Here is a 70,773-nt window from a genome sequence, read left to right on the forward strand (position 1 = left end):
GATATTTGATGCTGTTTATGGCTATTGTAAAGGGTGATGTTTCTCTGATTTCATTCTCAGTCACTTCATCGTCTGTATATAATAGGGCCACTGATTTTTTTGAGTTTACCTTATATCCTGCCACTTTGCTGAAGATGTTTATCAGCTCTAGGAGTTCCCTTGCAGAGTTTTTTGGGTTATTTATGTAGACTATCATATCATCTGCAAATAGTAAAAGCTTGACTTCTTTTCCTATTTGTATCCCCTTTATCTACTTTTGTTGTCTTATTGCTGTAGCTAGGACTTCAAGTACAATATTGAAGAGATATGGAGAGAGTGGACAGCCTTGTCTTGTTCCTGATTTTAGAGGGATTGCTTTGAGTTTCTCTCCATTTAGTTTGATGTTAGCTGTTGGTTTACTGTATATTGCTTTTATTATATTCAGGTATGTTCCTGTTATCCCTTGTTGGGGACTGCTAAGAACCTTGAACAAAATGGAGTCTGTCAGCCATTCCTTGGCCTTCTGCCTACATGACTGCGGGCACACATGCCCTTGAGACAAAGGAAAAAGCTAACCACAAAAGTTAAATTTACACAGGGAAGCCCACCCGCCTAGCCAGGGGGAAGTAACCCTTATAGAACAATTGCCTTCGTTAGCAAAAGGTTGATGTGTTCCTTTGGATGCTTTTACCATAATGATAGGTGGAAGTAACCCTTATAGAGCAATTGTCTTTGTTAACAAAAGGTTAATGTGTTCCTTTGAATACTTTTTACCCCTCCCTAATTCCTGCACCTGGCTTATGCTGACAAGCATTTGCGGAATGCAACTGATGGAAAATTACAGCTTCGTCTTTACCTTATTTGGTGTATATTTGAGTTGAGACTTGATTGACATGCTTGTACCGCCCCCTGAGATTCTCTTCCTATAAAAACTATTTCACCCCAAGAATAAACGCTCTTGATCAGCAAGAGTTGTCTTAAGCCTGTTTCCCTTAACCTCTTGAAGTTTGCTTATTAAGATCGGATCTGCTCGTGAAGACTCACCAAATTAGTAGCAACCCTCATCACCTCATCCCTGTGGGTTGGGGGTCCCCTCTGGGGGCATGAAGTTATTAGGTGTGCCCCAAGTTTTTCCAGCCACACCCATGGCGAGTGCACACAGGTCGACAAAAAGATTAGGCCATGGGATAGAACCGGCAAGTTGTCAGGTAGCATTGGCTATATCCCCGGCCTCATTGGTAATTATCCAAGTGTAGTTGTATACTCGGTAGGGATTGGCAGGGATGCAAGGAGGGAAACTAAAAATCAAAAGGAGAAATGGAAAAAGTAGTAGGCGATGCAGTGTCATCTTTACTGGGAGTTTTGTTGTCAACAGCATCTGAAAGAGAAACAAGAGATTCCTCAGGGGCGCTTTCCCTGGGTGGGTTATAAAGCTTGACCAGCCTGCCACAGCCACACGGCATGACCTTGGGACAGGTCGTGGGATCTGGACTCTGCCTTTTGGGACCTCATCACCTCATCCCTGAGGGTCGGGGGTCCCCACCAGGGGTCGAAACTGACCCACTGGTTAAGACTAAATTTCTTCCCTTACTGGGTTCTGGGGGCCCCTCTGACCTCCTTTCTCTTGCTCCGCTTGCCTCTTGATGCAGGATGAATCCCTGTGTCACAGAAGCTCCTCGAAATGGGTTGCATCCTGGGAAGACAGAGAGAGGAACTTATGTACAGTCTTAACTGCCAGTATAGTGTGATGGTTGTGTCCTGGTGGAAACATTCTGCTCTCTGTAACCAAGACCTCTGTGCCATCAGAGTGTGAGGTCTTGGGGATTGGAAGCAAGCATTTTGCTGATGCCGAGTGGTGCTATTCTCACTTGGTTTCTACCTGTGGACTCCTGAACCATGAGTTGTGGCTATGGAGAGATGGCATTGTATACGTCCACATTACCAGGCCCATATACAGAACTGTTGCCACTTTGTGTCTGAGCCCACTGACTGATGACTGGGTATCTGGAGAAGAAGCTGACTGTCACCAACATAGTGGGTCCCCCTATCAACTTGATGACCAAGATCTTCCTTTGCTGAGGTCAGTTTCTGATGAGTGTTCAGAAGTTCTCCTGGTTTCCCTCCCTTCAGGTCCTTCCAGACACCTCTTCCAGACCACCTTAGCACTGATTCCCCAGCCATGCTGCTTCCAAATCCATACCACCCAGTCACATTGCTGGCTGGAATCCACATGTTGGGAATAGTTGCATATCTGATCATTTCTTCTAGCGAACTGAACAAGGTCCACTGCTCAAAGTTCTACCCATGGAGAGAATATCTTTCCAACTCTGTACCCAAGAGATGCTAAAGACTGGGCCACCTCTGTTCACGGTGCCTACATGTTATACAGAATCATCTGTCAAAACCCAAGTCTCCCTTTGCTCTGTCAACTGATTGCAGGGGACTCCCTGTGAGGTCACAGATTCTGGCCTTGAGAGAGAAGGTGGTGTAGTTGTAGTAAGGGCACTGCTTCATGAAACCATGTCATCCTTCTGATCACACATGTTAACACTTGTACAAGGATGAAGGGCCGGTTGTCCATCTACCTGATGACCTGGTGGAGTGTCTTAGTGCATTGTTTATTGCTATCACCAGATATCTGAGGCTGGGAGATCCAAGGGGTCCATGTCTGGCAAAGGCCTTCACATTGCGTTATCCTAAGATGAAAATGAGAGGGTGGGGGAGTGCATAAGAGGCACTGGGAGGGGTACAAATTCACTTAAAATGATTTATTTACCTTTGAAAAAATGTGCATGAGTATTCTGCCTGAATGCATGTTTGTGCACCTCATAATGCAGTGCCTGCAGAGGTCACAAGAGGGAATTAGGTCCTCTAAAGCTGAGTTGCAGATGATTGTGAGCTACCATGTAGATGCTGGAAATAGAACCCAGGTCCTCTGCAAGAGCAGCAAGTGCTCTTAACCACTGAGCAGTCTCTCTCTCCATACAAACTCGCTTTTATAATGAGTCACTCTCCTCACAATCTGCAACACACCCCCATGGAATGACTTTGATCTACTTGTGAGTGCAGAGCCCTCATTCCCTAGTCTTCTCTTCTTAGGTCATCTCCCACCACGGCTGAATGGTAACTGAATGGTTTCCAACTTAGGCAGGTGTATTCAAATCATAAAACTGCCCCTAGACCTCAAGCTTGTGTTTGAGTCACATCTGGAGTATGCTCATTTCAAACTAATAACTCCCGAGGTCTTACCATGTGGTCCTAGCTTTAACTCAAAAATTCAAAGTCCACCAGTCCTAGCTAAGGCAGCTCAGGCTGAAACTCCAGGCAGGGCTTATCCTGAGGTTGATTCTCTTCTGGCTGGGTACCTGGGGAACCAAAGCAAATGCTTCCAGTGTTCAGTGGTAAGGCAGGCACAAGGGGGCATTTTCCTATCTCAAAAGGGAGACATAGGCCACAGTGGATAATGGACTCCAACAGGACAGACAGCATTAAACCCAAAGGCTCTAGAGCAATCTTTATTCATATGCTGCTTCTTGGCCATGCTCAGGGTATGGCCTCAAAGACTCCAGTAGCCTCATCAAAAAGCTTCCCTGAGCTTAACCTAGACTGCAGCTCACATGGGGAGTCAGACATCTGCAGTCCTTACAAGCAGGGCTGTGCACTGTTACCTCACATCTGTGTCTCTGAGGTGGCCTTCCCTCAACAACTGAGATATTTGACATCACATCTTTTCTTTAATAATTTATTTTTTTTACTTGCTTTGATGTGAAGATATCAGATCCCTGGAACTGGAGTTACAGACAGTTGTAAGCTGCCATGTGGGTGCTGGGAATTGAACCCAGGTCCTCTGGAAGAGCAGGCAGTGCTCTTAACCAATGAGCCAAATCTCTGGCCCCCGACCATCTCCTTTAGCTTTGATATTTGGAAACACTCCCAGGGGAAACCTAACCTCAAAATGAAGGGAGCTCCTGGTTATCAGAGAGTACATTAACTCCTCAGGAGCATGTATGTACCTGTGGTTGTAATGAAACCGCAGGTGCCAAGTATATGCAGTAATAGCACTACAGTCTTCACAGATTGTCTTTTAATATTTTTTTTTGGTTTTTACGAGACAGGGTTTCTCTGTATTGTTTTGGAAGCGTTTTTCAACCCATGGGTCACATTTGTGGCTTGAATGACTCTTTCACAGGGTTTGCATATTGAGATTTACAATACAATTCATAACAGTAGCAAAATTACAGCAATGAAGCAGCAATGAAAATAATGTTATGGTTGGGGGTCACCACAACATGAGGAACTGTATTAAAGGGTCTCCACTTTAGGAAGGTTGAGAACACTGCTCTAGAGTAATAGTAGGAATCAAACTTCTTGACTGTCAGCCTGGGGACTTTGGACTTAACTGGAAAGCTAATGGGAAACAAAACTCTGTCTCACATGGCCCCTCATGTTATTGACCATACTGGACTCCGCATAGTCTTTCTACTGACTTCCCAGAAAACAATAAAACAACTTCTCTTTCTGGCTGTTCCAAAGACTTCTGAATCTTCTTCCAGTCTCTGGCCTCTAAAGTCACTTCTCTGCCCTCAGAATATCCCTTATACTATTCACTACCAGCTCAAGGGGTTCCTGTAGACATATTTACAATAGCTACCTCCCTACAAAGCCCACAAGGATAGAAAACACATTCTGTTAACCACACTGTCACATCTTGTGTAACACAAATGCCATAAGATGTACCTGGAATTTTCTGTGACGATTAAATGAGATGATTAAAAGTTGTAAATAAATAAATGCTTAGTATTTATTAGCTACTGTTATTGAGATATATGGGGGTTAGAGGAATTATGCATATTAAGGATTTCAGGGGACTGGAGAGATGGCTTAGTGGTTAAGAGCATTTGCTGCTCTTGCAAAGAACCTGAGTTCAGTTTCTAGTACCCATATGGGGCCTTATAACTATCTATAACTCCAGTTTCAGACCTGTTACCCTCTTCTGACTTCTACAGTCATTGTACACCTGTGGTTTGCATAAATACATGTAGACAAATTACTCACACATATGAAATAAAAACGGTAAATAAATCCTTTAAAAATATTGCGGATTACAGCAATCCAAAGGAAAAAATAGATAAAGATAACCCATACAAAGATGCTTAACACAGCGTCTTTTGAAGTAGTAAAAGCAGAGATAACCCAAAGATTCACCACTGAGAGGATGGATACATCACTTACATATGTTCATAGTATAGGATAGATTGTACCAACTAAAAGGAGTCGGGTGGTTCCATCTATATTAACTTGTGCAGGTGTGAAGTTTATGATATCAAGCAGATTGCTGACCAGGAAGCCCTGCGAGTCTCTCCTATTGATACTTGTGCATGTTAGTATAAACACAGAGAAATATAGAAACATATGTAAACGCTGACATCTGTCACTCTTCTTACAAGTTGGAAATAAGATTATTACTTTTTATATCACACGTAGCATCTTTACATTGAAACAGTGAGAGTGAAAGATATAGAGATAGATGATAGTGAATTAAATGCATTAAAGATGTTGGCTGAGAACAGGAAAGGAAGCAGAGGCAGGTTCTTCTGTCTGGCATGAGCTTTAAGAGATAAGGTTAGAATGGAGCCCACCCATAAGACTGAAAGGTATTGTTTTCATGTTAATTATGTGTTTGATTTTTCCATACCTGGTGAGCTATTCTCAACTTAACTTCATGTCAGAGGCTCCACACCATCCTGGGGAGCAGCCAGGGTGCTGGAAATGGCTCCATCTCTGGGAAGCTGCTCACCAGCGTCAGTGAGCTTGAAAGCTGGACGTGCAGGTGTACAGAGGAAATCGAGGACCGTGATCTTACTGTGACCTCTTCCTAATTAGCAGATAGTCTGTCTCCAATTGTATCTCCATTTGTATTGTGTGGAAGACTATCTCCCTTGGCCTTGTGTATGTTATTTCCCCTTTATTTTCTAGGGTTATGGGGATAGAGCTACATATGAAGAAGGGGACAATCTGTGTGGTAAGTTGGTCACCTAAACAATAAGTTTCATGTCTACTTTCTTTTAATGCATTGCCCAGCCAAAGTAAAGTGGAAAACAGAAGGTACATGGAGATCTAGTCTGTGTGGGTGCCCACACCTGTCCCCAGAGGACTCCTGACATGAGTGACTCGGTGTAGCAGCAGTCCAAGTGCTGGACACTGCAGTGTCCCTAGCCTCCTCTGTTATTCTAAGCATGGAGCCAGCCTTGCTGTTCTCGGCTTTCTCCTGACTCTGTTTCTCCTTCTTGGTCATGAGTCTAGTATTTCTGATGGAGAACAGGAAACACTCCTCATGGATGGCACCAGCTTGTAGTGTCTTTGTATGGACTTCCATTAGATGTTTGTTCTATGTAGCAACACAGGTCGGTACACAATAGTAAGCAGAATGCCTGTAGGGAGGACACGCAAGACTTATGAAGTCACAGATGTGTCTGTAGCTTATTTCTGAGTCAGCCCTATGTAAAAACCGCAATCCCACAGACAAGGCCCTTTCCTCATAAAGTACCACAAAATAATAAAAAAAAGTCACTTATGAAGTTTAGTAATAATAACAGCAACGTCGAAGCTGACATTGTGGGCTAGGAAATAACATACATGTACTTCAGTCCTCAAAGTCCATAAAGTTGTATGGATAGCATATGTACAAATTATAGTATTTTTGACAGGCAAACGCCTGGCAACTTCTGTACTCTTATCTACTTCTTTCTTCCTATATTCTTCCACCCCGGCCTCTGCAAGAAAACATGCCTTCATGCCCCTTCCCCGTTCCTACTTCCACGGGAACTCCATATCAAGCAAGCAGAACTACGAAGTTCAAGCTTGGATCCACATACGAAAGACAACATTTGTCTGTCTGGCTCTGGGTTACACCACTCAGTGTCATTACTCCAAGTTTTATCTATTTACCTGCAAACTTCAGTTTTCTTTGTAGTTGAATCATATTCCATTGCGTATATGTAGCACGTTTTCATTATCCATTCACTAGCTTATTATGGACAGCTAAGTTTCTCCCATTTCTTGGCTATAGTGAATGGAGCAGCAATAACCACAGATGAGCAGAGATCTCTGCAGTGTGGTATAAAGTCTGTTGGGTGTATGTCAGGAGCGGAATAAATGGGGTAGAGGGTGGTTTTATTTCTATTGTTTTAGAAACCTCCAGTTTTAACTCCAAGGTGTTTGTACCACTTTCTGGCCACAAACGGAATATAAGGGTTCCATTTCCCCCATAACCATACTAGCATTTGATGTCATTTTGTATTCCTGATAGCCATTCTGACTAGGATTATAATACTCTTTAAGTAAAAGAAAGTGCATGGCACTTAGCTTTTGTGGTTGTGGGGACAGTTTGCGGGTGCTCTTGAGAAGCAGTCATATTTGTATGGAAGCCTGAATAAGCAGCATGCATGGCCAGTAGTGTAAAGAGAAGCTTTTTTTCTTGAGAGAAACCTTCCCGCCAGTCTGGTTCTAGAGCCGCATCAATCCCAAATAAACACACAGGTGACTATATTAATTATGAAGCTGTTGGCCTTGCTTGTTTCTTACTGGCTAGCTCTGACTTAAGTAATTACCCCATAATTGTTAATCCAAATATGTCTCTTACCGGAGAAGTTTCCGGGCTTCCTACCCCATGGTGTTACATCTCGACTCTCTGTGTTTCTCCTTCCCAGAGTCCTTCTGGACTCCTAGTCCTTCTGGACTCCTAGTCCCACATATCTAGATTCCTATTGGCCAGCAGTGTTTTATTGACATATATACAGGACTTCCTCCACACAGTAGGGTGAGGAGCTCTGTCCTATGTGTAGAGTGTGAGGGCAAGGAGAAGGTGTGAGGGAGCAGGATTCAAAGCCTGACTCAGGTTGACCTCAACCATGAACCCTCTGTAGCTGATCTATGCCTGTCAAGTTTCCAGACACTGCTGGGATGTTATCTTCTCTCACCTTTTCAACAGCCTGGGATATTCTACCCTATGTGCTCTGGAAGACAGAAAGGAACATTTTTGTCCAAAGTGACATAGCAAGGACTCATGTTTTCTAGTTCTCTCCAGAAATGATTTTATTCTTCTTTATAGTCAAATAAGACACACACACACACGTACACACACACACACACTATTTTTGAGGGTGAGTGTTCTCATTTGTGTAAATGTGCATAGGTGCTTGCAGATAAGTGTGAACATGTTTGTGTATTGTGTAAATGTGGAGGACAGAGGACAACCTTGTGTATCACCTTAGGCACCATGCACTTTTTTTTTGGTTTTACGAGACAGGGTTTCTCTGTATTGTTTTGGAGGCTGTCGGTCCAGCCGGGCCTCAAACTCACAGAGATCCGCTTGCCTCTGCCTCCCGAGTATTGAGATTAAAGGCATGCGCCACCACCACCCAGCACCATGCACTTTTTTTTTAATGAGACAAGATCCAGTCTTGGCCTGGAACTCACCCTGTAGACAAGACTACCTGTGCTCTAGGGATCTTCCTGCCTCTGCTCCCATAGTGCTGGGATTCCAAGAGTGTACCACCATGCTTGGATTTTTAATTTTTTCATGGGTTCTGGACATTGAGCTAGAACCCTCATTCTTTCAAGGCAAGTTGTTTAGCATCTGAGATGTCACACTAGACCCTATATCACATTTTCTTTTTAATTGTTGATGGTTTCCAGACTAATTATTTTATTGTAAATAATGCAACAATAAACACAAATGGTCAAAAATTTATTTTGTGTGTTAATTAGAAAGTTAATGCAAAAATAATATCCTCTCCTCTGTGAAGAACAACAGTTCTTACAGCCTCCTCCCATAGACAACCACTCCCCAGACTCCTATAAACATAGATAATTTGTCCTGTTCTGAACTTCAGATAATGAGCCATACAGATGTCAGTTTTGTGTCTGGTTTCTTCCATTAAGCATGCTTTTGAGTTTCACACATGTTAAAAAATATACTCACATATTTTATTATGTATTAGGCTAAGGGGCATTTTATAATCAGATTGTCACAGCCCTTGCCTTAGTCCATGACCTCATACTATAATACTCACTTTTGAAGAATGAGTTCCAGTAGAAGTTCAATTTAGCATAGTCATTCTTCTGGAAAACCTAGGCTTTCCGTATTCCTTCTAGTTCTTTCCTCCTTCCCATGGTTTCTACTTGGGTGTCTGGGTTCTACCTGAGAATAGAGGCTTGCTCAATCAGAGGGATGGGGCTTTCTAGAGCAGTTCACATCTGTATCCAACTGCAGGAGGAGACACTGGATCCATTTTTATTTTTCTTGTCTCACATGTCCAAAGATGAGACAGCCTCATATTCCAGGACCACATCAGGATGTAGAGATGCCAGAACTGAGGGTCCTCCTCATGGGGAAGTGTGGTGTTGGGAAAAGTGCAGCAGGGAACAGCATTCTGGGGAAGCGGCCCTTTAAGACTCAGTACAGTGAGCAGCAGGTCACCAAGGTCTTTTCATCCCACAGCAGGATCTGGAATGGGAAGAAAGTTCTGGTCATTGATTCTCCAGAGATCTCATCGTGGAAGCCTGATGCATCTGAAGTCAAGGAGCATGTCTCTCTGGGCCCCCAGACCTTCCTGCTTGTGACACCACTGAACTCTTTGATAAAGAGTGATGACAGTATGTTCAACCCTGTCAAAAATATTTTTGGAGAAAAATTCACCAAGTTCACGATTATTCTCTTTACCAGGAAAGAAAGATTTAGAGGATCAGGCTCTAGATGAATTTATAAGTAAAAACAGCAATCTCCAGGAGCTCGTCTTGAAATTTGAAAAAAGATATACCGCTTTCAACTATCGGGTGACTGTGGAGGAGGAGCGGAGGCAGGTGAACAAATTCCTGGGCCAAGTTGAGAGCATGGTGCAGTGCAACGGCAACAAGCCTTGTATTTTCAGGGAGAAAGGTAAGGCTAAGCATAGGAAATGGCTTTGTATCCAGAGCTTGGGATGTAAGGCATGATCTAGAGCTCTCTGAAGGAAAGACAGAGGGTGAGCAAAGGACCAGGTTGGGGATGTAGCTCAGTACAGTGTTTACCCAGCATGCACTAGGGTATCTGATCCCCAGCAGGTCATCAGCTGGGCGTGGTGGTATTTTCCTGTAGTCCCAACACTTGGGAAGTAGAGGCAGGAGGACCAGAAGTTCAAGTTTATTGGCTAAGTAGTGAGTTCAAGGCCAACCTGGTTTAAATAAGACCCTGTCTCAAAACCATACTTTGGTCTCTTCTTTAAATTTTCCTAAAGTTGTGTGTTTTTTAATGTATACTCTCATGGCTGGCTTTTAATTCCTCCTGACCCCTATCCCACCTCTCCAGCATGGAGACCTCTCCTAGTCTTCTTGCTGTTCCAGTCTGCTGTTGCTTCTGGTCACTTGTTTGCTTTTCTGTTCTCTTACCCCAGAACTTTCTCTGGATTATTTATTCTTCCCTGATTTGGATATGGGAAACAATAAGAATGTGTAAGTAGAGTTTAGAAGATGATTTACTTGCTTAACTAGCATGAAAATCTGAGTTTGGTCCCCAGAACTCATGTCAAAAAAGCTAGGCATGGTGGATCTCTAAGACTTGCTGGCCAGCCTTTCTTACTAATCATGTTCCAGGTTAGTGAGAGACTCTGTCTCTAAAACCAGGGGTAGACTGTGGCTGAGGAATGACAGTAGTGGTTGTCCTCTGGCCTCTCTGTGCATATAGAGGAGCATGCCTCTTAGGAGGAGATGAGAACGGTCCTGATGGAAACAGGGCTTCAAATGGCAGAAAGGTTGGATCAGATTTCAGAGAGACTTGGCAACTGAGTCTTTCCTAAATACAGAAGTAGGGTTTGGAATACATGACATGAGTGCTGGAGCATGCATGTGTGAGTGTGTGCTTGAATGTGTGTATGTGATGCATGCATGCATATGTTGGCTCAGATCATTGATTTATTTTCACCCTTTAAGCATAGCTATGAGACTGAGTTTAGCATGAGTGGCTCACTAGTTGTCCTGAAAGGAAGACCAAGATGGGATTTCCTCCCTCTTTGGTTTGAAGTAGACACTAGTGACTTGATAAGGGGTTCGTTCATGATGGAGAACCATTGAGGAGGGACACAGTGCAAAGTAGAAAGGCATCAGGAACACCTGAAAGTAAATATAATCAGATCTTTGCACCTACAAGTACTATTTACATGGAACCTTCTCTTCTATCACTGACACCACAAAGAACAGTACTACTGGCATTTATTTTAATCAGGAAGTTCCTTTGGCTCATTATTGAAAGACACAGTAAGATTAATCAGGCTTTTAATGCATTTTAGTATGAGATAACCAACACAACTGGTAATATGTTGATAGAAACTGCGATTTCCCCCCCGAAAATCTAATTGTATAGGGTAGATTTTCAAATACTTCAAAGACATTTTTGCTATGGGTATTAGGAGTTAACAATAGGGAGACTTAGTTACACTAGGAACAGAAGATAGAAATGAAATGTGTGGACTAGATCCAGCAAAGATAAGAGGCAAAGATAAGGCCCCTGTTTCTCATAGGTAACAGTGATTAAGGAGAGGTCCTGGAAAAGGGAGCAGAGTAGATTCAGGGACAGGAGGTATGCTATGTTCATGATGAGCAATGGGCAGAGGATTGTCCAAGTCCCTCTGCTGAGTTCATAGACCACATGAACTGGGCAAGCCAGTATCCTGTGTGGGGTAGACCTGTTGGGTGGTGCCTGGCGAGCTTAGTGATGAAACTAGTGCTGTGAATAACTTGGAAAGATGAGTTCTGCATCATCCCACAGTCATGAGTCCTTCCCATTTTCCTCTGCAACAGAACTCCTAAACATCATACTCCTAGGAAGGAGTGGGACTGGAAAGAGTGCAACTGGAAACACGATCTTGGGGAGACCTGCCTTCCTGTCTCAACTAGGAGCTCAACCCATCACCAGTAGAAGCCAGAGTGACAGGATGACAGTGGACAGGCAGGATATTGTGGTTGTGGACACTCCATCATTCAGCCAGATGCCTGGTATTCAAAAGGATCCTTCCAGGTTAAAGGAGGAGGTCAAGTACTGCTTGTCTCTCTGTGAAGAAGGAATGAAGGTTTTTATTCTGGTGCTTCAGCTGGGGCGGTTCACCCAAGAAGATGAGGCAGCAGTGGAGCAACTGGAGGCCATGTTTCAAGAAAAAATTATGAGATATATGATTGTGCTGTTTACACGGAAGGAAGATCTAGGGGATGGAGACCTTGGTGATTATACTAGAAACACAAAGAACAAAGCCCTTATTTGTTTTTCTTTGCTGCAGCTTTGGGCAGTGAAACACGATCCACCAAACTCAACAAACCCACATGGAGTTCATTGGGAATGGGAACGAAGTGCGGTTGTTAACCAATCATGAGCAAAAATGGAAAGACAGAGAACAGACAGAAGGTGCTTGCTCATAAATGGAAAAGGAAAAGGAGTGGTTTAGAATGATGCTCAGCAGTTTGGGATCTTGAAACTGGAGTCATGGAGCTGCCTTTGGCCCTTATGCAGCCACTTAAAGCATGTACAACGCAGCCATGCAAACTTTGACAGCCTTTGAGCTGTCAGCGAGGAGCAATCACCTGTCAAAGACAGATCCTGGGGTGAGGGAAGGTCACCTGGAGAAGATCAGATAAGATTTATCCCAGGACTGGGAGGGAACCTGAGGAAAGACTCCCTAAGGCACAGGCCCTGGAGAGGACTGGTATGGAGTGACAGGTAGGTGCTCAGGAGAAACCACGTGGGTGAGAGAAGGAGAGGAGTCAGGAGCAGGAACAAGGCCAGGTTGCCCAGGACCTGGGTAGAGGGAGAAACCAGGAGATCAGTACTACCTTTTCTGTGTGCTATTATTTCCTTTGCTACTTACAAAATATTTGCATTATAAAAAGTTATAAAGGACACTAACTGTGGGTGTGGTGGTGCAGGCCTTTACTCCCAGCACTCGGGAGGCAGAGGTAGTTTTCAGACTTTGAGGCCAGCTTGGTCTACAGAATAACTTCCAGGACAGCCTGGGATTCACAGAGAAACCTTGTCTTGAAAAGCATAAAAGACCACTGTAACAAAAATGTTTTTAGTTATCACTCAAAATGATAAATAAAACATCTTGTGTGTCCTTGTTGTCCTCCTACACGTCAAGCCTTAAGAATTTTCTTTTACATTTTTTTACAAGTGAAAAATGTCTACTTTTTGTCTGTCATGTACAATAATTTTGGGAAAGGCTTTTCTATTTCCTGTCTGGTTAGGCTTATCCCTGTCAAGAAGTATTTCTGGTACAAATCTGTGATTAAACTTTAATAAGAAACATATGAGGCTTTCTCAGGCTGTTGGGTATTAGATTAAACTTGTCTGGAATCTGTGTTTGGTGGCAAGGTCTCACTACATATCTTTCTGTCTAGCCTCAAACTCAATTGGCTGTGTAGGCTGGGTTTGAACTCTAATGCTGTCCTCCTGCCTCAGCCTCCTGAGTTACAGTGTACATGTGTGAGCCACCGTGTCTGTTTTCAGTGTTGTTATTTCTGTTATCCAAGGAATCATTGCTAAAGTGAACATCGTCAGGATTTTTATTCCTTGTTTTTCTTAGTTTAACAGTGTACCTAGAGTCTTAGGTACAAGTCTTTGGTCCACTTTGAGTTTATTTTTTCTTAGGTGAACATTCAACTTCATTATTCAGTGTGTAAATACCCACTTTCCCTAGCATCATTTGTTAAAAAGACTGATCTGTTCATACTGTTTTGCACACTTACCTAAAAGCATATGCCATATATGAGAGGGTTTGTTTATGGCCATCTGTTCCACTGATCTATGTCTGTCTATCTATGTCACTTCCATGTAGTTTTGATTACTTATATCTTTATAATAAGTTTTAAAGTCAAGAAGTGTGAGTCTTACAGGTTTGTTGGGTTTCTGTTTGTTTTTAGTATTTTGTTTTTGGTATCTTTGAAATGGACTCACAAAGCCTAGGCTACCATGCAGAGTGTTGATCTTCCTGCCTTAGCTTCCCTAGTGTTGAGATTTGCCTTAAATGATTTCAATAATGTTTTATGACTTCCATTTTTAAAAATCTTTTAACTGCCTAAGTTAATTTATCCTTAATGTTATTTTAAATTGAATTAATTTTGCAATTTTCATTTATACTGTCTACTGCTAGTATATGTAAGTGTAATTGATTTTAACATGCTAATTTTAAATTTAATTATATGTATGTATGACGTATATGCTAGTATGAGTATTCTCATGCCACTAACATCAAGTTATGATATGATATATACAGCTGATTGCTGATTATCCTACTTTATTACATCTCTACCAGATAAATGAAAATACTGTTTTGAATACATACATGAGGTAGTTAATGTTTCTTATATACTCTTAAGCATTTTAAGATTAACATTTTTAAATGGTGTTGACAAAACATTGGGCACAGTATATGATCTACCCTTGGACATGTACTCAGGAGGCAGACACATGAGGATCATTGAGTTCAAATATGTCCCTCAACCATTACTGAAAGCCAAGTCAGACTAATAAGGATCAGATTAAACTCTTTTATAAGTTGACACAGATACTATATCACAACAACATAAAAGGAACTAGTACAAATTCATGAAGTTTTATATCTGAATTAATTATTTCAAGCTATACCTACAGCTGTGAAGGGAGGGTACTTACAGCAATTAAGAGAAAGGTACTATGTTGGAAAGTCAGGCTATACCTGAAGCTGTGGAGGCAAGGTATCCTATAATCCTACAGCTGTGAAGAGAAAGATACCATAACTGTCAGAAGTCAGGCTATATCTACAGCATTGAAGGGAAGGTATCCTGGTTACCTATAACTGGGAGCAAGGAATCCCGATTATAGGGAAGTCAGGTTATACCAGACTGTGGAGGGAAGGTATCCTGGATTTCTGAAAAAAAAATGTATCATGACTGTCAGAAATCAGGATATACCCACAGCTATTAAAGTGAGGTATTCTGGGCTTCGATCCACTCTGCAGTTTCCCAGAAGTGTCCATTACATCTCTGTTCTACTCCACTAGAGAGTTTCCCAAGAAAGTTGTCCATTTCTTCTCAGCTACAGCCTAAATTGGTACTTCTCTGCTTCACTCAGCTAAGGGGGAAACCACTACACAAAGGTAGCAGTCTGTTCTGGCTCCAGCAAAAAGTTGTTACCTCTGCTAGGGGAGTTTCCCAGCAAAGGTGTTATTTCTCTGCTCCAATCTACTATAGAGTTTCTGCTCAAGTATGGTGAAAGAAAGTCTTCACCCCAGAGACTCATTCAAGAGGTTAATTTGGGAGGGAGAAATCCAGGGGAGTGGCTGCCTCTGTCAAGGTGGAAAAGGACTTCTGTCACTGAACAGGCACAGGGATTTTACATAGGGCTTCTTATGGGCCGAGTTTTTCCTTGGAGATTTTCAAAGTGGGAATTGGTGGGATTTCAGTCACTGAACTTAAAGAAGCTGAGAAATTGACTGTATTTCTTTATCAGGGAATGGTTGGTTTTGAGCTCAGGGATTCATTGGTTTTATGCTCAGTTTGTCAAGGGTTGAATATGTTTCTTTGGTTCTGGTTTCAAAGCCAAAGTGTGTGTCTCTCAGTGGTCCTTTTTAACTGCTTGGTTCTGGTTTCAGAGCCAGGGTGTTTCTTTCATTGGCTCTGGATTCAGGGACAAAGTGTGTTCTTTGGCTCTAGTTTCAGGGTCAAGGTGTGTTTCTTTGGCTGTGGTTTCAGGGCCAAAGTGTGTGTCCTTAACTTGTTCTGATTTCAGGGTCAGTGTGTTTCTTTGCCTGGCTCTTTTACCCTACGCATAGAGATTCATAAATTCATGAGTTCATTTTCCCCATGAGTTTGCTGGTGCAAATGGTGTAAAAACAGTCATCATAATGCTTGAATAGATTGCTGACACTCAAATTCCTTTCTATAGAATAAACACTCTTGTTTAACTGAATGTAAGTGTGTTGGAAAAGATCTTACCAAATTCTTTATAATAAGGAGTACTCAAAGACTAATGTAATATGCAAAGGCATTAACAGATTGATTTCACACAAAAAGTTTTACTCATGTGTAAAGTGTGAAACTTTACCACACTGATTACATTTATATAATTTCTCTGCAGGATGATATTCTCTCAAGATTTTGGAGACTACTGACACATGCAAATGCTTTAATGCAGTGATTACATACAGTGTTTCTCTCTTTTATGTGTTCTTTTATGACATTGAAAAATGTTGTGATATTCAAAGACTTTACCACACTGATTATATTCTTAGGGTTTCTCTCCGGTATGCATTACTTTATGCCTTTGAAGAGTAATGTGACAAGCAAAGGCTTTACCACACTGATTGCATTCATAGGGTTTCTCTCCAGTATGTGTCATTTCATGCATATGCAGATGACTGCGTTGTACAAAGGCTTTACCACACTGATTACATTCATAGGGTTTATCTCCAGTATGTGTCCTTTCATGCATATGAAGGTGACTGCGTTGTGCAAAGGCTTTACCACACTGATTACATCCATAGGGTTTCTCTGCAGTATGTGTCCTTTCATGCATTTGCAGACTACTGCGTTGTGCAAAGGCTTTGCCATACTGATTACATTCATAGTGTTTCTCTCCAGTATGTGTTCTTTCATGTTTGGGGACCATGAGGTCCCCTTTGTTCGGGTCAACTATTTCTGTGGGTTTCACCTGCTCAGTCTTGACCCCTTTTCTGATCACTCCTCCCTCTCTGCAACTGGTTTCCAGGAGTTCAGTGTTTAGTTGTGAGTGTTTGTCTCTGCTTCCTACAGCCACTGGATGAAGGCTCTAAGATTGCATACTAGGAAGTCATCAATTACATTATCAGGAGAGGGCATTTAAGATAACCTCTGCACTATTGCTTAGATTGCCAGTTGATGTCATCTTTGTAGGTATCTGGGCATCTCACTAATGCCAGATCTCTTTTCAAACCTATAATGGCACCTTCTATTATGGTATCTCTCATCCTGCTCTCCTCTATTCTTCCCCAACTCAACCTTCCTGCTCCCCCATGTCCTCCTCTCCCCTCCTCTTCACCCCCTCTCTTCCTCCAAGGTTCCTTTCCTTCCCACCCTCGTGCTCCCAGTCCCCTCAGAAGATTCTGGTTCCCCATCTCTGGGGAACCAAGCATATCTCTCTTTGGGTCCCCCCTGTTTTCCAGACTCTCTGGCTGTGGGGTTGTAGGCTGGCACTCCCCTGTTTCATGCCTCAAATCCATATATGAGTGAGTACATACCATGTTTGTCTTTTTGTGACTCACTCAGGATTGTCTCTTCTAGTGAAGATTTGTGCTGGTATTTTGATGGGGATTGCATTGAATCTGTAGATTGCTTTTGGCAACATTGCCATTTTTAATATGTTGATCCTACGTATACAAGAGCATGGGTGATCTTTCCATTTTGTGGTGTCTTCTTTAATTTATTTCTTTAAAGACTCAAAGGTCTTTCACTTGTTTGGTTAGTGTTATTCCCAGATATTTTATGTTGTTTGTGGCTATTGTAAAGGGTGATGTTTCTCTGATTTCTTTCTCAGCCCATTTATCATCTGTATATAATAGGGCTACTGATTTTTTTTAATTAATCTTGTATCTTGCACCTTGCTGAAGGTGTTTATCAGCTGTAGGAGTTCCCATGTAGAGTTTTTTGGGTCACTTATGTAAACTATCATTTCATCTGCAAGTAGTGAAAGCTTGACTTCTTCCTTTCCAATTTGTATCCCCTTGATCTTCATTTGTTGTCTTATTGCTCTAGCTAAAACTTCAAGTACAATGTTGAAGAGATATGGAGAGAGTGGACAGCCTTGTCTTGTTCCTGATTTTTTGAGGAATTGCATTGAGTTTCTCTCCATTTAGTTTGATGTTAACTGTTGGTTTACTGTATATTGCTTTTATTATGTTCAGGTATGTTCCTGTTATCCCTGATCTCTCCAGGAAATGTATCATGAATGGGTGTTGGGTTTTGTCAAAGGCTTTTTCAGCATCAAGTTAGATTATCATGTAGTTTTTCTTTTGCAGTTTGTTTATATGGTAAATTACATTGATAGATTTTCATATGTTGAACCGTTCCTGAATCCCTGGGAGGAATCCTACTTGATCATGGTGGATGATTTTTCTGATGTGTTCTTGGATTCAATTTGCTAATATTTTATTGAGTATTTTTGCATCAATGTTCATGAGGGATATTGGTCTATAATTCTCTTTCTTAGTTGTGTCTTTGTGTGACTTAGGTACCAAGATAATTGTAGTCTTGTAAAAAGAGTTTGGCAATGAAACTCCTGCTTCTATTGTGTGGAATATTTTGAGGACTATTGGAATTATCTCTTCTTTAAATTTCTGGTATAATTCTGCACTGAGGCCATCTGGGCCTGGGCTTTTTTTGGTTAAGAGACTTCTGATGACTGCTTCTATTTCATTAGGGGTTATAGGTATGTTTAGATTGCTTATCTGCTCTTGATTTAATTTTGGTAAGTGATATCTATCCAGAACATTGTCCATTTTTTAAAAATTTTTTACGTTTTTTGGAGGACAGGTTTTCAAAGTATGACCTGAAGATTTTCTGGATTTCCTCAGTGTCCGTTGTTATGTACCCCTTTTCAATCCTGATTTTGTTAATTTGTCTGATAAGATACAGGGGGTTATTACAATTTTTTTTTACCTGATGAGGTTTGCTATGTTGCTATGTGGTGGATTTTAGAGAAGGTTACATGTGGTGTTGAGAAGAAGGTATATTCTTTTGTGTTTGGATGGAATGTTCTATAGATGGCTGTTAGACCCAATTGTGTCATAACTTCTGCTAGTTCCTTTGTTTCTTCATTAAGTTTCTGTCTGGTTGTCATGTCTAGTGGTGAGAGTGGGGTGTTGAAGTCTCAACTATAACTGTGTGAGTTTTTATGTGTGATTTTAGTAATAGGCAAATTAAGACCATTAATATTGAGGGAGATTAAGGACCTTTGAATGTTAATTCTTGTTTGCTTTTGATTTGTTGTTGTTGGTGTAATTCTTTGTGGAATTACATTGCTTTTTCTTTTGGCTTTTGGTAAAGCTGGATTATCTATTGTCTGATGCTGCAACGATAAGCGGCACACTTACTGAAAGTAAAAATAAGTATTTATTGTAGAAATTACTCACAAGAGACCAAACAAGTAACCCAGATGAGCCAAGTAGTTTTCCGCCGCCAAACTGGAAGCTGAAAGCCGGAAAAAGAAGAGAGCTAGACTTCTGTTGTTCAGTCTTTTATACCTTCCCCAGTAACGCCCCTAGCCATGCCCAAAAGTGGGCCTGGCTAGTGATGTAGTTCACCGCCTATGTCCGTATACGTCTTTAGTCATGCCTAAAGTGGGTGTGGTTAGCAGTGTGGTAAACTGCTCTTTTATTACCTCATCTGTATGCGCCTCTAGTAAGTTACATGGTTAATGGCAGCATTGTTTTCCTCCTACAATTGCCTATGTTTTTGTGAGTGTAGTTACCTTCCTTAGGTTGAAGTTTTCCTTCTAGTACTTTCTGTAGGGCTGGATTAGTGGATATGTATTGTTTAAATCTGGTTTTATCACTGGGTATCTTGTCTTCTCCTGAAAGCTTTGCTGGGTATAGTAGTCTGAGCTGGCATCTGTGGTCTCTGAGTGTTAGTAGAATATCTATCCAGGACCTTCTGGCTTTCAGAGTTTCCATGGAGAAGTCAGGTGTGATTCTGATAGGTTTGCCTTTATATGTTACTTGACCTTTTTCCTTTGCTGCTCTTAATATTCTTTCTTTATTCTGTATGAGGTTTTATTATGTGGTGAGGGGACTTCTTTTTGTGGTCCACCCTATTTGGTGTTCTGTAGGCTTCTTATACTTTCATTGGCAAGTCTTTCTTTAGGTTGGGAAAGTTTTCTTCCGTAATTTTATTGAATATGTTTTTTGCCACTTTGAGCTGGGTTTCTTCTCCTTCTTCTATACCTATTGTTCTTAGATTTGGCCTTTTCATAGTGTCCCATATTTCCTGGATATTTTGTGTTAGGGATTTGTTGTACTTAAGATTTTCTTTGGTTGATGAATCTATTTCTCCTAGTGAATTTTCAACACCTGAGATTCTCTCTTCTAAAAATATGGAATGCTTCACGAATTTGTGTGTCATCATTGTGCATGTTAATCTTCTTTGTATTGTTCCAATTCTAGTATATGTGCTGCCGAAGTGAGCACTTTGTGTGCTTTTATTTGGTAGGAGTATATTTTGTTGTTGTTTTCTATTTTGGGTGTGGTTTTATCTTGTTCTTTTTATTTGGGGAGATTTGTTGCATTGGGGTTTTTGTTTGTTTGTTTTTGAGAAAGAATTTAAAATTAGGTGGGTAGTGTGGGGGAGAGGGTCTGAAAGAACTTGGGAAGGGGAAGTATATGATCAAAATATACTTAAATTTAAAATTTGTTTTAAATAATAAAAGTATAATAATTAAAAGTAAAAATAAATAGAATAGTCACTGTTGTGCCTAAGTTGCAAAGTCCCCAGAGACCACCAGGAAGACAGACCCACCAAAATTCAGAAGATATTAATTGTTCATCCAATTAGCAGAGTACATTTGATTGCCCCTTAAAAGGAACAAGTCAGAAATAGGAGTCACTTGCTGTAGCGACAGGTGTGCTCCCAGCCCCACATCTCTTTTCTCAGTGATTGGCCATGCATGAAAGGCTGGTAAAATGTACTTAATTTTTTTCCTGGTATAAATTTTGTGAAAAACTTAAGCAACCACCTATCTGATAGAGAACCTATATAAAACTCAACAGTGACTTGAACAAGTGACCCAAGTAGAAAATGGGCAAAAGCCCTACACAGATATTTTATTACTAAGGACATATAGATGGTAACATCATATTAATCCAGTAAAACCTGAACCTTGGCCATTCAGCTTGAGTTGGCTGGTAGCCACCCAAGGTGAGGCACAACACAGAAAGACTGTGTCCAGGCATCAGGGGAGTACTGGCATGCAATCAGCAGCTGGGGTGATCCATCTTTTATGGGAGCTGCTGTGTGCAGCCACCATAAATGACTATTAACCCACATAATTTTTCCTGTGGAAGTAAAAGCATATTTTAAGCATAATATATCCTTGACTTTTATTTTACAGTAAAAGTTTCCCAAAGTATACAAACTGGCATAATTAGGAAGGAGAGGAGGGGGAGCAGCACTGGTGAGCTGAAAGAAAAAAAAATTTCCAAACTTTTTCAGCCGCAATCCCAGATTCTCTGTTTTTATGTGCTTTTGATGGGTCAGGCAGAGATCTAGAGAGGAGGAGGGTGTCTGTCCCATGTCAGTATGCATCCCAGTCAGGTCTGTACTGCTAGTACCATCAAGACAACAAACAAACACAGCACTTAGACAAAAGAAAGAGGCCCATCTCTAAGACTTGCAAATTTCAGATTCATGATAGGGAGGCAAACTCCCAAGTAGCTACTCAGATTCAGATGGTGGGTTAATTAGCTGGATTTTTACCCAAATTTAGATTCAGATGTTCCCTGCCCAGACAAGAAACCAAGAAGCTGAGACATCTCTCAGCTCCTCCAGATCTGACCTTACAGCACACCTGCCAAGGTCTTCTCAATCTGTTTCTTACAGTTTCAGATTGGCTGCCAATGAACCAAAACCAGAAATATAAAAATCACAAAAATGTAAAATCAATCACAAAACTGCCACAGAACTCAAGACACAAGACTTGCCAGGCCAGCACAACAAATAACAAAGAACTCACCAGACTGGTTAGAGCTGAAGCAGGCAGAGGACCATGACAGACATAGAAACCTGCCCAACTGGTCACTTAAATGCCTGGAGACAAAACATAAGCCAAAGCTCCTACAGCCAGAAACAGAAAGCAGAACTTGCCTGGGTAAAACAGAAACCTTACAAACAATCACAGACCATTTACCTGTCTGGTGGGAGACTTAAAGGTTCAGGAGTCTGGGGTCCTGGGGCAGGGGCGGGAGGTTCCTGGGGATCCTGGACAATCCCCCAAATTTTGTGCCTAAGTTGCAAAGATCCCCAGAGACCACTAGGGAGACAGACCCACTATACTACAAAAGCAAGGTTTTATTGTTCATCCAACCATGACAGGGACCCTGTCTGGCTAGCTAATGCAGTAGCCTCCAGAGGGAATGAAGTTCTGTGTCTACTGCTAGGTTTTAAATACAAAAGTTACACGATTATTACATCAGGAGGTACAGGTTGGTTTCTGATTGGTTGACATTTGGGAACAATTAGGAGAATTTCTCAAAGTCATATTTTGGCATGAAATGCCTGTGTACCAATTATTCTCATTGGTCAGTGCTGAGAGGGAACATTCTGTGGTTTCTATGGCTTTGTCATGTTACTTGCAGGTGGCCTGTTGTTTATAGATAACAATAGTCTTCAGAACTGTATCCTGGAGGCTATAGGGAAGGTTTTTTTTTGTCTCCCCCTGGAGTTTCTTTTGTAGCTAAACAGTTCTCAGGAACCAAGTATCTAGGAGACTGGAGGTGGGAGGGGGTGGTCTGGAGTTTCTTTGTGTTCAGTTTTGGCCTTAGGCTCCAGGAGGTCAAAGGATCTGAGTTTCTTTGTGTCAGAGGTCTATGTGTCTTTTCTGTAACCTGTCATGGCTGCTAAAGCAGGGGCTGAGTGAGGGTCTGGTCCCTTTATTTTTCTATAGTATGAATAAGAGTTGAATGGGAACTTAAGCCTTTGTTATATTTATACATTTTCCCCAGTGCAAATTATTAGAAGTAAAGCCTTTGAGTTTAGTTTACCCCTTTCAGTATCTTCAGTTATATGCATTTTTATTTCCAAGGTTAACTAACCACACTTCACTTCTTTATCATCTAACTAGTACTTTTCTGTTTCAGATCTACAATTATATAAGTTTTACTCCAGGTGTTAATTAACCACACTTTACTTCTTTTATCCAAGAGCTCTCTTCACAATTATACACCAACAGTGTGTATTCCTCTGCAGTGTCCATCATTTCTGTCCCCCGTGCACAGGTCCATGTTGTGGTGCTATGTGTTCTACCTCTGTAGTAGGCCCATCTTGCTGTGCCATATGTGGGAGCCTGTGTTTCTGGGGTTACAGTTGGAGTGAGTTGATTTGCCCACAGTTCATACTTGAAAGGGGGAGTATGGATTGAGAAAGGCTAGCTAAAGATATTAAGAGAAATGACAGAGACACAGGATAGCATCAGGAGGGCAAATCAGTTCTTTTTTTTTTTAAATGTTATTACTCAATATATTTCAAATGGATATGAGCTAAGTGTAAAAACACAGTTAATGACTTATACAAATAATGATTATTTTGGATCTTTTTTAAAGGATGAAAATAGGAAAGGTTTAAAACATCAGAGAATTTAGGGCAGGCTATATACCTATCCATTCATAGAGAATCTTGGAAGTGATACTTTGCTTCAATATCTGTATGGAACTCATGATAAATTGATTTATTGATACTTAGTCTTGACTCTACTGAATATAAACTATTTGTTCATATTCTTGCCAAGGTCATAGAGTACAATGAATTGCTTATCCTTTTGACATAGACTAGTCCTTTCTTTTATATAAATGGAATATCAGGACATGTGTTTGCAGAAGTTTGATCTGTGTTTGCAACTAGCATTTGTTCCCTAAGCCTACCTAGACCATTAGAATAAAATTGTAGTGATATACTATTTATTATTTATTAGAGCAAAATCAGCCAGAAGCCAAATAAGCCAGGCACACATCTTTAATCCCAGCAGTCAGAAGTTAGGAGGTGGTGATATACACCTTTAATCCTAGAACTCAGTATTAAGAGATAGGCTTACCTCTGTGAGTTCAAGGATACAAGATAAACACAAGACTGAATCAGTCTAAAAGTGAATTATAGATCACACATATAATCCCAACATTAGGGAAGTATATAAAACAGAAGCAATGTGAGTAGAGGCATTCATTCTCCAGCCATGCTGAGGAGAGGTTACAGTCTGAGACTTGGTGAGAGCTCATTGAGACAGCTCCAACCCATTCACCCTGAGGTAGAAGGAAGAAAGTAAGTAAAAGCTCCTTTGCTTTTCTGATATTCAGCTTGAAACTTGAACCCAAATATAATCTCTGGGTCATTTATTTGTTTATGTTGCATAAAGCTTCAATTAGCAACTTACTGTGCAATTTGCCCTCCAAAATAAAATACACAAGACTAAAAATCTAGTAACTCCAATCTCTAGAGCCCCACTAATTTAGTTATGTCAATTCTGTTCTTCACTATTCTTAAAATCCCTGACTTCAAGCTCTATTATAGAGCTATAATCCTGAAAACAGCTTGGTATTGGCACAAAAATAGGCAGTTAGACCAATGGAACCGAAATGAAAACCCTGATTTTAACCCACACACCTATGAACACTTGATTTTTTTTTTTTTGGTTTTTACGAGACAGGGTTTCTCTGTATTGTTTTCGAGGCTGTCGGTCCAGCCCAGCCTTGAACTCACAGAGATCCACCTGCCTCTGCCTCCCAAGTGCTGGGATTAAAGGCATGCGCCTCCAACGCCCAGCTGAACACTTGATTTTTGACAAAGAAGCTAAAACTATACAATGGAAAAAAGAAAGCATCTTCAACAAATGGTGCTGGCATAAATGGGTACTGGTGTGCAGAAGACTGCAGATAGATCCATGTTTATCGCCTTGTACAAAACTTAAGTCAAAATGGATCAAAGATCTCAACATAAATCCAGCCACACTGAAACTTTTAGAAGAGAAAGTGGGAGATACTCTTCAACGAGTTGGTACAGGAGACCACTTCCTGAACATAACACCAGTGGCACAGACACTGAGATCGACAATTAACAAATGGGACCTCATGAAACTAAAAAGCTTCTGTAAGGCAAAGGACACAGTCAACAAGACAAAAAGGCAGTCCACAGAATGGGAAAAGATATTCACTATTCCCACATCTGACAGGGTGCTAATCTCCAAAATTTAAAAGAACTCAAAAAGCAAGTCTCCAAAACACCAAAGGATCCAATTAAAAGGTGGGGTACAGATCTAAATAGAGAATTCTCAATAGAGGAGGCTAAAATAGCCAACAGACACTTAAGAAAGTGCTCAACATCCTTAGCCATCAGGGAAATGCAAATCAAAACAACGCTGAGATACCATCTTACTCCTGTCAGAATGGCTAAAATCAAAAACACCGAAGACAATTTATGCTGGAGAGGATGTGGAGAGAGGGGAACACTCCTCCACTGCTGGTGGGAGTGCCAACTCTTCTACAGCCACTTTGGAAAGCAGTATGGAGATTCCTCAGGAAAATGGGAATCAATGTACCACAAGACCCAGCAATTCCACTCTTAGGCATATATCCAAATGAGGCAAATTCATACAACAAGGGCATCTGCTCCACTATGTTCAGAGCAGCATTATTTGTAATAGCCAGAACCTGGAAGCAACCTAGATGCCCCTCAACTGAAGAGTGGATAGAGAAAATGTGGTACATTTACCCAATGGAGTATTACTCAGCAGAAAAAAACAATGGAATCTTGAAATTCACAGGTAAATGGATAGCACTGGAAGAAACCATCCTGAGTGAGTTAACCCAATTGCAAAAAGACAAACATGGTATGTACTCACTCATATATGGATTTTAGATATGGACCAGGATAGTGCCAGTCTGCACTTCCACTGACAGAGAGTATGGGAAACAGGAAAGAACCTAAAAGATATGCATAGTACCCAAGAGAAGAGGAATGAGGCAAGATCCTCTGAACAGATGGGGAACACGGCGAGGGGTGGGGGGGGATTGGGAGATGGGAAGAAGAGGGGGGAGGGGAAGAGAGAGTAGGTCATGGGGGAACAGGAAGGTTGAGTGGGGAGGGGTAGAATAGGGGGAAGAGGGAATCATAGGTTAGAAGACAGATCAGGCACCATTGTGACCTCTAGTGATCTAAAGGGATGACACCAATTGGCAAGCTAAGCAATAGTGGAGAGACCACCTCGAATGCCCATTCCTGATAATGAACTTGATGTCTATAACCATCCTGGAGCCTTCATCGAGTGACTGATGGAAGCAGAGGCAAACACCCACAGTTAAACTCTGAACTGAACCCAAGGAACCCAGAGACAGAGAGAGAGGAGAGATGAGCAAATTGGCAAAGAATGGGCTGGCAAAACCAGCAGAGACAGCTGATCTGAACAGGGGAGAGCTCTTTGACCCCAGACCGACAGCGGGGAGGCCAGCATGGGACTGATCCAGACCCCCGAATGTGAGTGTCAGTGAGGAGGCCTAGACAACCTATGGGGCCCTGAGCAGTGGATCAGTGTTTATCCCTGGAATACAAACAGACGTCGTGTGTCCATAGCACAAAGAGGGATACTCTCTTAGCCTGGACTCTTAGAGGAGTGCCTGGACCCTACCCTGAGTGAAATGACAGACTCTAGATATCCCCTGTATGGAAGGAATTGGCAATAGGGTGGGAGGCTGGAGGGAGATGGGGGGGTGCGGGAGGAGGGGAAGGAAAGGGAACTGGGATTGACATGTAAAACAAGTTATTTAAAATTAAAATAAAAAAATTTAAAAAGTGGGGTACAGAACTAAATAAAGAATTCTCAATAGAGGAGTCTAAAATGGCTGAGAGACACTTAAGAAAGTGCTCTACATCCCTAGCTATCCGGGAAATGCAAATCAAAACAACTCTGAGAACCATCTCACTCTGTCAGAATGGCTAAAATAAAAAACACGAATGACAGTTCATGCTGGAGAGGATGTAGAGAAAGGGGAACACTCCTCCACTTCTGGTGGGAATGCCAACTTGTGCAACCACTTTGGAGATCAGTATGGAGATTCTTCAGGAAAATGGAAATTAATCTACCACAAGGTCCAGCAATTCCATTCTTAGGCATATACTCAAAAGATGTACACTCATACAGCAAGGACATCTGCTCAACTATGTTCATAGCAGCATTATTTGTAATAGCCAGAACCTAGATGCCCCTCAACTGAAGAGTGCATAGAGAAAATGTGGTATACCTACATAATGAAGTACTACTCAGCAGAAAAAAATGGAATCTTGAAATTTGCAGCCAAATAGATGGTACTATAAGAAATCATCCTGTGTGAGGTAACCCAGTCACAAAAAGGCAAACATGATATGTACTCATGATTTTAGACTTGGAGCAGGGGATTGCCCGCCTACAATCCCACCGCCAGAGAGTCTGGGAAGCAGGGAGGACCCTAAGAGAGATATGCATGGTAACCCAGAGAAGGGTTATGGGAGGACATCTCCTCATTGGATTGGGAACAGGGGGGAAGGGGAGGGTAGAGGGAGATGGGAGAAAGAGAGGGGGAGAAGAGGACACAGGGGTGCAGCAAGGTTGAGCCAGGGCAAGAATAGAGGAGAAAAGGATAAGAGATACCATAATAAAGAGAGCCATTATAAGTTGGAGGAGAGATCTAGCACTAGTGAGATCTTCACAGATCTACAAAAATGACACCAACTGGCATTAAGGTTACTTTAAATGCCCTCCCCTGATAATGAGATTGATAACTTCCTTATGCCATCCTAGAACCCTCATCTAGTTGTTGACAGAAGCAGAGGCAGACACCCAGAGATAAACACTGAACTGAACTCCTGGAACCCAATTGCAAAGAGGAGTGATGAGCAAAGGAATCAAGACCCAGCTGGAGACACAGAGGCAGCTGACCTAAACAGGGGGGGAACACATGGACCCTAGACTGAAGACTGAGAGACCAGCATGGGACTGATCCAGACACCCCTGCCCCCCCCAACCTGGGTGTCAGAGAAGAGGCCTCAGCAATCTATGGGACCTTGGAGAGTTTTTATTCCTGGCATACAAATGGATTCTGGGAGCCCATTCCACGTGAAGGGATGCTCTCTCAGTCTGGACACATGGGGGAGGACCTAGGCCCTGCCTGGGAGTATATGACAGACCCTGAAAATCCCCCATGGAAGGCCTTACCCTCTCTGGGGAGCAGAGGGGAGATGGAATAGGGTGGGAGGTTGGGAGGAATGGGGGACTGGGAGAGGAGGGGGGGAGAGAGAACTATGAGTAACATGTGTAAAAAGGTAAATTAAAAAATAAAAAAAGAATCAAAGACCCACTCTGATACGTTGATTCCTACTTTTAACAGCTCTCTAAACTTAATAGCTGGTGCTGCTTATTTCTTTTGGCATTTTCCTATTTGCTGATATTGTATTTTTCTTTACTCATGTGGTAAAGTGTTGTGGAATATTATTTTAACTGTGTAAAGTTGTGTTGCATTTGTTTCTGCTGCTTTTGTTAATAATGCAGAGATGTGTTACATTTGTTTGATTAAATAAAATTAACCTGGGAGTCAGGAGGCTGAGTCAATAACTAGTTAACAGGAAGTGGTAGGGAGGAACTTAGTGTAGTGAGGGTTCTTTGGGGGGGATGGCTCCTTTTCAGGAAAGACAAGCAAAGAGAGAAGGTTAGCTATTTGCTATTCAGCTTCTCTCACCTAGCAGAATTTTACCTCAACTTTTGAATCCTGAGTTTTCTAGACCCATAGTGATTTAGTAGTGCCTGAGGGAAGAGAATTCCTGCCTGGCTGCACCTGTGTGGCCAAACCACTGCTGGTAGCTTCGGAGTTGCAATTGCCAGTTGAGACAGCAGTTTCTTAAGGTGCGGCCACTGTATTGAATGCAAAACAAAGCAAAGAACTAGCTTTTCCATTCATTGCACAGACCCCAACTGCAAAAGACAGACTCACTCATAGGAGACACCTGAAAAATACATGCCAAGAAACCCAACTCAACATCCACCAACCTTCCCTCACACCCCAAGAAGAGACTAGAAAACTTTGGGTCTTGTCAAAATATGAGTTTCACATGAGTGGTCAGCTAATGGTTAAGGTCTCCAGAGAGGATGTTTAGGGTGCAACCCATCCATTTTGAAGAGACCCATGGCAAGATCCTCTTAGCCTGTGGGGATGACACTAGTATGAGGCACCATCCAGTTGCTAGACAGATAACCAAACCTTTCTTTGCCTTCCAGAGATCAGACTTAGGTTACTGACTCTGCCTCTCAATGAGAGGACTGTGGAAGCCTCTTGACAGCCCAGACTTGGGTGAGTTACATACTACCTAATGAGTCATACACAAGGGCTCTACCCTCAAAATTAGTGGACCTATTTGAAAACAACCACAGTTTGTACTTGACCTCAGAAATGTAGATGAGACTTCAGAGAAGAGCACTTTTTGGGTTTTGTCACAGCCCTGGCTGAGAATGTGCAGAAGGTGTCAGGATTGATGACACAGAGACCAGTCAGTGGTGAAAGAAGGCTTCCAGTAGGCCTCTAGAAAACTTCAAGAAGCCCCTCACTTTATTCTTAGCCCAGCTGCCTATATTCCTGACACCAGATGTGGCGGTGGGGGGTCAGGAAGAGGCGGTTAGTCATTGGACAGGTCAAGGTCAGGGTGTTCCAGTGGGTGAGCCCTTCTGAAAACATCAGGAAGTTATTGTTCCAGCAAACATGTTTTTACAGACACTAGATTGTTTTTTGGCAAACATGTTTTCTACTGGTTACAGCTGCCTGCTCCCAGGCTGAAGGGGAAGAGGGCCTCTGGCCAAAGTCTCTTGTTCCCACAACTTCACACTTTTTATGACTTAAAAAAAAATCACTGTTCTCCTGTGTTTAAGGCACAGAGAGCACCCTTTCCTGTTGAGAAGGTGACATCACAAGTGCAGAGCTAGCCACTGGCCAACACTTTTATAATTAATATAGCGTACGTGTGCTTATTTGGGGCTGAAGCGCTGGTGGGACCTAGAGGGACAAAGAACATACACAACCACCTGGAAAGGTCTGACACACACAGCTGACTGGATACAAAATACAGTTCATGTCAGCTTGCCCTGAGGTACACCCCAAGGACTGCTCTCTGACATTCACACCCACTGCTCTCCAGCTTTCACACGCACAACTTCTTCCCTAACAGTTGCTCCAAACTCCACAGTTCTTTGTAAATACGTGAATGCCCAGCCTTAGAGAGACTTAGTTCAAGTCTCAGGACCTCTTGACAACCTGGATGTCATCTAGAGTCACCAGCATTCAGAGCTCCCAACTGAAGGTTTTGCAGACACCATGGAAGCAGATTATGATCCCATTTAGACAAGGCAGACTTCATTCATGCAAGTTCCTTTTCTCTCCTTTAAGGATGTCTAAACTAAAGCAGGGGTACACCTGACATGTGAGCTTGTGGGCTCCAATTGCTGCCTACTTACCACATTGGAGAAAAACTAACTCTTGTGACATTGGTTAAATGGTCAACCAGCTTCAGTTTTTTGTTGTCACTTTCTCTCCTGATCATTTTTTGTGCTTTTCCCTCATTTTGTAGAGATTCTGGCTCAGAAAATGCCTTAGCACCAAGTCTAAGTTTCTTTTTGATGTTATCAATATTTTGTTTCTTCTGGGTCAGAGCTGGGGTAATGATGAACATAGATCAGCCATTAACACCTTACTGTTATTAATGACATGTTCATGGGACTAAATAGAAGGCTCAGGACTTAGAACACTGGCTGCTCATCCACAGGGCCCAACTTAGATTTGCAGCACCCACAAGACAGCTTACAACTGTACCTCCATTCACAAGGGATCAGACACTATCTTCTGGTCAACACTGGGGTGACCTCACTGGGAAAACTTACACACCTAAGTTAAATTTCATTCTTTTTTAAGATAACAGGCACATGAATAAAACCTTTTTACAATATGGAATCACATACTTATCTTTTCACTGTTTGCATGTTTCCCTAAAAGAAGATTGCACCAGATCTCCAGGACCTGGAAATACAGGTAGTTCTGACCAATTGGATATGGATGCTAGGAAACAAACTTTGGAACCCAAGAGAAGCAATACTACTGAGCCAACTCTCTGTGTCCCAAATATGCCATTATAATGCTGAAGGTGAAGATCTCCTGCTGTTCCTTAGGGCTCTTATCACTTGAAGGTGATGAAAGTCCCCACTAGATGGTTGTTAAAGGATTCAATGGGATTTCCATGCTTCTGTGAACTGACTTTCCATATTGTTTCTGATATTCATTGTTAACACAGTTCTCTTTTTTCTTCTTTTGCCAGTTTTATACAGATTTTTTCTTTATTGAGAAACTTAAAAGTCTTGGGTACATCAAAACCAATTTCTGGGAGGGGGGAAAATCAGAACCCACATAGAAAAAAAAAGTTACCACCTGGGCCATAGTAGAACCCAGAGAATATACTCTTTTAATTGAAATTTTCTATATGCCTCATAATTGACCTTTTGACACAAAACCTATCGAATTTGCAACTTGTGTGTGGAGGTCCACAGACAGACCTTAGCTGAATGCCATGAGGGGTTTTTTGGCTTTTGACTCTTTTTCTTTGTCTAAGAGATAGCAGCAGCAGCAACAGTGCCCACCCCCACCTTCTGGGAGGCTTCTTTCTTGGCATAATGAGCCTGCAGGACTGCCTCAGCTTCATCCACCTTGGAATGGAGAGAAACAGGGAACTCCAGCATGTGGAGCAGCTCAGAGTTGTCGATCTCTAGCAGCATTCCAGTAATCTTTCCAGCCAGATTTGAATGCATTGTTTGGATAAGTGGGAACAAAAGCTACCCCAGCATCTGCTTCTGTTCCTGGGGCGGTGCTGCAGCCAGCATCGAGGCAGTCAGTGGCTCCTGCTCCTGGACATGGACTGCAGGCTGTGGTGCCTGCAGAGGCTGAATGGCAGGGTGAGGGCTGCGGACACTGGAGGTGTATCTGTATGGAGCCACAGCCCTAGGAGCAGCGGCAGCAAAGTGGCACGAGGTGCAAGGCTTGGCACAGCCGTAGGAACACCTCCAGACTGGCAGCTGTCAGTCAGCCCTTGCTGGGCAGCACCAGCCCCACCAAAGTCCATAGCCAAGTGGTCTGGGCACTCAGACCCAGTTGGAGTCAAGAGGTGGCCCAGATTGCCGTATAGCGCTTGGCATTCCTTGGAAGCCTTGAGGTTTCCCACGTTGTTGCCAGCATGGATTAGGCCTCATCTGTGCTAGCTGGTTTGGCATGTAATATGGAGGCCTTCCCTGAGCCTGTAGAACTGCTGGCATAAAGTAGCCGCCAGCTGCAGGCTGGAACTGACTTAAGATGGCATTGGCAGGGAGTGCTCTCATGCCAGCCACATGCTGCATATACTGGTTAGTCAGGTGAGCCTTCCACTCCTCCTTCCTCTGGGCCAGGGCAACAGACAGCGGCTTCGAGGTCACGATCCTTCCGTTCATCTCAGTGACTGCTTTGATTGCCTCTTCAGGAGATGAGAAGCAGACAAAGCCAAACCCTTTGCTTCTTCTATCTTCTAACTTCACCTTAGCGCTGGTGATCGATCCAAAAGGAGAAAACTCTTTCCTTAATTTCTCATCATCAATGGTGTCATCTAAGTTCTTAAGGTAGAGATTCACTCCCTGGTACCAACTAATTCGTTCCTGCTTCAGCTGCTCAAATTTCTGTTTTTTTTAAAAATTATTACATATATACATGCTTCCTTTTTTTCTTTTTTTTTTTTAATTATTACATATATACACGCTTCCTTTTTTTTTTTTTTAGTTTTACGAGACAGGGTTTCCCTGTGGCTTTGGAGGCTGTCCTGGAACTCACTACGGAGACCAGGCTGGCCTCGAACTCGCGGAGATCCGCCTGCCTCTGCCTCCCGGGAGCTGGGATTAAAGGCGTGCGCCACCAACGCCCGGCTCAAATTTCTGTTTTACTTCAGCCTGCTGCTCTACCTTTTTCTGTGCACGGCCTACGAATATTGCTTTCCCACTCATTTCTTTTCCATTCATTTCTTCCACAGCCTCATTGGCATCCTCGTGTTTTTCATAACTTACAAAGCCAAAGCCTTTGGATTTCCCACTGAGATCTCTCATCACCTTGACATTCAGAGTTTTACCAAACTGGCTGAAGAGCTCTTTCAGATGATTGTCATCCACCTCCTCCCCAAAGTTCTTGATTAAACATTGGTGAACTCCTTGGCCTTGGCCCTAGCTCAGCCTCCCGCTCTTTGCAAGACTTGAATCTGTCCACAAACACTTTGCGATCATTGAGAAGCATGCCATTCAACTTCTCGAAGGCCTTGTCGGCAGCCTCTTGGGTCTCGAACCATTCTCATCACAACCACCTTACAGGACAGGATGTTTCCAAAGGCTGAAAACGTATCATAAAGTGCTTTGTTGTCTATAGATTTGACCAGGTTCTTGATGATGACATTCCCTACACCAGACTTTCTCAAAGAGGGATCCCTCTGAAACCACATGATCTGGATTGGCTTTCCCTTAATCACATCAAAGTTCATGGTGTCCAAGGCTCTCTCAGCGTCAGCAGACCGCTGGAAGTTGACGCAGGCATAACCCAGAGATCGGCGGGTGATCATGTCACGGCAGACCCAGATGGACAGCACAGGCCCCGCAGGACTGAACTTTTCATATAGCATGGCTTTGGTGATGTCTGGCCGCATCGTTCATCTCCCCAGCCCCCACTACCCCGAGCCCCACCAGGAGGACTTCTTACAGGGCCCACTGCAGGACAAAAGGGGCTGCGAGGAGCTGTGGCCCACGCCACAGTGCACAGGTGGTACCAGAAACGCCAAGAGTGGCTGAAGTAGGAGGGACAGGTGTGCGGGAACGACTTGCAACGGAACCACAAAAACCCCAAGACAAAAGGCTTTCAAAAACAATATGGCCCTCTCCTGGAGTTTGTACTCTCTAGCTGTCCTAGCTTGGAGCTTAAAAATAGGAAATTAAAGGAGGGAATCCCTTAGCAAAGGGGGCAAAACTTTTTTCAAGAGGCAGACAGATGCTGCGCTCTCGGTGGCCTTGGGGACATGCGTTTCTCGATAAATATAGGCCCGGGCCTCAGACTCACAGAGATTGGCCGGACACTCTCTCCCAAGTGCAGCTATGCATCTCTAAGTCCAGCTGAGACATTTTTTCAAATTCTATAATTTAAAAGGGTAAATCATTTCATATGTTCCGAATAATTAGGCTTTTTTCTTTGCTTTGTTAATTTCATTCATGTGTATGTATGTGGCACTGAGAGGATAACGTTCAGGTGTGTATTATCTACTTCCCCTATGTGAGTTCTAGTGATGAAACTCTAGGAGTCATTTGGCTACAAGTGACTTCGATGGCACTTATGTAGCTTTAACAACTATTTATGTATGTGCTGACTTAGGAGTATTCAGATGGCACTTCCCAAGTGTAGAAATAAGAGAAAAATTTGCAGGAATAATATGGGTCATGCAGAAATAGAGCTCAGGTCATCATACTTAGCAGCAACCAACTTTACTGAATGAGGCAATTGTCTGACATTCCTTTGTAGTCCTGCGAAAGTGTTATAAACAAATATTTAGTTCCAAAAATAAAAAAAATTTAAAAAGAATGGTAGTATAGATGTTTTCATGTGCAAAAAGGATTTATTGTTCAAATTGTCCTGTGTTCCACTATCCTTATACAAAAATATGTTTATAATCTCAAAATAAGAAAATAGTTTACTGTTGTAATATTTATACTACCAGTAAAATGGCTCAGTGGAAGAGGTCTGTGTTGCGCAAGGCTGGAAACCCAACCTTGATCACCATATTAAGAGGTTCCAAAGTAGACACCACAAAGCTGTGTTCTGGTCTCCACATATCTGCCATGGCCTACAAACCAATAATCACATTACACACACACACACCATAAACCTTTGTAAGAAAATAAACTTTAGTGCCATTGTACTATGTGGGATCTCTAAATAATGCCCTTAGAAGGCAGTACTTCAAGATGAAATGCAGAATGGATAACTAATGGGGAAGGGGAAAACATGAAACATCAGATATATATGAATATATCCATATGTATAAGATATACAGTTGATTGCTGATTATCCTACTTTATCACATCTCTATCAAATAAATGAAAACACTGCTTTGAATACACACATGAGGTATTTAATGTCTTCTATTATCTTAAATTAAGAAATTTAACATTAACATTTTTAAATTGTGTTGACAAAACAGTACACATTGGGTTCAGTATATCATCTACCCTTGAACTTGTACTCAGGAGGCTGACACATGAGGATCATTGAGTTCAAATGGATCCCTCAATCATTATGGAAATCCAAGCCAGACTGAATAACAAACCTCAAAATCTCAAAGGAATTTCTGAAAATATGAAAAACAAAACCAGGAACAATTCACCAACTTTCAAAGACACACTTACCTTACTTCCTTCAAGGCTACCATGAAAAACAAATGAAACAAGATATTTCTTTTCTTGAAGCTAAAGACAACTGTGATGTCTGAAGTCTTTACTAAATCCTTTACATGAATAGGGTTTTTCTCTTGCATGAGTTTGTCCCTATTTCATGACCTCAAAATTATACAAATAGGCTTTAAAATATTTACAGTGCTAGAGACATGGATGGGCAGTTATATGTTCATTCTCAGGACCAAGATCTGACTTTTGACAACTTCTTTGTAATACAGGCTACAAGAAGATCTAAGGGTCTAACATTCCCAGGAACCTGCATGTGCATTCACATACCCACACAAACACAAACATCACATAATTAAAACACCTCTTTAAACAAACTTTCACACATGAAAGTTTTTCTCTTGCAAGCATTTATTCCAATAACACAGCTGTTGAGGCACCTAAAGGCTTACATACAGAGTTTTTCTTCATCATAAATTGGTTCATGTAACAGAAAGTAAGCATGTACACTTGAAGCCGGAGAAATCAATCCTTCTAAGTTACTGGTATCACCAGAGAAGATTTAGGAAATGTTGCACTGCTGAAGGAAATATGTCACTGGGAATATAGGCTTTGAGAATTTACATCCACACAACATTTCCAGTTCCCACTCTCTGCTGTATACTGCAGGTTAAAGATGTGAGTTCTTAGCTTCCTGCTTTAGCTGCCATGTCTGACACTTGTTGCCATGCCACTCTCATGGTGATCCTGTATCCCTCTGGAACCAAAGGTCAAATTAAACTATTTTATAACTTGACAGGCATTATATCAAAACAACAGAAAAGGAACTAAGTCAAACCCATAAAGTTTTATATCTGAATTAGTTATTTAATGTAATTGAAGTATAAAATCTAAAAGGGTTACATTATCATGTAAATTCAGTATTTTATGGGGGGGAAGGGGAAGTGATACCCTGACTATCAGAAGTTAAGCTTTACCTACAAATGTAAAGGGACAGTACATACAATGATTAAGAGAAAGGTACAATGTTAGAAAGTCAGGCTATACCTGAAGCTGTGGAGGTAAGGTATCCTAGACACCTACAGCTATGAAGAGAAAGGTATCCTGACTGTTGGAGGTCAGGCTATATCTACAGCCATGAAGAAAACGTATCCTGGTTACCTACAACTGTCAAGCGAAACAAATCCTGACTGTTGGAAAGTCACGCTATACCAAACTCTGGAGGGAAGATATCCTGGATATCTAGAACTCTGAAGAAAAATGTATCCTGACTGTCAGAAATCAGGCCATACTCACAGCTATTAAGGGAAGGTATCCTGGGCTTCAATCCACCCTGCTAACAGAGTTTTCCAGCAGAAGTGTCCATTGTTTCTCTGCTCCACTGCACTAGAGAGTTTCCCAACAAAGATGTCCATTTCTTCTCAGCTCCAGTCCAAATTGGTACTCTTCTGCTTCACTCAACTAAGAGGGAAACCACTGCAGAAATGCAGCAGTCTGCTCCTGCTCCAGGGAAAAGTGGTTACTTCTGTTTCACTCCCTAAGGGAGTTTCCCAGCGGAGGTGTCCATTTCTTCTGTGCTCCACTCCACTATGGAATTTCTGCTCTAGTCTGGTGAAAGAGTCTTCATCCCAAACTCTCATTCAAGAGGTTTATTTGGGAGGGAGGAATCCAGGAGAGTGACTACCTCTGTCAGGGTGGAAAAGGACATCTGCCACTGAACAGGCACAGGGCTTTTATATAGGGCTTCCTATGGGCAGAGTTTTTCCTTGGAGATTTTCAGGGTGGGAATTGGTGGCATTTCAATCACTGACCTAAAATAACCTGAGGGATTGGCTGTATTTCATTATCAGGGAATGATTGGTTTCAAGCTCAGGAACAGGTTGGTTTTGTGATCAGTTTGTCAAGGGTAGACTGTTTCTTTGGCTCTGGTTTCAAGGCCAAAGTGTGTTTCTTTCAGTGGTCCTTTTTAACCTTTTGGATCTGGTTTCAGAGCCAGAGTTTTTCTTTCACTGGCTGTGGATTCAGGGCCAAAGTTTGTGTCTTTCACTTGCTCTGATTTTAGAAACAGTGTGCTTCTTTGGCTGGCTCTTTTACCCTACATAGAGATTCATAAATTCTTAAGTTAATTTTTTCCCATGAGCTTGCTCATGCAAACAATATAGTCATCTTAATGTTTGACCAGATTGCTGACACTGTCAAATTATTTTCTACATAATAAACACACTTGTTTAACTGAATGTAAGTGTGTTGGCAAAAGATCTTACAAAATTCTTTATAAGGAGCCCTCAGTATTTTTTACCAGTACCCTAAGATTACTGTAATATGCAAAGGCATTAACAGATTGATTTCGCACAAAAAGTTTTATTTATGTATAAAGTGCAAAACTTTGCCACACTGATGACATTTATATAGTTTCTCTGCAGGATGGTATTCTCTCATGATTTTTGAAGACTACTGATTACATTCATAGTTTTTCTACAGTATGGGTTCTTTTATAACTTTGAAGATGTTATAAAAGCAAAGGCTTTAGAACATTAATTACATTCGTAGGGTTTCACTCCAGTATGTGTCCTTTCATGTACTTACAGATGACTAGGTAATGAAAAGGCTTTACCACACTGATTACATTCATAGGGCTTCTCCCCAGTATGTGTCATTTCATGCATTTGCAAATGACTGGGCCGTGCAAAGTCTTTTTTTTTTTTTTGGTTTTTTTTCGAGACACAGTTTCTCTGTATTATTTTGGAGGCTGTCCTAGAACTTGCTCCATAGACCAGGATGTCCTTGAACTCACAGAGATCCGCCTGCCTCTGCTCCCCACCCCAAGTGCTGGGATTAAAGGCGTGCACCATGAACGCCCGGTTTCTGTGCAAAGTCTTTACCACACTGGTTACACATAAGGTTTCTCTCCAGTGTGGATTCTTTTATGCATTTGAAGAGCACTGTGACGAGCAAAGGCTTTACCACACTGATTACATTCATGGGGTTTCTCTCCAGTATGCGTTCTTTTATGCATATAAAGAGTACTATGACTTGCAAAGGTTTTACCACACAGATTGCATTCATAGGGTTTTTCTCCAGTATGCGTTCTTTTATGACTTTGAAGAGTACCATTACGAGCAAAGGCTTTACCACACTGATTACATACATGGGGTTTCTCTCCAGTATGGGTTCTTTTATGCTTTTGCAGATCATTGCGATGAGCAAAGGCTTTAGAACACTGATTACATTCATAAGGTTTCTCTCCAGTATGTGTCCTTTCATGCATTTGCAGGTAACTGGGGTATGAAAAGGCTTTACCACACTGATTACATTCATAGGGTTTCTCTCCATTGTGGGTTCTTTTATGTAGTCGGAGACTCTGGTGATGTGCAAAGGCTTTACCACACTGATTACATTCATAGGGTTTCTCTCCACTATGTCTCCTTTCATGCAATCGCAGGTGACTGGGGTATGAAAAGGCTTTACCACACTGATTACATTCATATGGTTTCTGTCCAGCATGTCTCCTTTCGTGTATTTGCAGATGACTGGGTAATGAAAATGCTTTACCACACTGATTACATTCATAGGGTTTCTCTCCAGTATGTGTCATTTTATGCATTTTCAGATGATTGAGTCGTGCGAAGTCTTTACCACATTGATTACATTCATAGGGTTTCTCTCTAGTATGGATTCTATTATGCATTTGAAGAGCACTGTAACGAGCAAAGGCTTTACCACACTGATTACATTTACAGGGTTTCTCTCCAGTATGGATTCTTTTATGCATTTGAAGAGCACTGTGACAAGCAAAGGCTTTACCACACAGTTTACATTCATGGGGTTTCTCTCCAGTATGCGTTCTTTTATGCATATAAAGACTACTGTGACTTGCAAAGGCTTTACCACACTGATTACATTCATGGGGTTTCTCTCCAGTATGCGTTCTTTTATGCACATAAAGAGTACTGTGACTTGCAAAAGTTTTACCACACAGATTACATTCATAGGGTTTTTCTCCAGTATGCGTTCTTTTATGACTTTGAAGAGTACCGTTACGAGCAAAGGCTTTACCACACTGATTACATTCATAGGGTTTTTCTCCAGTATGAATTCTTTTATGTCTTTGAAGATCACGGCGAGAAGCAAAGGCTTTAGAACAGTGATTACATGCATAGGGTTTCACTCCAGTATGTGTCCTTTCATGCACTTGTAGGTGACTGGGGAATGCAAAGGCTTTACCACAGTGATTACATTCATAGGGTTTCTCTCCAGTGTGGGTTCTTTTATGTAGTCGGAGACTCTGGTGATGTGCAAAGGCTTTACCACACTGATTACATTCATAGGGTTTCTCTCCAGTATGTCTCCTTCCATGTATTTGCAGATAACTGGGTAATGAAAACGCTTTGCCACACAGATTACATTCATAGGGTTTCTCTCCAGTATGTGTCATTTCATGCATTTGCAGATGACTGGCACGTGCAAAGGCTTTACCACACTGAGTACATTTATAGGGTTTCTCTCCAGTATGAGTTTTTTCATGCCTTTGAAGATGGGTGTCATATGTAAAAGTTTTAACACCTTGAGTATATATAGAAGGTTTCTCTCCAGTTTGACTTCTTTCATTCCTGCAAGAATGATTGGCACATGTAAAAGCTTTACCACATTCAATGCTTTGTTGAATATTTATATCTGTATGAACTAATGTTACAGTTTGAGAGGATTCAGATCTTACAGTTCTATTGCTGTGTTTACACTCATGTTTTTCCCCTTCATTTAGGGTTTTTTTTTTTTTCATCTTTGATGATACCTGTGGTGGTAAGATCCTTTATTACATGCTCACATTTACAGAATCTTTTTTCCATACGAGATTTCTCACATATTTAAAAATAACTGGAAAAACTCAGAGTTTTACTACTCTCATTGCATTCTTAAGTTTTCCTATACTGTGAGTCATACTACATTTACACAGTCCTATTACTCATAGGGCTTTCAGTAGTATGAGTTTGTTGATGTATTAACAATGAAACTGGACAACCAATTACTTCTACTTGAATCAAATTAAACACGTATACTCAATGTGGGGGCTGAGATATATCTTCTAATTGTTCTGAGGGAGACATGTTATAATTTTCCATATTCCTATGCTCATATGGCTTGTATCCAGACTGACATGACATACTAGTAAAGGAAGAATTCCACATGGAATTCATGTTTTGACTTTCTGTTCCTCATAGACTTGTTATATAGGGATTAAGGTTTCTACACAGCAACTGCCCCTTGACTCTTAATTCTACCTGCCCCCTCAGTAAGCTTAGCACAGTCACAACAAGTATATGATTAATACTAGCTGTACTATAGACTATTTAGTTATGAGAAGGTTTTGGAGATTTACTCTTCAATGCATATACCTTTTGTAATATGAGTGGTATGAAATATATGGATTAAAAGTTCTACAGCATAGTGCTCTCATGCTGCTATGATTCAAATGATACCTGTTAAGGCATTGTTTCCTTGTATTCTTCTTTAAAAAGAATGCCATGCAAATGTAATTTACCTACCTAAATTTGAGGTATATGACTGTGTGAGAATTTAATAACCAATGCACTTTAAGCTGTGCTTTTTTATAATGTTGCTTGTGTTTAAAACTTCCAGGACACATTACAATTTCATCAGAGGCATATTTGTGTCATCTTGCACATGAAAATTACCTTTCATATCTTCTAGAACTTTGATAATCTTCAATATGATGGTCTTTCCAACTGTATCCTACAATGTAGTACAAGAACATGTATATTATTGAAAATTGTACAAAATGTAGGTATCATCTTCAGTGAACCTTAGAACCATGCCTAATTTATTTACCTCATTCTTCTTTCTCAATCAAATTATGGAAGAACATCAATAACCAAGGAATAGTTGTCCTCTTATTTAAAACATGAAGGAAAATTCAGTCTTACCTATAGCAGTGAGGTTCCTGTAGGTTTCCAGCATTACATCTTTATAGAGATTCTTCTGAGAAGGATCCATTAAAGTCCACTCTTCCCAAGTGAAGTCAATATGTAAATCCTCATAGGTCACTGCATTCTAAAATATCACATGTGTGCAACAGAAAACATGATATTGACAACATTGTAAATGTACTTCTTTGACAGTATAATCATATATTTCCGGTGCTACCCACACTTAGACATTATAATGTAATCACCCAGTTGCTTTAGAAGGAAACTGAATAGAAGGTTTACCTCTGTCATCTCTGTACCTTTTATATCAAATATCACCTTGGAAGAGAAATGTCTATTAACAAACATAGAGACAAGTAAATAGATAACAGTACAGAGTACACATGAGATAAATTATATGAACAATTACTAACTACAAAACAGAAAAATAAGATGTACAAGTTGGGTGTATTGGCTCACACCTTTAACCCCAGCACTTAGAAGGTAGATCAGCCTTGTCTATACAATCAGGTCCAGAACAGCAGGAAGAACATATTGAGATCCTATTTTCTATGCAAAAATTGGTCAAACAAACAAAAAAGATAGAAATAACTCAGAGGTTATGTACTAAAGTTCACTCCAGTTCTGCATTCATCTTCCAAGAACCCGTAGTGCCCTAATTTAAACTGTAACATCAATAAGATTTTACTAAAAGGCACTACATGTTTAAACAGCTACAAATGAACAGAAGAAAACATTACCAATATTAATATTGATCATAAATAATCAACACAGGGCAGAAGAGATGGCTGAGTAGTAAACAGCTCTTGCTGGTCTTGCAGTACTTACATGGGGGATCACAACCATCCATTATTCCAAATTCAGGATTTTTGAGACCATCTTTAGACCACTTTGAGGACCAGGTACCCATGTAGTGCATATCCATGCATACAGGTAAAATACTCACATTCATTAAATATAATTCAAAACAAACACAACAGGTAAGAAGATGGTCATGCACCTCCAATCTAATGACTCAGAAGGCTCAGGTAGTATTAATGTCATGAATATAAACCATCCTGGAAAACAGACTGATACCCTCTACCAAATATTAAAATTCAAAATTTGGGTGAAGCTCAGTACAACAACATATGCTTGACAAAAACCTACATTCCAGGCCCAGCACCCAATAATATAAAAATAAGAATAGTTAGGAATGTTGACCCACCTTTAATTCCAGGACTTCATCTAGAAAGGATCCCTAAGAAAGGTTTCATAAGCAATCAAAAGAAAGTCACGAAGGAGAGACACATGTTCAAATACATCATCCTTTTTGGGAATGTTTTCATTAAATCAAGCATGAGGAAAGAGCATTTTTTTTTGTTGGGGGGATTAGGGTTAAGGGGATAGTTGAGGCAAGCTTTCTCTGTGGCTTTAGAGACTGCCCTGGAACAGGCTGGTCTCAAACTCATGGACTACCACCGCCCAGCCGAGGAAAGTGCATTTAGTCCTCATTGTCTGTAACTGCCCCTACACTGTTCAAACCTCCAAAGTATCTTCTGACACTCAAGGTAAGCTCTTGACTGTGAGTGACATCTTATAAAATCTTTTTCCTTCTTCCCAACATACAATGGCACAGAATACCATGCACATTCCAAAACAGAGAAATGGAGACACAGTGAGGTAAGATTGGACCAAGGCAAGACTGAAGCACAGTAGGACAAATATCAAAACTCGCATCTCTGTCTCAGATGCAAGGAGATTCAGGTATAAAGGCCCTATCCCTGCTAATTCTCATGCATCTCTCTTTGGGCACTTCCACCCCTTACATGCAGCTAGATCTCCATGGAAGAAGTCTCATAGCTTAAGTATCTCAAAATCTTATGGTCTCAACCCTCGATGTTTTGGAATATTATTTTAAGATGGGTTATATTTGCTTATGCTGTGGAACATTTGCTTTCATGATGCAAAGACATGCTGCATTCTTTCATGTGACATTTGTTTAACTCTGTGAAGCTATGATACTTTGCCTGTCTAAAATACTTGATCTAAAAAAGAGCTGAATGGCCAATAGGATGGCTGGAAAGGATAGATAGGGATGGCAGGCAGAGCTAATAAATGGGAAGAGGTATCTTGGTTATTGATGTTCTTCTGATGGTGTCTTTTGGAAGAATAAAGAAGTTATCAAGACTTTAGGTAGGAGAAAACACAGAAAGTTGTACACAGAATTTAACTGTTTTTTCTTGTAGGGCCAGGAAGATGGGAATGTTGAGAGTAATGGCAGAAAGTGGAGACTGATATCATAGGATTTCAGTTGGAAATAGTCTTCTTAAAAAATTAAACTAGAAGTCATTTGGGTGATATTTTAGCTCTAAAATATTTTTTTATTCTCCCTATTCCCTGCAAATTTAGTAAGACATAATTTAAAAATAATGGCCTAATTTCTTAAATGGAATATTAAATCTGTTGGATGGTTATTATTGATGATTTGTTCAAGTCTATGGTAAAAAAACAAAAATAAGTGGGGCAGAAATAAATGAAAAGGTAGTTTCAGATGGCAGTCAAGTGTTGAAACAGGCAGGAATTTTCAAGGAGAAAGTCCTTGCTATGGAATGGAATCCTAGCAAGGTGCCCTATGGGTAAGACTCCATCAGCTAAACCTGCAATTTATGGAAGGATTAATAAAAGTGATTGCTAGTTCCTGGAAGCAACTTCATGTAAAACTTGCTGCATCTGTGGTCCAAGCCTGTTAGTGTCCATCCCAATTAAGAAACAAAACTTTTTAGGATCACCCATCATATGTTGGCCATGTGTTCAAGGCTACTTCTCACTTTCTCTTCTATCAGGTACGGTGTAACTGGATTTATGTTAAGGTCTCTGACCCATTTAGATTTAATTTTTGTGCATGGGGATAGATTGGATCTGTCTGCATTTTTCTTCACGTCAGCATTTAGTTATGCCAGGACCATTTGTTGAAGAAGCTTTTTTTCCATTGTACAATTGTTGCTTCTTTGTAAAAATCAGGTGTTCAAAGGAGTATAGATTAATCAGAGTCTTCAAATTGATTCCATTAATCTACATGTCTATTTTGATGCCAATACCAAATTGCTTTTATTATTATAGCTCTATACCAGAGCCTGAAGTCAGAAATGGTGATGCCACCAGAAGTCTCTTTATATCGAACAGGATTGTGTTAGCTATTCTGGTTTGGTATTTTTTTGTTGTTGTTTATTTTCCATATCAACTTGAGTATTGTTCTTTCAAGGTTAGTGAAGAATTGTGTTGGGATTTTGATGGTGACTGCATTGAATCTGTAGATTTTTTTTGATAGGATTGCCGTTTTTATTACGTTGATCTTCCCTATCCAAAAGCATGGGAGATCTTTTCATTTTCTGATGTCTTCTTCAATTTTTTTCTTCAAAGACTTTAAATTTCTTATCATGAAGGTCTTATATATTTGGTTACAGTTACCCCAAGATAGTATGGTATTGGTGGCTATTGTAAAGGGTGATTTTTCTTTTATTTCACTCTCAGCCTGTTTATCATCTGTATATAGAAGATACTGACTTTTTGTTGTTGTTGTTAATCTTGTATCCTGACATATTACTGAAGGTGTTTATCAACTGTAGGAGCTCCTAGTAAAAATTTTCAGGTCGCTTATGAATACTATCATATCATCTGCAAATATTAAAAGTTTATCTTGTTCCTTTACAATTTGTATCACTTTGATCTCCTTTTCTTGTCTTATTGTTCTAGCTAGAACTTCAAGTACTATTTGAGTAGGTATGGACAAAGTGGACAGCCTTGTCTTCTTACTGACTTTAGTGGTATCACTTTGAGTTTCTCTTCAATTCGAATAATGGTGGCTGTTGGCTTGCTCTACATTCCAATTTTATGTTTTGGTATGTTCCTTGTAGCCAACCAATGATTGGTCTAACTTGAAGCCCAAGCTGTGAAAGAAAGCCCATGCCTAACACTGTCTAGATGGTCAAGAACTGGAACTTGGATGGCTCAGACAACTAGGACCAAATGCAACTGACCAAGGAAAATAATCAATGCAAAGATTCATAAATATATTCTGCTGTACTCATAGATTGGTGCCTAGTCAAATTGTCATCAGAGAAGCTTCTCCCAGCAGCTTATGGGAGCACATGCAGAGATCCCTTCCCAAACATTAGCTTGACCTCTAGGAATCCTGTGGAAGGAGGTGGTAAGGATTGTAAGATCCACAGGGGTTGAAGAAATCAGAGGAACATGGTACACAGAATCAACTAAGCAGGAATAATAAGGGCTCAGAGAAACTGAAGTGATAATCATGGTGTTTTCTGATCAGTTGTGCTATGCAGCCTTAGTTCCACCATATTCACTGGCAGATTTGATGACAGAATTGGAGACTCTTAAAGGAGGGAAATTTTTTGTTGTTGCTTTTAAAGAGGGAGGAGACAGTTTTTTCCACATTAAAAATGGAAAACATTATTACAATTGAGGAATTTAGGTCTCTGTATGATATTATGCTGGACAGTTTGAAAATGGAATGATTAAATGTGAGGATAGTTTAGATAGAACTTATTTAATGTCAATTATTAATAGATTCTTTTATTTAAATCAGAAACAATCTTATATTACATATCAATCCCAGTACCTCTTTCTCCCATGCCCTGCACCGAAGCCCCATCCACTCCCCAGGGAAGATCATCAAAGCCTGTCATATCATTTGGGGCAGGGCCTAGACCCTCCCCCTGTATCTAGGCTGAGAGAATATCCCTCCATAAGGAATGGGCTCCCAAAGTCCATTCGTGCACTAGAAATAAATACTGGTTCCACTGCCTGAGGTCCCATAGACTACCCAGGCCTCCTAACTGACACCCACATTCAGGGGTCCCTATGCTGGTTCTCCAGCTGTCAGACTGGGGTCCATGAGCTCCCACTAGATCAGGTCAGCTGTTTCTGTGGGTTTCCCCAGCATGGTCTTAACCCTTTTGCTCATCATTCCTCCCTCTCTACAACTGGATTCCAGGTGTTCAGATTAGTGCTTAGTTGTGGATCTCTGCTTCTGTGTTTCATCAGCTAATGGATGAAGGCTCTAGGATGGCATTTAAGGTAGTTACCTTTCCCTGTTGGAGTCCCCTGACCCAAGGCCCCCAGGCCCATCCTGTCACCAAATACCCCAGAGATAATGAGAGGCAGACTGAACCATCCAACATCTGCCATCATTGGAATCTTAGACCCACCTGGACCCACCACTTGGACCTGTACACACTAAGAGAGGGAGAAACCCCACCTGTACCCACTGGCAGAAGGGGTGGGAAGATGACATTATAAGAACACATCAAACAGATGAAGAAAACAATTCAAACAGTTCAAGACCTGAAAACTGAAATAAAGACAAAAAAAAAAAAAAAAACACTGAGGGAATTCTGGAAACATTATCAGTTTTATCGTTTTTGTTTTATCACTGAAAAGATGGTTAATCTGGGTGTAGAAAAACTTAATAAAACAGATCATGGAGGTATTCAGAGCCAGACAGATGAATATAATGGAAAACCAGTATCAGCATTGCATTATAATCTTAGAGAGGAATGCCAGAGGTTTTCAAACAACCAACTTTAATTTATCCAGTCACCTTATGGGAACATCTGCTAAATGACAGACATCCCCAAGGCTGTCTAAGAGCTGAACGTACACACTAGGGAATGTTAGCTATAAAGAGATTCAAGGAAGCAATAGTCTCATATGGCATGCATTCACCTTTCATAAAGCAGATGTTAAACTCATGGTCAGTTTATAATAGAATTATAACTAAGGACTGGAGAAATTTGCTTACAGTGGTCTTGAAGCCTGGTCCTCAATTACAATGGAAGACCTAGAGGAAAGATGAAGCTAAGACCATTGAACAATGATGTAGCGCTCGGGAAGATTATGCTAACGTGCAAAGTCAATCTCTATATGATAACCATGTGCTGGATTTATGCTGCACAGTGTTGGGGAAGTCCTGTGTATATGTCAATAAAGCACTATTGGCCAATAGGGAAGCAAGATAGGTGGGACTAGGAGTCCAGGAGGACTCTGGGTAGGAGAAACACAGGGAGTCAAGATGTAACCACCATAGAAGCCCGGAAACTTTTCTCTGGTAAGAGAAATACTTAGATTAACAATTATGGGGTAAATACTTAAGTCAGAGCTAGCCAGTAAGAAATAAGCAAGGCCAACAGCTTCATAATTAATACAGCGTCTTGTGTGTTATTTGGGGACTACACCGTGGCAGAGCCCAGGCGACTGGTGGAGAAAAAAACCAAAGCTGCTGGCAAGGAAAAGGCTTCTCTCAACAGCACAGCATCTTTGAATGCTTGGAAAAGAATTGAAGAAGTAGGAAAGAAAATTGAGTCATTTACTAAAGTTATACAGGGCCTAAAGGACGCCTTCATGGATTTCTTACAAAGATTGACTTCAGCAGTAAATAGAATAACAAATTCAGAAGGTAGACAAATAATAATTGAATCTCTGACTTTTGAAAATGCCAATGAACAAAGCAAAAGGATAAGCACCCTTGGAGGAATAGGTCTAAGATACAACCAATACAATCAATACTGAATCTCATGACCAAGATGATACATGGATAGGAGAGGTGATTTCAAGAGTTTTGAAGAAAATCTGAAATTTCCAGTGCTTCAATAGTGACAAACAAGGTCACTTAAAATGGGATTGTAGGCAGGGCCTTCCTAAAACAATGGTTATTTTCCAAGCATGATTTAAACAGAATGCCCCTTCCTTCTAGATTGTGCAGAAGGTGTGGCAAAGGCAAGCATTGGACAAATGAATGTAGGTCAACAAGGGACAGTAACCTTTTGCCATCAGGAAACACCTTGGGGAGCCTCTTACAAGCCCCCATGCCAAATTCAGTTCTGTCATTTCCTGTAACCGTGGAAGAAACTCATTCCCAGAGCAATTAAAGAAACTAATGCCTATAAGAAACCATATAGCTCTCGATGAAGGAACAACTATAGAAGAGAGAACAAAAAATTCAAGAGAAACCTTAAAGCAATTATTCTGGCAAACTTCTATAAATAAACAAAGACCAAAATCAAAAATAGGAATAAATGACACAGTCATTGAATGCCTTGTAGACACAGTTATGGATGTCACAATAATTGCACCCAAACTGGCCTCTTCAGGAGGTAAAAGTTCAGCTTTTAGGAATTGGAATGTTATCTCAGGTAAAACAGAGCACACGATGGGTCAAATGTATAGGACCAGAAGGCAGTGAGGAAAATTAAAGCCATATGTGGCTAACATAGCTATCAATTTGTGGGGACACAATTTGTTACAGCAAATGAAACTCTCAGATTAACATTCCTCCGATCTTAGGAGCAAACCATACATTATCATATGGTTCTGGGGAAATATTACAAAGAATAAAAAAGAACAGTCACTGACAATTCAGGTTTTACAAAAGCAGGCACAACAGCTGCTGATCTTTCAAAGGCATCAACAGCCCTACCTTTAAAATGGTTGATAGGCAAACCTGTAAGGGTTAAGCAATAGTCTTTAACAACAGAGAAACTGCAGGCCTTAGCACAAATGGTACAAGAGCGGTTAATTGTTTAGCATAATGAAGAATCAACCAGCTCTTGGAATTCTCCTGTATTTGTTATTAAAAATAAATCTGGACAATGGAGAGTGGAAACAGTTCTAAGAGCTCTTAATAAGGTGACTCAGCTGATGGGTTCTCTACAGTCTGGAGCCGTTTATCTTCTCTATTACCTAAAGGATGGCCTCATATAGTTATCAATTTCAAAGATTGTTTCTTCACTATACCTTTACAAGAAAAAGACAGAATAATTTGCCACATAGTGCCTATTTATAATAATTCTCAGTCAGTTAAGAGATTATCAATGGAAGGTTCTCCCACAGTAAATGTTAAATAGCCCCACCCTGTGCGAATATTTTTAACATCAATAATTTGAAATGACACGCAAGCAATTTCCTCAATCTATAGTTTACCATTAGATGGATGACATCTTACTAGCTTATTCAAAAAATAGAAAGAATGTTTGAGGAAGTTAAAAAAAAATGCCTGGTTGGGGAATACAAATTTTTCCTCAAAAAATACAAAGAAATGATTCTACTAATTACTTAGGATATAAAATAGTTTTACAAAAAAAAATTAGACCTTAAAAGCTGCAAATCAGGAGAGATTGATTGCTGATTCTTAATAGCTGTCAAAGATAGGAGATATTTCCTATCTGCAGCCCACTATTGGAGTATAGTGTGATGAACTGTGTAATTTGCTCAAAACCTTAGACAGTGAAAAGGACTTAAACAGTCCCAGGAAATTATAAACTGAAGGTGAGAGAGAATTGGCTTTAGTGTAAAAGCCAATTGCAGGACCAGGCATTGGTGACACACGCCTTTAATCCCAGCACTCGGAAGACAGAGACAGGTGGATCTCTGTGAGTTTGAGGCCAGCCCGGTCTACTGACCGAGTTCCAGGACAGGTTCCAAAACAATACAGAGAAACCTTGTCTCTAAAAAATAAGAAACTGGAGGACACACATGTGAATCACTTTCATCCAAAACTTGATTGCATTATGGTTATGTTAGCCTCTAAGCCTTCTCCTACAGTAATATGTATGCAGAGGGAAGATATTATCTTAGAATGAATCTTTTTACCACATGAACAGAGGACAAATTAAAAACCTATGTGGAAAAGGTCTCTGAATAGATTCAAAAAAGGAAAATTGTGACCTCATCAATTAGCATGAATAGACACAGCGGTAATGGTAGTACTTGTTGCTAATGATGAAACTGAAAAATTATGAGCAGAAGCAAAGAGCTTGCAGTAATTTTTTGAGAGATCTTTTTCTAAAGACATATATTGCAAATGGTCTTTCTGTAGTCCCAGTTCAATTAAAAATTAAAGCTAGCTTTGAAGTTGGGAGTGTGGCTCTCTCCTTCTCTAAACCCAAGCATGCTTGCTGAAGTAAAATCCAAAATCTCATGTCAAAAGAGCCACCTGATATGGGACAGAAGAAAACCAAAAATTAAGGGACTGTTGTACTGCCACTGATTTTGTAATGCTTAGTTTTTGACTGTTTAAAAGATTTTCTTAGCCAGGCGGTGGTGGCGCACGCCTTTAATCCCAGCACTCGGGAGGCAGAGGCAGGTGGATCTCTGTGAGTTCGAGGCTGGGCTGGACCGACAGCCTCGAAGACAGCCTCGAAAACAATACAGAGAAACCCTGTCTCGTAAAAAAAAAAAAAAAAAAAAAAAAAAAAAAGGATTTTATTGCAGTATAAGTATTATCTCAAAATTTATAAGATTTATATATGTGTTCATGTATTTTAAACTTTTTGCCATGATGCTAATGGCTAATTGAAGAAAAAGGCTTCATCTAGCTTCCTATACATGATTTCAGGTTTGATTCTCTATCAGGTAACTAGGAATTAAGGTTTTGTACTCTGGATGTACACAACAAATATTGATCTTTTAACCCCTTTGAGATCTGCTGCATATGATATTTAAAATGTTTAAGTTTTTGCAATGAACCATGACCATTCCTAACAGCAACCTTTGATTTCTTCAGAAGGATGATGGGGTTCCACAATGACAATTCTACCAGGACTACGATAATATCACTAACCGGAAAAACATCACCTAAAGATCAGCTTTGGACTACAAACTGCTCAGGACAATTTCCAGGTGGCTAGTTGACATGATTCAGCTTCACAAGACTACTCTAGCCAGGACTTGAGAAAAGTCGTGCACTTTCCCATTATGCAGAGAGTGGATAACAAATATTACATCTACCTCTCCTAAGACTTAACAATTAGCCCAAATTTTTCTTTCAGGTTTCCCTTAAGTGACATTGTCCCCAGACAGCAGGAAGAAAATTGAAGAATATGATGCCCTAACCCTAACCTTAACCCAAGAGTTGGGTTGAGTGATTTTTAGTCATCCATAGGGTATGGATATTTGTTATTGTTTAGGGGGGGTTGCTTATAAGCTGTTATTGGCAATGGTCAGGAAAAGAAGGAGATTAGATTTTGGGTTTTTGTTTTGAAAAAAGGGTGTGTGTGTGAGTGAGGTGGGGGGAGGGAGATTACTGAATCTACTCTGAAAAGAAATAAGAGGAGATATAGAAATAGGATAGAAAGATAATTTATTAAATCTATGTTTAAACCAAAACAAGCAGCTACTAGCATTAAATATTTTACATTGACCTGGATTTTTTGATAATGATACAAAGTAGGTTTTTTATTTTGGGTTTTTTTGTTGTTGTTGTTATTGTTTTGTTTGTTTGTTTTTTGACACAGGGTTTCTCTGTGTGGCTTTGGAGCCTATCCTGGCACTCATTCTGTAGACCAAGCTGGCCTCGAGCTCATAAAGATCTGCCTGCCTCTGCCTCCTGAGTGCTGGGATATTATTTTTGTTAAAAAAGACTGTACATACATGTCTAATCTTGCTTAAGGTATGGTATCTATGCAACTTATTTAACAATATAATGTGAATTTTTAACCATTGGAAGTAATTATAACTAACTACTTAGGATAATAAGCAAATGCAGGTAAGTAATTAGTCAACTATTACAATCAAACTTGTCATATTATGTATGTATTCAAGGTCAGACAGAGATATATTTTAGAGACGGTCATCTTCAAACAATTCAGAGATCTACAGAATATGACATTTAAGATGTTTTAATGACATAGGTTCTTCTTTTTCTTATGACAATGTGACATGTCTGCTCCTGGCAGTACCAATCAACATTGGAAAGGATGATGGACATCGAAGAAACTCCACATGGAGTTCAATTTATTTGTGGCAAAAGTAAACCCTTGCCTCAATTGCTGACCACATTCAACAAGCAGGACACAAAAGGACTGCTACACTTTGCCAAGACAGGGCAGGACAGCCCTTCAACATATACTGCTTCACAGAAAAGTCTGTTAGGTATGCTAGGCCTACAATCCAAAGATGATGCTCCAACATTGTAGAGTAACCTTGGGTGACTGTTCAGGCAGCCAGCTGTTTCTATCATTTCTCACATTTTTTTGGAAGTCACTTATTTGTACTTCCTGTTTACTGAGGTAATATTATTTCCTTCACTCTCTGATAGAGTTGGATACTCTGTATTTATAGTTATAGTTTTCCCTGTTACCAGATTCAGAAAAGAAACCCACTAAAGAGCTGTAAAGTGTGCAAAGTTGAGAGACATCAAAAGGTAATTTGGGGTTGGATGGAAAGTGAATTAGAAACAACCTTTTAAACTCACCAATAGGGCAGATATGGAGTATGTTCTCTGAATATGTCAGTTGCTATGGACTAGACATTGTTGACGTATTTAATGCCTGTATATACTGTAAATAGTTATTGAAGTTATTGTCTATAGTTTTTCTGATATTATTTGTAACACTGTTTTTTTTTTTTACTTTTAGACAAAAACAGGGAAATGTGATATTTTGTTTGTGTTCTAACAAACAAATCTTGCTTGGAGTCACAGGGTGGAGCTAGCCACTAGTTAGCCAGAGAGGCCTGGAGTTCTGTACAGACAGACGTGAAGTGATATGGTTAGTCAGAGAGAGGTAGTGATAAAGCAGGAGGAAACAGGAGCTCAGTCTCTTAGATTGGGAAGTTGGGGAGGTAAGGTGTGGTTGTGGCTATTAAAACCTATTAGAAATTATACTACATAGGTTCTCTACATACCTGCTATAGTTGCTTAGCTTGGGGTATTTGTGGGCCTCCTGACTGTAGAAATCATGATATCTCTCACTCTTTCACCTATCCTTGGGACCCTTTTCCTCCTATTAGGCTACCTTGGCCGCCCTTCACGTGAGGATTTGTGTCTAGCCATATTACACCTTGCTATGCTGTGTTTGGTATCTGTGTGTTGTAGCTTCCAATTTGGGTGGAGACCCCTTCCTCAAACAAAGGACAAACCATTGGCCAGAGGTCAATATAGGTCACCCACCACAGACCTACCCCACTCTCTTGGTATCCCCTTCATACTATCCCCAAGTTCCCTCCCCTCTTCCCTTTTTTCAGTCAAACTTGGGGAGATACTCCTTGCTGGAACAAAGGCTAAATATACTGCAAGATTTCCAGGCCCCAACTTGGGGTGAGAACCATAGGTCACAGACAAGAAAACCAAAGAGCAAATAGAAACCAAGTAACAGAACATCCATCCAAGACAAACTGAGAAATCAACACCTAGGCCCACAAGCACCTCAAACCCAGATAACTGGACACCAGCATAAGAACAAAATCAACAACAGTAGAACAATGCATCATACCAGATTCCAGCTATCCTACTACTGCAGCAAGCCCTGAATATTCCAACACTTGAAGCACGATTAGCATAAGACCAACTTTATAAAGATGATAGAGGTCCTTAAAGAGGAAGTGAATGAATCCCTTAAAGAAAGGAGGGAAAGGATAAACAAAATATTGAAGAAAATTAACAAATCCCTTAGAGAAAGCAAACAAACAGTTGACAAAAATGAATGAATCTGTTCAAGACTTAGAAATGGAAATAGAAGCAATGTAAAAGAATGCAAGCTGAAGAAATTATGGAAATGAAAATCTAGGTAATTGAACAGGCTTATAGAGAGGCAACTTCACCAAAAGAATATTAGGCATGGAAAGGGAATTTCAGGCTTTGAAGGTATGATAAATGGATATATTAATCAGAAAATGTTAAATCTAAAAATTTCCTAGAGCATAACATCCAAGAAATCTGGAACACTATGAAGAGACCAAATCTAACAATAATAGGAATAGAAGGGGAAGAATCTCAGCTCAAAGGTCCAGAAAATATTTTTTTTTAAAAATCATAATAAAAAAGTTTCCTAACAGGAGAACACAGCCAAAGCACAGGGACCTTTGTGTGCACATTCCATTATACACTCAATGTCCTGTGCAGGGAACCCATTGCCTCCTAGTTGGGAAATTCTGAAGACACAGGTCACATTCACACAGTAATTGTTACCTTGCAGCTATTGTTAAAGAAAAACAGGCCACAAATTAGAAAACAATGAGGGGTCATTATAGGGCTTGGAGGCAGGAAAAGAGAATGTGAATATGATGTAGCTGTAATCTCAAAAATTATTGAAAAGTTGAAACAGTGCTCCAGAGACTAGGGATTTGTATTAGAGCACATCAAAGATTTCTCACCCCTTTTCTCTAAGGATGAACATCTTAAACCAGAAAAATAACAAACCTGTTAGGCAGGGCCACATCAATTTGCCCAGATCTTCTATTTTGGTTGAACTACTGTAACTATAGCAATTTGGATTCATGATGAGGTCAAACTTTTATCCAGCTTCTTGATTGTCCTGGTCTGTGAACCCCAAGAAATGGGCAATTAGGACATTTATGGATCATCTAAAATTAACTACATAATTCCACATTGATGATCTCAACTACTGTAAAGCAGGAATATTCTCACCCGCCTTCTAGATGGACCCTTTCTGCACTGTGACTCCACCAGTTTCATAGTTGGTCAATGAACTCAATTCTTGCCCAGGTCCCTCTTCATTTACAAGTTTCCAATAAGCCAGAGAAATTGGAGCTCACTCCTTAACTGATCTACTTTTCCTTTTCACTGACCAGTCAAGACCCAGTCTGGAAGGAGTTGCAGGACTGTCTTCCTAACAATGGGCAGCAGAGGCATCATTAGGTATTCAAAGCAATTCTCAATTACATAGCATGAGCAAACTTAAGCTACAGGAGACATTTCTCTACACAGAAGTCAATAATCACCATCACTTTAAAGAAAAGGGATGAAACTACTAATAACCTAGAAACACTGGAGAACAGAAACAAATAGATATAGGAGCAATAGTACAGTTATACTGTAAAATGATACCAATATGTGATTTTTAAAATAATATACATAATGTAATCTTAGATTTAAAAAATCAACTATATTGACTTTGAAAAAGAGTAGGCTCTTCCCTAGTAGCAGGAATGTCAATAATAAGATTACCTTGATCTTGTCCATATGTATATGTTGGTGGCTGAGATCTGTAACCTGACACACACAGTTACAGTCAATGGTCTGTTTTTTAAACCTCTTAGCTAGCATAACTGTGTCAACCAGTATTGAACATATCTACATAGAAGACTTACCTAGTTGCAAATACAATATTCATTGACTAAGATAACATTCCCAAACTGTACACTCACACAATCTAGTCTATGTTCATTCCCATGACATGAATTAAAACATGTTGGAAATTTACAAAAGCACTCCTGCTACCACAATCAGGTCTTTTTCCATAACAGTGACTCCAGCAGCTGATTCTCTACCCTGAATCCCCCTGCAGTGTACACAACAAACTATGCCTCCTATTTTGGTCTGAAAGCAGAAGCAATGCTCCACATGTGAACCTTTTTTCCTGTGACTGCATTGGATAGTCGACTACATGACTCAAATGGAAAATTTTAAAACTCTGAGGTGGTACAGTTTTTTAAGAATTTTGAAAGTATAACATAAAGAACAGCAAGGTCATTCTTCCAGACAGCAACAGACTGGAATTAAAGTCACCTGAGTCAACATAAGAGCATTTGTCTCAGAAACATATTTTCAAACAGGATGGAAATGCAGCTGTTCTAGAATTAATAGGCCTTCCCATTGAGAAATTACATCATACACTTAGGAGATTAATAGAAAAATCTCTTTAATGATGGTATGCATCCATCTCTGACTAAAGCTCAAATAGGAGCCAACTTTAGACAGATTTGGCATTCCACAAATGCCATAATCCTTAAGTGTCATTTAGGTTTGTGCTCCAGGTTACACTTTGAACAAATGAAATACAGACTGGCAACTTACAAGTCTAGCCATTTAGGCAGATGTGAGAGTTACACAACAAAGATGTTCCCAGAATAAATTTTTAAGTAAACCAATGACCTGAAACAGCAGGTTATTCTTCACTGGCAGGGTAAGCTGAAGGTCACAAGGGATGAGAAAGATAGGAAAAGTAAAGGGTAGAAAAGATAAAAGCTGGGATGGGGAGGTCTTAGACAAGCTGGGTCGCATGCATGCCATGCAAGCAACTTAAGAAGAATAGCATCTTGTACACTACTTCCAGGGGAGGGAATGCAAGGAAATGGAAGACTTCTATGAAGTCAGCAGATGCTATGATACAATGGGATGAACTCAAAAGGAAGCTAATCAAACAATGTTACACAAAAGGAACACAGGGTATCTCAAGAACATTATTGACTAAGCCCACAGTGGTCTTGGGACTGATAACCGTAGCTCCATAGGGTAGGAAGAGTTGGGTTCTCAAGATGTGAAGCAACTTCTCCACAAAGGCCCTGGCCCCAGACCATTACCATTGCTCCCAAGCATATTCCCGATTTTAAAGAAGGAGCTCGGTTTTATTGTCAATGCCAGGCCCTTAGGAAAAGCTCTCAAGGCGTAGGCCCCAGGCTGTTCCTAGCTCTTCCAAGAATGTTCCTCCTCCCTGCCTGAGGGCTTAAATGAAAGCCTTGAATAATCAGGCAACTCATATTGCCCACCTGGCAGAACTGCTTTTCTCAAGAAGAAACCTGGAACTTTATGGCTCACCAGGCCCTAAGCTTGGTTGTGACCCTGTAGTTCCTGCCTCCCTGAGCAGCTTGTTAGAGGCCTTTTCTCTGATATAGATTTGGGCTTAGAAGCTTGTTATAAATCAGAGGTGGCTCCTTTGTAATGTTTTGGAACCAAATGTCTGGAAAAACCTGGTGAACAAATGTATATCTTAGCATCCTAATCTCTAACAGGCCTGGTTAACATACACTTACCTTTGGGGTGTCTTAGAGGCAGTCCTCCCTCAGCTAAATTCCACTTTGTGAGACTCACTATCTCCTAAGCATTAGTAAATCCCTTACATCACCAGTTCTACTCCTCTACATCACGGCATAGAAATAGAGTGATACACAAAACATAAGTGACTTTTACAACCTCCAGAAAATTGACTATAAATGGAACTTACAAGTTAAATACAAAATGCTGAACGTCTAGAAGAAACTGGAGAAATTAGGCCTCTCTGAGTTTGGAAACCTGCTTTCCATGGGTGCACTAAAAGCATGTTGAAGCGGACTACAGAGATATTTCTACACACAGTTCCCTGTTCCCAGTGCTCTAAGCAGATTCAGCCCACAGAGCAAAGTTATTCTGAGGCCTGCATCTGGGTCCAAGGAGTTTCAAGGACCATATGAGCTCTCATAGGACAGGAAATCTGGCTGCAGGTTTCCAGTCAGATCTGGGTAGGACACACCACACAGGCTCCCGCACCTCACCATCTGCTCCTCTCCATCCGGGAACAGCAGCCCTTCACTCACCATGTTGTGGTTACCCAGTTCATCCATGCTCTCAGCTCAGCTATGTGTAGTAGCAATCTCCTCACAGCACACAGAAACGCTGGCACCAGCTCCTCTTCAAAGCCAGTCCTGAAGCCGGTGGCCGGAAGTGCCCTGCACCACTTCACTGGCAGGTCGTCTGGAGGGCCTGATTGGCTAGTGAGACTTGAGTGACAAGAGCACCTCCCATAGGGTTACAGTATGCTTAAAGACACAGCGCAATGATTCCTGAACCACCAAAGGCCTTTTCTAGATCTGCAAAGATGTGTATTTCACTAGCACTCCCTGGCTGCAATAGCAGACGCTGTTATCTTCCTGCATTCCATAGGGACTTCCCTTTCTTCCTCCTAGGCATAATGTGGCTAGCTAGCTTGCACAGCCCACAATACGATGTGGGGTACAGTGAGTCCCTGTTCCACAAGTGGAAGAATGCCCAGAATATTAACAATTAAACACAAAAGGAGATGTTCTGTAACTTCACGCTGAGATCAGATGAACTGAAGGTACTTTTTACCTGGTTGTCACGGGGACTTCAGGCAAATAGAAAAGGAAAGCAGGAAGCAGTTCACAAGCAAGATAATAGATCTTTCTCCCATCAGAAGTCCAGAAGATGACTCCATTGCTGTAGGAGCAAATTCTTGGCAAATGAACAATCATAAAGAGTAATCTTTTTGGAAAGTTGAATACTGCTGTGCCCAAGTCACGAGGATCCCCAAAGACAACCAAGAAGACAGACTCACAGATACAAATTCACATGGTTTATTGTTCTATAGTACTGGTGGAAGGTCTAGTAAACTGACTCAGCAGCCAGAGAGAGTGAGTTCCTTGTCTACTGTCAGGATTTTTAAAGGAAAAAATGAGAGGAAAGGTACAGGTCAGTTCCTAATTGATTGACATTTAGGGGAATTTTTCAAAGTCATATTTTGGCATGAAATACTCGTTTATTGGCTATTCTCATTGGCTGGCTATAAAGGGGAACAATCTCTAGTTTCTATGGTTTTGTCTTGTTACTTGCAGGTGTCCTGTTTTACATAGATACCAATAGTTTTCAGCAAGTAAGTATCCTGGAGACTAAAGGAGAGGTTTTGGTCCCTCCTGGAATTTCTTTGTAGCCAAACACAGTTTCCAGGAGCTAAGCCTCCTGGAGGCTAGTGAGGAAGGGTTTGGTTCTTCATATACTTAGAGAGTAATAGAGCTGGGGAGAGTATCTATGAGCACTATTGTGAGCCAGCACATCTTCCTCAGTGGGCAGGTGAATGAAATAACACAACTGCATTGTTCAAGGTTCTCTACATGACAAGGACTGGTAGAATGAATCTCGCCATGTATGTGGAAGGAGGGTTAAAATGTCTCACAAACTGTGGTCCAGGTAGTCCAACAATGGCTGCCTACCAAAGCTACAAGGGGAACCCTGTCTTAAAAAACAAAACAAAATATGAAGAAAGAAAGAGAGAAAGAAAGAAAGGAAGGAAATGAAAACTCACAGATGTACCCAACTATTTGGGTTTCAGTTAATTCCAGAAATAGTCAGTTTGACTACCAAGAATAGCCATTACAATAGCCAAGACAGAAAAAGTGAGAAAGATTTCTTATCTGCAGGATTCAAGGAGAGCATAGGAGTTATTTCCAAAAAAAAGTTTTTCCTAAACAAAGGAAGCATGTGGATTTTACTTAGGGAGTCTGGACACATTCACATATAAAGGTTTGCCTATTCCTAAGAATGCTCAGTTAATAAATCCACTTCTAAACATGATCACAATGTAGAGGCAAAGACATTTAGGGAGATTCTTATCTCAAAGTCATGCAGGAACATATGTACATTATAAAACTGATGGAAAGAAATGCCTCAGGTATGTTCACCTTGTACCACAATATCTTAGCTGAAAATCAAGTAAATGACACTGTGAACGTAGATTGCTTTGGAGCCTATGTTATCTGTCAGTCTTAATGTTTAATCTAAAGGACAGATTTACTAATACCACAGTTCTCACACATACAAAAGACAGACAACACAAATACAGAAAACTTCAAGGAAAAATCACCTAACAGCACTGCGTACTGTGCACTGTGTACACTTATATTAATGGTTATGATTATCTCTAGTAATCTCTGAACAAAGCTGCTTTTGCTTCCATGCAAGACCAAAAGTAGTTCATTTTAACTATCCCTGGCTTTCTGACTGTTTCAGGGCTGTGACATCACTGTATAGAATTCCATTCTTTTCTTTTTCTAACTTCTATTTTAAAATTAGTTAGATGGTGTTTTGCCTATGTGTGTTTGTGCACAGTACCTACAGAGGCCCAAAAAAGGCAGGAGATGCCTGGGACTGGAGTTACAGCAAATGGCTAGCTACTGTATGGGTTCTGGGAATGGAACCTGGGTCCTTTGTAACAGCACCCAGTGTTTCTCATTGCTGAGGAATCTGTCTAGCCCCTCTTTTTTATTTAAAATGTATTTCCATAAATTGTTAATTGAAAGATATTGCATCACTTTCCCCATTTCTTCATCCCATCCTTTCCCAAATCCCTTCCAACTTCTTCCTTGGTAAGAATTGGAGAATAAGTGTGCTGAAATACATGAATGCAACCTGCTGCATCTTTTTTTTTTTTTTTGGAGATACATATATGGTTAATAATGAGCTGACCAGGTTGTGTACCACCACTGTCTGTCCTCTGTGGCTATGGCCAGCTTTGTACTCTGATCTTCAGGTAAGCTTTATTTGTTGGATCATAAACAAAGTATTACCACAGGGCAGCATTGACGACTCCTCACAGCCCAAATTCTCATGAGGGTGAAATGCCCTCTGTGAAGATCCAAGATGGCTGGATGGAGTTCCTGCCTGGGGTCCCAGCACTACAGAGGCTGACAAAAGAGATGCAAGAATTTGAGGCCAGTCCCCATCTGGGACTCCAGTCTCAAAACAAAACAAAAACAAAAAGCAAAAAAAAAAAAAGCAGCAAAACAGGGTCACAGATGGGTTTTGGAGAGGGAACTTTGGTTTTCTGTTTTCCAATTCCAGTGCACTTGGCCAAGTTAACAAGCAATGGTGCTGTTTCTAGAAGTTTCCAGAGGCTACCAAGCTTTCTAGCCTACAGCTCACCATAGTAAAGTGAAAGTTACTGAGCCCAAAGAGCCTGTGTTTGGAATTTTAAGACAATCTCTTATAGCCCTTGTTGCTCTTCAGTTTAGTATGTACCAGAAGTTGCCCCTGAACACCTGGTAGGCTTCCCTTCTGCCTCCTCCTTGGAGGGCTTACTACAAGCATTTGCTACCAGCTCTACCCAGCTTCCCAAAGAACCGTTATGTGTTTTGTGGCTGCTGCTGTTTCTCAGGTTATGTGGTTTATAAGTGAAATCCTTTGTTCACATTAGGAAGTAAATCTGAGATGTATGCTGTGGCATGTTATAATCCCAATAGTAAGGAGGGTGAGGCAGGAAAATTAGATGTTCAAAACTAGTCTGACTTGGTGAACTTGAGGCCAACATAATTAAGAATGCCTTCTCTTGAGAGAGAAAGCAAGAGAGAGAGAAGAAATAGAGGGAGGAGGGGGAGTAGGGAGGGAGGAGGGAAGGAGGGAGGATGAAGACAGAAACTAAGCATGTTTTAAAAGTTTTTTTCTATGTTTTGAATGGTGACTATGTTTCTCTGTGATTATAAGTGCAGTTCCTGAGAGAGGCCAGAAGAGGACATGGGAGATCAAGAAGCTAGAGTCAGACAGCTTTGAGTCTGGAAACAGAACTCCAGTCCTATAGGAGAAATGATCCCATAACCACCAAACCATCGAATAAACAATGAAAAAAAACCCAAGCAGAGAACCTTTGACAATATTTTTATTCACTTAAAGGAATGCATGCTAGCAAATATCAGATAAAATATAGGACCCTACACTCAGAATTTTTCTTTGTTTTTGTGACAGGTTCTCATAATCCATGCTAGCCTCAAATTCATCTTTCTGCTTCAGCTTCCTAATTGAGATGGTTACTGCTATGTATCACCATTGGGTTGATCATTTTTTATTAAAAAAATATAATTGAGAAACCACTTCAATCCTTGCCTTGTTCTTCTGACACAATCTTTAATATGCATGGAATTTGGGAGAGAGGGAGAGAGAGAGAGACAGACAGACAGACAGACAGACAGACAGACAGAGACACAGAGAGAGACAGACACAGAGAGAGACAGACACAGAGAGGATAGAGAGAGAAAACCTTAAAACACAAAAGAAGTTACAATATACATACATTTTTATCTTCCACAATCTCTGTTTTATGAATAAATCAATCTTCTAGTTTTGTCCATATATTTTACTTCCATTTAGAAAACACTACAGATTTTACCTCAAAGTAAACGTTTATTTAGTCAGAAAATGGGTTTGTGGACATTGTGACAGAGAACTAATAAAATTGAATGAACCAACCCATTGTAATTATCACATGTAAATTACATATATATATGAGGGAGGCATATGTGTATTCCTCTTACACAAGTATTGTTTGCCCTTGACTTCAGTAACTCCTGTATGGTAATTTAAGAGCAATAAAACTATTCCTTTTTATACTTGATTCTACAACAACAGTTCCTCTTTCTGTAATGACAGTGTTGTCTGCTAAAAATTCTGCTGTTTCCTGTGGGCAACCAAATGATATTTTAATTTCTGGTACATTCCTTATTCCATCTGCTAAAATGGTACTCTGTCCTATCTACATAACCTACATACATAACCAATCCTATGTTCAAAACTTCTCATCCACAGCGCATTACTGTCTATTGCTGACTCAAATTTTAAAGCAATAGGTTTCAATTGTTGCAATAGAATTGTGATTGTTTTCATAGAGCAAACACAAATATGTTCTTTGGGAGAACCAGTAATAAACTACTTGAACATTTACCTGTAACTACTTGTTTATGAGTGAATAGTGTGACCTCTATGGACATGAAAAAATGTGTTCTCACTTAATTTTCCTAACAACTAGAGTATGGCTGGCTGGTTTAATATATATCAATTGATACAGTAATTGTTGAAATAATCAGTGATGAATAAATAAATAATGCCTCAGTTGTTACAGAGTTCCTGCCCAGACTTTGAAAGGTTTGAAGAATGTCTATCCAATTGAAATATAGCTCTATATATCCAGAAAACCTAACTAACCTAAATATAAATTTTGATTATTATAGGTAACTACCTATAATCTGTACTTAATTATACATTACATTTTCAATGAGCTATATAATACCTAAACAATAGGAGAAATCTACATATCACAAAATTGATCTTAATTTGTATCAATAAATGAAAATCCTCTTCAATACAAAGTATTCCTTTTGATACCATAATCCCCCTTTTACCTTTAAAAAGAGATTGGTTGTGATCATTAACCACTTATAACCAACCCCATTTAAATGAGAACAAAAATTTAAAAACCATATTTGGGAATTTGGGCATTGTTCATTCCAAAGTACTTCCTGCATTAGGGAACGCTGTCATGGGGATCATGAGAAAACAGAAACCTGGCCAAATCTTGGCTGTTTAGGATGCTGGATCAAGTGCACCACTGTTTTGGGGGGGGGCCTTGCTTCAACAAACCATAGAAGCCTGGAAGGAATCCATAGCCTTTCATTATCTGTGGAAACAGAAACAAAAACTTTTTTTCCCAAGTAACCTGTCCTTATGTTTAAATTTAGAAGTCAAAGCATTTTCAAAATATGTCAGTTGGATTAATTTAGCAGCATTTATAATTAAATGTCTTTTAGCACTTATTCTTTTCTCAGCAATTAAAAAAATTTAAAGATAACATAATAACATACAATATCTGGGCACTCCAGTTATTTTTCATCTTTAGGTGGCTTATTTATTTATTTATTTATTATAATTCTATTCTTTACTATTATTTTTTCCTTTTATGAGACAGGATTATTGAAATTTACTTTATGCCTGCTTCTGCCTTTGGAATGCTGGGATTAAAGGGCTGTGTCACCGTTGCCCAGCCATTCTATTTGTATTTTCTCCCAAGCCTATGTATATTTTTAAACACACTGTAAACCCTTTAGAGGTTTACTTCATCTCAATTGGCCTTTATTGTAAATCTCTATCATTTTCTGGCCACATGAGTCTTAATCTGCTAAGCAACATTGCTAAAAGGGCTGTGCTAAGGTTTTTTTTCCCCACTTATGCGAATTAGAAAACCACTCTTAAATGAGCTGAGGTGAGTCTCTCAATGTCTGGGAAATAGAGCTCACCCAAAAAAATGATGCTACCATGAAGCTGTGCTTGCCAATTTTTTTGTTTCTAAAATCCCTTTTTAAGTTTTTGTAAGATTGTAAGTGCATGTTCTCTAGCCCACGTTGTAGGTGCAATTATGTTACAGTATTCCCACCCAGATCCACAACTGTCTCATAGCCCCCACATAACACACGAGACACTTTATTAATTATAAATACGTTGGCCAGTACTAGGATTTCTTATTGGCTAGCTCTGTCTTAAGTATTAACCCATGACAACTAATATATGTATTTTTACATTGTATTATCTTACTGAGAATGCCAGACTTATGTGTCCTCTCTTCCTAGGATCACATGGCAACTCCTTTGTTACTACACTTCCTAGAGTCTTTCTTGTCTCCTAGTCCTGCCTATCTTGCTTCCCTGTTGGCCAACAGCGTTTTATTCATCAACCAATACAACAAACATATACAGAAGGCTATTCCCCATCACTCAGTATCTTTATATTTCATTTGCTACATCATTTTATTCTCCAGCTGCTAGCACAATTCTATTCCCAAAATGTTTGTGAGAAATATAACTATAATGAGTGGATTCCTCCTAACGTAGTTCTTTGACAATTGTGAGCTACAGATCTTGCTTGCTTTGCTTTTCTTGGTGACATACCTATTGGGATCAGCAGGTAGCTTCATCATTATCACCATCACAACACTGGACCCACATCTGCAGTCTCCAATGTATTACTTCCTGAAGCACCTTTCCCTTCTGGACCTCTCTTTCCTCTCTGTCACAGTTCCCTAGTCTATTGACAATTCCCTGGAAGGCAGTGGATACATTTCATATACCCAGTGCATGCTGCAGGTTTTTTTCTTCACAGCTTTTGCCTGGGGTGAGATGGCCATTCTCACAGTGATGTCATATAATCATTATGTAGCCATCTGTCTCCCACTGCACTATAAGGTCATCATGAGTCCCAGAAAGTGAATGTGGGCTGTGGCAGCAGTGTGGGTAAGTGGAGGCATCTCAGGAACTTTGCACATGGAATTCTTTATCAGATTCTACAGGGTCAAAATAATCCACCAATTCTTCTGTGATGTCCCCCAGTTGCTCAAGCTCTCCTGTTCTAATGATTACCTTGGAGTGATGGGATCAGTTGTTTTCCCATATCCCCTAGATACACTGCCTCCATTTTCCTTCAGAAAAGTTGTGGCCCTCCCAGGGACATCAACCAAACATGCACATATCATCATGTCAAGGCTGGATGAGATGACCCAGTAGGATGAAAAGGGTTCCACAAGCAGGCAAAAGAGTCAGAGACAGCCCCTGCTCCCACTGTTAGGAGTTGCACAAGCACATGAAGATACTCAGCCATAATTTGAATGCTGAGTATCTAGTTCAGACCCATACAAGCTTCCTGATCTCTGCAAGCCCCTGTGAATCCAGATCAGTTGATTCTGTGAGCCATGTTCTTATGGTATCCCTGGCCTCTCTAGTTCATCTAATCCTTCCTTCCCATCCTCCACAGGACTCCCTGAGCTCTGCCTATTGTTTGGCTGTTGGAGTCTGCATCTGTTTCAATCAGTTGCTGTAGGAAGTGTCTCTTGTCTGATGAGGATTCTGCTAGGCTCCAGTCTCTGCACACTGTACTAGTAGGACTGATTTTAAATTGAAGGTTTTGTATCTGAGATGCTGTCCCAATTCCTCCACTGAAAGCCGTGTCTAGTATGAGAATATGGCCTGTTCAGGCTTTGTAGCCCACATTACTAATAGTCTTTGCTAGGGTTGCTCTTAGATTTCAGGGAGTTTCCATTGTACTAGGTTTCCAACTCATCCAAAATCAATCCCATTCCAGTCACCTCTCCCCGTATTTTCTCTTCTTCTAACCTGAATCCTCCAATTTCCAACACCACACATCTATATTCCACCCTGGAATTATATTCTATTAACCCTTCCAAGGGAGACCATTGTGTCCTTCCCTTAATCCCTCCTTGCTATTGAGCCTCTCTGGGACCATGGACTGTAGAACTATTTTCATTTACTTTAGAAATAATATCCATTTATAAATGAATACTTGTCATGTTTGTCTTTCTGAGTCTGGGTTACCTCACTCAAGTAACATAATTTGTCTGCAAATTTCATTATGTCATTGTTTTTAACAGCTGAGTAATAGTCTATTGTGTAAATGTATACATTTTCTTCATCCATTCTTTAATTTAGGGATATCTAGATTGTTTCCAGCTTCTGACTGTTATGAGTAAAGCTTCTATGAACATAATTGAACAAGTGGACTTGTGATAGGAAGCAACAACCTTTAGGTATATGCCCAGGAATTGTATAGCTGGGTCTTAAGGTAGTTTGATTCCCAGTTTTCTAAAAAAAAAACTGCTATATTGATTTCTAAAGTGGCTGTACAAGTATGCACTCCCACCAGCAGAGGAGGCGTGTTCCCCATTCTCTACATTCTCTCCACCAATACCTTTCTATTGTGTTTTTTGTTTTAGCTATTCTAACTGGTGTAAGAAATGTTAATCTAGTGAATCTTTCATTAATAAAAAATTGGGAGCCAAATATATAGGCAAGAACCTGAAAGATCAGAGAAGCAGGGAGGAGCCACTAGTTGCATTCCACCTCTTCCTTTTCTCTATTCAAAAGGGCTGAGATCTTCTCACAACCCTGCCTTACCACTTTCTGTCTCCTCTGTCTAGTCCTCCAAACCTTTATGGCTGATTTTGGTTAGCTAGTGGCTATCTCAATCCTCTGACTCCAAGCAAGCATTATTTATTAGAACACAACCAAAGAATAGAGTAGAACAAACAGAAAAAAGAAAAATAAATCAAAGGATTAAGCTTTGGGCCTCAAAAAAAGTCTGCTGTGTGTGTGTATGCAGTTCTGTCAATAATACACCTCCTTTCCAGTTTCTCTGACACTGCTGACAGGTGCATACCTTATTTCTGATAATCAGAGACAAAATTTATGAATGTATGAAGCACAGCTGTCATCGCCTTTGTAATAATGGCGAGTTGTCACTTAAGGATAGATAAAAATACTTGTGGTATGTAAGTAACAGAGAGCTTTTATTGTAGAACATAGGCAGTCCTCAGGATTGTGATAGTGGCTTGATTACTTATATCCACACATCTTAAAACATATATAATAGCGCAGCCATGACTCTATCTGCAAGTAAACAAATATGCAATAATTAGAGCCTATAGATTTGTTTTTTCTTTAGATTTAATCATGATTTATTAGAGATATTTTATTCTTTAATTCAAGTAATATATATATATATATTCTTCATCCTAGACTTTAGTCACACAATGTTACTCATGGAGATTTAATGTAAACAGGTAAAAATATGAGGTATGCATCTCACCACAGGTAAAATGTCAATGAATGCTGGAAACATACATTGAGTGCATGCACATAAATGTACCATGTAATGTACAACTTTACTCTGCAGGGTTTTTTTACAACAAATTAGCTCTTGTCCAGGAGATAAAAATCATTAAAATTTCAGTTATTCAAGACTATTCCTACAATATCTATCTATTATAAGTGCGTATCTATAAGTACATTAATCATGTATGAACCAAAGAAACTATAAAAGCCCATTCCATCTATATTCTTATGTACACACACACACACACACACACACACACACATACATTTACACACATTTATTTTAAACTGGTGTACCTGCATTTTCTCACAGAAGTCTATACCTACTATTATGATTTCTAATGAATATCCAAGCTTTTCCTTACATGGTCTGATTTCATCTCATCTCCTTTGATAACCATTAAAATTGTAGACTCAATGACTTGAGGGCACATACTATATAATATGTTATATTATAGGATAATTTTCCAAACAAGGATAGTTTTAGTCTAATTGTAACATATACTTGGATAGATGTTTATGCCAGGATCATCTCTTAAGACACTAAAGAGTGCAGCACAAAATTTCTACTTATTCTTATTTTTCTCCACCTTACAAAATAAAGTACCAAGTTGGGACACCTTTGTGGCCTGGGTATTGTCATAGCACATTTTTTTGGTATCTGGGGAGAGTTAGGCCACGATGTGAGTACTAACCATGAACTTGAATCCAAAACACAGGTTTTCCTAGATTGGCTCATAATCATACATCTATGTTTGTGTTTGCAATACAGTATTTCATCGTTCTACAAGCTTTCCTCTGTATTGCTGTTGTATCTTTCCTTCACTCTTAGAATCATATCCAATATATATTTTATAAGGATTTTCCCTGATCCTGTTCAACTGTCCTTCATAAAACCCAAAAACATAGACTGAGAAGCAGTCTATATGTTTCTATAATCATCTTTAAAATAAGTCATCTTCTAATAAACCATATGTAAATATAATACACACACAGGGAGAAAGAGATACAATCTAACTGCATGTATACTCCACATCTTAGATCAGAAATTTAAAACAGAACATAGCTTGTTATTCACTAAGTACAAAGATGAACTTACAATTACAATGACTGGTGGTGGCCTAACAACAACCTCATCTGGTGGCATAGTCTGTTGAAAATGAAACATTGTCAAACCTAAATAATTCTTGGATTCAGTTAGAACACAACAATGTGATAAACATCTTCATAACAACACACTGCGATTAAATATTCATGGAGTGAAGAGAAAAGGAGTCAAGACCATCTTGGGAAACCCACAGAAACACCTCACCTGAGCAAGCAGGAGCTCACAGACTCCAGACTGACAGCTGGGGAACCTGTATAAGACCAAACTAGGCCCCCTTAACATTGGTATCAGTTTGGAGGGGGGCTTGGGCAGTCTATGGGGCTGCTAGTAGTGGAACCAGTATTTATCCCTAGTACATGAACTGGCTTTTTTTAGCCCATTGCCTATGGAGGGATACCTTGCTCAGCCTAGATGCAGGGAGAGGACCTTGGTCCTGACCCAAATGATGTGACAGACTTTGATGATCCCCCATGGGATGCTCCTCCTCTCTGAGGAGTGGATGTAGGGTGGGATGAGGAAATGGTGGGAGGACTGGGAAGATGGGAGGGAGAGGGAACTGGGATTGCTATGTAAAGTAAAACTGTTTTTAATTTTTAAAATATTCATTTTGTTGGACTTTCATATTGAGAAATTGATACAGTTGAGCAGAAATGTTTTGCAGTGTGAGTTGCATTAACTGTGTGCTTCTTTCTTTCTTAGTCTGCTAATCAAAAAGCCATTTTGTAAATATATGATGATATCAGTAATTGTACTGTGTTTTGGAAGTAATTGTAATTATTCTGTTTTCCTGGATATAATGTTAGAACATGTTCTTTTTCTCTATTTTCATTGAATAAGTATTTAAATATTTAAATATTGTTGTGACTTCATGGGTACACACAGATATAAGGAGTTAGTTACTCTTTTAATTTTAGGAATTAAAATATTTCCTAAAAATTTCTCAGAACAGTTGTCTTCGATTTTCACATAGCAGATAGAATATCAATGTTATAAGAAGATTAAAGAATAACATGGACTGTACTGAATACTTCATGTAATCAAACCATGATTGTGCTCAGATTTTAGCTTAGATGTGCTAGATAAATTAAAAATGTAAGCATATAGAAGAAAAAACTTGACTTGTGAAGCTGTAAAGTAACAATTTTAAAGTACTCAGACTCACCAAATCAGCTCTATTCCTGGATGTGTCGAAAGAATTACTCTCTAAAAAAAGAATAAAAGGCTTAATTTTGTAGTATAGCACATTCTAGAAACATTTTGGAAAAGATTGAGGGGAATATATTTTATAACCTAATCACTATCTCATCACCCATGAATATTCACAGCAGAAATAAAAAGTAACAACATGAAGTAAAAATTAGTTGTTCAATGTTTATCATCATGGGTCTTGTCTCACATTGTGGGAATGAATACTGCATTTCTGTCCTGCCTGATCCCACAGACCCTTAGTCCCAAATAAACACACAAGGCTTATATTAATTATAAACTGTTTGGCTAATGGTTCAGACTCCTTATTTGACTGACTCTCAATTATTAACCCATATCTATTGAACTATGTATTGACACAAGGCTGTGGCTTACCCATAATAATATAGCATGTTACTCCTTTGGTGGACATATGGTGTCTCCCTCTCATGACTGTTCCCTGCCTTCCTCTTCCTAGAATTCTCCTCAAATGGTAGCCCTGACTATACTTCCTGCCAGGCTACTGAACAGTCAGCATTTATTCATCAACCAATAAGAAAAATATATATTTACAGCATACAGAAGGACATCTGCCATCATGGAAATAAGTGAAATTTTCATGTTTTTGAGTTGTTAGTTTAAAGAAAAGATTTTTTTGATACTGCCTGGAATAGAATGCTATGTTGCAGAAGACTAGGACTGGATGGAATACATGCTTCTGTCCTTAGTCTGAGTGATCCCAACTCCATAAGCAAGGGTCTTACCTACATTTTTATCTATATTCAATCAGGGCAGTATTAGGGCGTTCAAATTCATTTACTTTAAAAGAATAATCTTCAAAAGGGATCATGATGTGAGTAGATAATAAATCTTATCATTGTAGTGGGAGTGCTTACCACAATGACTGAGGTTTGAAGGGACATTGAAGCACGGCACTCAAAATCAGAACTCACGTCAACTTCTACTCCTTCAGTTAGGGATCCTCTATATATTCTTTAATATTCATATTTCTAATCTTAATAGGCATTGTGGCTAATTATGATGATAGGTATTATGCTAACTAATATCAAGAGCAAGAGAGGCTTGAAAGTGTCAGGCAAGACAACTTCATTGTGAAGAGAGAGGTGAGTACTAGAAAACTTTTAGGCTTGTCAACATAAGAGAAACATGAACCCTAGTAAGGAACAGTTAACTTTTCAGAGTTAACTTTAGAGCTATAATAATTGCTTTCAAACAAACAATTATCTTATCAACCATGAGCTCCAGGTGAGACTTAAAGGCTGAACATAGACACCTTATATTTGTGCTTCTATTACATTGAAGTTATTTGTTAGCTATGATTTTAACTTTAGTGACCATCACCATCT

General features: G+C 40.2%; 1 protein-coding gene and 4 pseudogenes across 1 annotated transcript; 2 read left to right on the forward strand and 3 right to left on the reverse strand.

Annotated features, from left to right (window-relative positions):
- The first annotated feature begins 9,302 nt into the window (after positions 1-9,302).
- LOC121135513 lies at positions 9,303-12,380 on the forward strand (annotated as a pseudogene).
- Positions 12,381-20,098: 7,718 nt separating this feature from the next.
- On the reverse strand, positions 20,099-20,198 carry LOC121135537 (annotated as a pseudogene).
- Positions 20,199-29,284: 9,086 nt separating this feature from the next.
- Positions 29,285-35,487, reverse strand: LOC101838707 (annotated as a pseudogene).
- A 2,078-nt stretch (positions 35,488-37,565) lies between these two features.
- Positions 37,566-57,609, reverse strand: LOC101838445 (zinc finger protein 431). The gene is given in 5 exon segments (XM_013124677.3): positions 37,566-38,120; positions 38,122-39,834; positions 40,918-40,975; positions 41,167-41,293; positions 57,478-57,609. Coding segments are annotated over 5 exon segments (1,986 nt in total). The 5' UTR covers positions 57,505-57,609; the 3' UTR covers positions 37,566-38,059.
- A 6,666-nt stretch (positions 57,610-64,275) lies between these two features.
- Positions 64,276-64,992, forward strand: LOC106022443 (annotated as a pseudogene).
- Positions 64,993-70,773: the final 5,781 nt, after the last annotated feature.

The sequence above is a fragment of the Mesocricetus auratus genome, unplaced genomic scaffold, assembly GCF_017639785.1.
Source record: "Mesocricetus auratus isolate SY011 unplaced genomic scaffold, BCM_Maur_2.0 Super-Scaffold_4256, whole genome shotgun sequence".
NCBI lineage: Eukaryota > Metazoa > Chordata > Mammalia > Rodentia > Cricetidae > Mesocricetus > Mesocricetus auratus.